Here is a 72,089-nt window from a genome sequence, read left to right as displayed (position 1 = left end):
CACTAACTACTGGAGTATGTGGTGGCCACAGATATAACTGTGTCCAGCACTAACTACTGGAGTATGTGGTGGCCACAGATATAACTGTGTCCAGCACTAACTACTGGAGTATGTGGTGGCCACAGATATAACTGTGTCCAGCACTAACTACTGGAGTATGTGGTGGCCACAGATATAACTGTGTCCAGCACTAACTACTGGAGTATGTGGTGGCCACAGATATAACTGTGTCCAGCACTAACTACTGGAGTATGTGGTGGCCACAGATATAACTGTGTCCAGCACTAACTACTGGAGTATGTGGTGGCCACAGATATAACTGTGTCCAGCACTAACTACTGGAGTATGTGGTGGCCACAGATATAACTGTGTCCAGCACTAACTACTGGAGTATGTGGTGGCCACAGATATAACTGTGTCCAGCACTAACTACTGGAGTATGTGGTGGCCACAGATATAACTGTGTCCAGCACTAACTACTGGAGTATGTGGTGGCCACAGATATAACTGTGTCCAGCACTAACTACTGGAGTATGTGGTGGCCACAGATATAACTGTGTCCAGCACTAACTACTGGAGTATGTGGTGGCCACAGATATAACTGTGTCCAGCACTAACTACTGGAGTATGTGGTGGCCACAGATATAACTGTGTCCAGCACTAACTACTGGAGTATGTGGTGGCCACAGATATAACTGTGTCCAGCACTAACTACTGGAGTATGTGGTGGCCACAGATATAACTGTGTCCAGCACTAACTACTGGAGTATGTGGTGGCCACAGATATAACTGTGTCCAGCACTAACTACTGGAGTATGTGGTGGCCACAGATATAACTGTGTCCAGCACTAACTACTGGAGTATGTGGTGGCCACAGATATAACTGTGTCCAGCACTAACTACTGGAGTATGTGGTGGCCACAGATATAACTGTGTCCAGCACTAACTACTGGAGTATGTGGTGGCCACAGATATAACTGTGTCCAGCACTAACTACTGGAGTATGTGGTGGCCACAGATATAACTGTGTCCAGCACTAACTACTGGAGTATGTGGTGGCCACAGATATAACTGTGTCCAGCACTAACTACTGGAGTATGTGGTGGCCACAGATATAACTGTGTCCAGCACTAACTACTGGAGTATGTGGTGGCCACAGATATAACTGTGTCCAGCACTAACTACTGGAGTATGTGGTGGCCACAGATATAACTGTGTCCAGCACTAACTACTGGAGTATGTGGTGGCCACAGATATAACTGTGTCCAGCACTAACTACTGGAGTATGTGGTGGCCACAGATATAACTGTGTCCAGCACTAACTACTGGAGTATGTGGTGGCCACAGATATAACTGTGTCCAGCACTAACTACTGGAGTATGTGGTGGCCACAGATATACCACCTAACTATATATTAACTGTGTCCAGCACTAACTACTGGAGTATGTGGTGGCCACAGATATGCCACCTAACTATATATATTATGTCGCTGTGTTTGGGGTTAAGTTTCCAACTAACAAGATAAGACACTTTAATCCTTCTGAATGTTGGTATGATGAATTAGAAAATTGGTGTTGTTGCAGGCAGCCACTTGTACAAACCTAAGGTTTTATTGGAGTCAGTTGTAGGACCAGGGGAAATACCAGTGACAAGCTGACGTGTTGCTCATTATCCATCACTACATTTGGACTTCATTATTTTCGAACTCATTATGACTGTATGGTATTAGGCTGGTTGTGTTAGGTGGGGCTCCAGCCTTCTAGTACTCAATTGTATTGGATCTTTAGCTGGTATACTGTACATACTACATACACTGATAAAAAGGGGTGATTCTAAGAGGCTAAGCGTTATTTTTATGGGTGGAAGGGGATGAGTCATGATCAGGACGTTTGGATCGGGGACACACCCTTACAGTCTAAGAAAACATAACCAAAGTGACCTGTACATGTACATGAATATGATCTAGCTCCAAAGCTTCTATATTTTTGTTTTCTGGCTAAATATTAACATAACATACATGGTCAGTTACATTTGTATATATATACAGGAGTGTTCTATCCAATGCCAGACTGAAGGTCAGGTCTTAGCTCATTGAAAATATGATTTTGTGCTTCAGTAAATGATTTTCCAAATTAATATTGATTACTAGTAATTACCAATACACCTATATATATATATATTATGTGCGTGTATAGAGTATTCAGACTGATTCTATACATATGTATATAGCATTGAGTGATCCCTGGTGGCATTAAGGTGAAACAGCCGAATAAATTGATCAAGACATTCTAATTACTTCCTTCATCGTGACAACTTACAGTAATCCAATCCTTTTGTCATCATTATACACAATGCCATAACATGACCAGTTTCTGTGTTCATCTATTTATAGCACATACATGTACAGGCTAAACTCTGTGAAACTGCTAAGGTCCAAAATTATGGAAATGTATCGGGGAAAGTATGGTAACAATATTGTTTCGACTTTTGTATCTGCTTTATAAGATAAATGACTTGCATTCAATGTTTAATGAAAACAAATTGTTTTACATTTACATGTTAAAAGTTTCATCAAAATATCTTCATTGTTTAAAATGTATAGCCCAGACAAGATTTCAATAAGAAATTGAGTGAGCTTGAGTTCAATGTCATTAGATGTAGGCCTAAGGTATACTTCAGGTTTCTTTACAACAGTGTAAAAGTCATATGGTAGTATTTATGGAAAGTTAAGAACTTCCTTCATGTTGTAAACATAGGCACATAATACTTTAAATGGGTGGAAGTCCATGCTAAAAGATTTGCATATAAACTAGTTTCAGTCTAACCTAGTGATTATTGGACACAGTACTAACTGGACTTGTGCATTTCCTGTCAGATTTACTCACATTATGAGATCTGCCACTAAATGTATCTCTTACAGATCTAATCTAATAGGACTTGTCAATATTTCGAAATCAACATTCAGGACTCGCCTGAAAAACCCTACAAGTATCCCTGTAATCTGTATTGCCTCCTTGTGTCAGCATTGTCTAGATCTTTAAATACAAAGAGTTGCACTGAAAATGCAATGAGTTTTCAATAATGTATAGTATTTTTACCATGACAACATTTTTTTTCTCTTCTGTGCTGTCATAAAAACAAAATGGTCCACCGTGTATGGAAGTGCAGTATTGGCTAATTATTATCGACAGCTCAGGGAGATCACTGTGTCGAGGTGTGAAGGGATATCAGTTATCTGTTACGAGTGTTCATTATGTTGGTTGTTTAATTACATCAGATATGAGGTTTCCAATCCCATGACACATGCACAGACTATTAGTGCTATATAGTAAAGCAGGGTTATAATTAACCACAGGGGATATCAGAAATTAACTCTCCGTATATTGTTAAGTGTAAATGTTCATAATGCCATTCCAAAAATAATACCAGGAAACAGAAATATGATTGAATGACTACGTAATTCGTGCCCTGAGCCTCAAGCATTTTGGAAAAAATGAGTGACTCTGGATTCTGTGAAATGTCTCCAGAAATAGCCACAACGAATAGACTCTTTATAAAGGGATAGGATAATGATGTTCTTCTCAAATAAAGGGTAGGGGAAACTTGTAACAAATGGGACAATTTACTTGTCAAATATGGTAAGTATTCATGCTTAGTGTGATAAAGGGAAGTGGGGAACTTGTAATTGGAACAAGCACTTTATTGGTCAAATATATGGTATGCATTCATGCTATTAGCAAGATAAATGGTAGTAGGAACTTGTAGGGAAGGGGCACTTTATTGGTCAAATATGGTGAAGGTGGGAATTCATGATAAGCAAGATAAAGGATAGGGAGAACTGGTAAGGGGATGGGCACTTTATTGGTCAAATATGGTATGTAAGTATTCATGCTTAGTGTGATAAAGGGCAGGGTGGACTTGTAAGTTAGGGGCACTTTATTGGTCAAATATGATATGTAAGTAGTCATGCTTAGTGTGATAAAGGGCAGGGTGGACTTGTAAGTTAGGGGCACTTTATTGGTCAAATATGGTATGTAAGTATTCATGCTAAGCATGATAAAGGGCAGGGTGAACTTGTAAGTTAGGGGCACTTTATTGGTCAAATATGGTAAGTATTCATGCTAAGCATGATAAAGGGCAGGGTGAACTTGTAAGGAAGGGACACTTTATTGGTCAAATATGGTACAGGTAGGTATTAATGCTAAGCAAGGTAAAGGATAGGAAGAACTGGTGCACACTATTGGTCAAATATGGTAACAAGTATTCATTCTATAATTTAAGCATCTTTAATAAATGTAAACATCAATTAGTCATTTTAAATTTTAATTGATTTAGTTGCAGTCCAATCAATGCCACCTTTACATAAATTATTGATATATATATGTCAGTCTTAATTATTTCATCTGACAATTTTTCTATCTTGACACAGAAAAGTGCAACATTTGCTAGGAAACAGGTTCCTTTCAGTCACATTTTCAAGGGTAAAAAAAAATAAACAATTTCTACTTGGCAAAACAATTTAAATTGAGAACAATTACGCGACCACTTTGACAGCTTGCTAGAATATTAATGTCTTTTCATCACGCTATTAACTCATTCATTGACTGGTCTTGCATGGTTACCAGATCAAGATAAAAGCTTCCCCTATTAAATTCTGCAACATTGGCTTTGTTGTGTTTGAAGGAAATAAAGAATGCCTGATAAGGAAAAAAACTATTTCACAACTAAAAGGAAAATGAAATTCCTTTGAAAAGGAATACAATTGAAATCAAAAAATGATCAGCTATATATAGAATTAATGTGTTTGATTGCTTGTGCATGCATGCTTGTAGCTTCTGAAGCTTGTTCTTAAAAAATCAAGTGAATAAATGGAAACAAATCCAAGCATTTCTTATCTACATGTACAATTCAGTTTTAATTTGAATCCACAAATGATTTGTTTCTTCTTCTGTAAGTATGTCGCCTAGATAATTATTGAACAGTTCATGTACATGTTTATCCCTGATTTCGGCACCAATTCATATAAAGTACAATTCATATATACCCCATGTACCAGTAAACAGTATACATCATAATCAGGTGACAGTATATAAAACATACATGTACTAAGTCACACTGACACTAGGTCGGGTGACAGTATATATAAAACATACATGTACCGAGTCACACTGACACTAGGCCGGGTGACAGTATATAAAACATACATTGTACCGAGTCACACTGACACTAGGCCGGGTGACAGTATATAAAACATACATGTCCCAAGTCACACTGACACTAGGCCGGGTGACAGTATATAAAACATACATGTACCGAGTCACACTGACACTAGGCCAGGTGACAGTATATAAAACATACATGTCCCGAGTCACACTGACACTAGGCCAGGTGACAGTATATAAAACATACATGTACCCAGTCACACTGACACAAGGTCGGGTGGCAGTATATAAAACATACATGTACCGAGTCACACTGACACTAGGTCGGGTGGCAGTATATAAAACATACATGTCCCAAGTCACACTGACACTAGGCCGGGTGACAGTATATAAAACATACATGTGTAAAGTTGAATGAAAAGTCAAGGTCGATGCAGGTTTCTTGTTTACCAGTTTATATGGTTACACATGTACCCAGTCACACTGACACTAGGCTGGGTGACAGTATATAAAACATACATGTACCGAGTCACACTGACACTAGGCTCGGTGACAGTATAGATATATATGTAAAACATATATACATGTCTTGAGTCACATTGACACTAGGCCTGGGGCAATGTTAGATGTAACGGCAGGTATATAGCCACCACGTAACTGTGTGTCATAACACAACCTAATTACAGCTGTCAGAAACAAACACGATAAAATCCATAACCACAGGACAAATTAAATGCATGATACACATGTACAGCCATGTAAAAAGATACCAGACATGACAGGCACTGTGAAAAATACTTGCGTTACAACCCTTAAACTTTCTTATTTTGTTTGACCTCATCAAACCCCTTGATTAAAGCTGACATGCCAGTTCCTAGGGTCGGCTGAGGACTAAATACCTTTAACACATATTTAGTATACAAAGTCTTCTGTTTTATCTTATACTAATTTATATACATTGTACATCTTGTAGATACAGGTAGTTACAGGTAGCTACGGTTGAACATCAGTATTATTGTGTAAGATACCATTGTTACGCTACATGCATTGATGGATTTAGCTCAATGTACGAGGCCTTCTCCCAAAAGATATGGGGGTGGGGGGCGTTACAAACATACAGTATAGCGGGGGTCGGGTGGGGGGGTCGGGTTACAAACATTCAGTTTAGTACTATACGGTTAAATCCTTGGTACAAACCTAAACATTTGCATGATCAGGTCTGGCACTTGTCAAACTGTTAACAACAGACTTGTATGGATAACACATAGCTTGTGATCATGTAAACAATGTAGTAATCACAAGGTCGAAAAGAATTTACGACACGTGGAATACTTTCAAACACCAATAGCCTAGTATATGTATCAAATTCCGGTAGATCATGGTAGCACAGCAGTAAACATAAACATCAGGGATCGTGTACAGAGGTGCACGAAGGTAAACACGGTGGCGTGATGTTGTAGAGTTGACAGGAGATTATCTAAACTTACATCACATGAAGAATATCTCAAGATTTAAAGACGAATCCTGTAAAATTGAAGACAGAAAAAACCCACACATGCATAACAATGTGATAGGTCAATTATTTACCTGTTGTCTTGATGGCACTGGCTCTGAAGACTCTGCCAAGTCATACGAGACCACTTCACGTTCGTGAGTAACGTCACGGTCGGGTAACCCCGAAATGACAGGTGTAAACTCCCCCGCAGTCACTGATCCCGAACTCGGGTTATAGATCCCAACAGGTTCGCTATAACTGTTCCCCATGTCGTCAGGTAAACATTTGGCCTCCGAATAAAAGTTTTGGTTGTCAGCGTTCTCAGAGGACCGATTCTTTGTTACTTTACGATAAGCTTTACGAGTTTGAGAGTTCCTTTTGGGCTGCTCAAGTGAGCCACTTGTTGAGAATGGTTGTGTTTCAGTCTGCACAGGAGCCAGTTGGCTGTACGGCTCGGAATACACATCATCGCCCTCGGCGGGCTTTCCTGCTAACATCGTTAATAGTAAGTTTATAATTTCCCTCTTAACACGAACGGGCTACAGGATGAGGCATTAATAAGTGCGACAGGATGAGCCACCAAGTGCTGCAGTATCATCTTCCTGTTTTCTATCTCCCGTTGACACAGTCGACGACACACACATTTCCCTTCCTGGTTCGTCGCCGCAGATAAAGAAATTTGTGAATTTTGATTGGCAGAAAATCACTATTTATTATGGGGCCATTCTTAGGGTACAGGGGCTATTCCCTTGATCGCAATCGATAAGGCTAAGCTGCTGTATAAAATGATGGCTTATGGTACGCGAGATGACTGCACAACGTATTCTCAAAGAGAGTGGGACTCTTTTCGAGATATGATAGTTCTTGTATAGTGATGTGCATACCCTCGGGGATTCGTGTATATATTTCAATAACGTGTCTTGGTTTAATAAAGAAACATGCATTCGTTAATCACTCCGTTAATCCACAGACTAATCTAATTCCGTGGTTAATCTATGGAAGACGGTAGTTTGTAGTTGCATGTAAATAGGTTTTCCCCCCAAATGGCTTGTCACAAATGGTCGGCAGTGGAGTAATTATAATGATAACAAAACTGAAAAAAAAAGAAAAAAATGGATGAAAAGGACTGCCATTGGAATAGTCCCAAAATAGACAAAGTTACAAACAATGAACTTGATGAACAAAGCATAACCCTTCCTCCTCTGAAAAAAACTATAGATTATTAAATTTTTGATTGTGATTAGCTAATTTCAACGTATAGACAGTAAGACTCTTCAAGAATAATTGATGCAAGCAATTTCTGTTGAAAGTAGCTTGTATAGTAGTGTGAAAGCGATTACAATATGTTACATAACATTGTTAATGTTGAACAACGTGTAACATTGTCGTAACCAGCTGTACATGTTTGGAATACACTTCAAACCATAAGCCTGTTGGAGTTATGCCCCTTTACCCACTACCAGTGTCGGAACAGGACCTGGGGCATGGCCTTGCAAGGCTTTGTCAAGGCTCGCCTGAAAGCAGCATCAGATTACTAGGTCCGACCTTATTTAATAAACGAACAATAGTGGTCCCACCGGTTTGACCGTTTAAACGAAAACTGTAAAAGTAAGATATAGTTTTACTTAACACTGAAATAAAATATTTTGATCGATACCGTACAGTTCCAAAAAAATCACTAAAAAAACCATGAAACTCCCATAAACTGTGTAAAACCGCAAGAAGGTGTCATTTTTACTGGGCGCTGATCAAAGTCTAGGCCTATACAAAAAGGTAAAAGATATATTTTATACCTCATAGAAAACATATGTGTGACGTCATTCCTCTCGAGTGTCGTGCTTTCCTATTTATATATATTGATAAAGGAGCGGATCGCACTGAATTTTGACAGCTTTGTATTATTGTCTACGCTGTAGTAATTATTTCCTTGTCCCATATACATATATTTGTCCTGGCCCCGATGTGACTGTTCGTGTTAGACACCGATATAATCAAATATCAATATTTTGATACTGAGGAAATTGTTAACAATTCTTTGAATTGAATTCTATGAAAGTGACTGAAATGCTGACCAAGACAAAGTAGCACACTTCTTTTATTTCATTTTTTTTCTAACTCGTATGATAAAAAACAATTTCGAAAAATGCAGATAAGAAAATGATTACGTCACTCGTGACGTCAATCTTGCGGTTATCCGCGTGACCCACAGACATGTACTTTATGACAGGTCAGTGACAAATCAGTTTGACCGACCAGTTCGATGACCGCTTCAGAAACAAATGACTAGCAAAACATGATATCTTGGTTTATTGAAATAACATGATTTATTTTTTCAATAATCAACCAAAGTAAATTATTTCTGCCAAGTGGATTGAAAAACATAATATCTAGTCTAGTGACAAGTTCTAATTATACATCTCCCTCGTAGGTATTTTAGTTTGCAAATATGAATAAACGAATGAAAATAAAAAGGTGGTTTGGAGATATCTCCGCCCCCATAGAAATAAATAATAGGATGATAAAGTAAGAAATTGTCATGTCGTATCCTGCCATTAGTGAGCGAAGAATGCGACCAGTCACGGCAATGTGAGATCGTGACAAAACGATACAATACTGTTCGGAACAAAATTAGAAACGGAAGGAGATTAGATGCATAGGGATCCTATCTTTCGTGTATTTCAACGTTACACGTGATCGTATGGAGATTTTAGTGCGGTTATTTCTTCCTTGTTATCATCATACGTACAAGGAAATCACGAACACAATGAGTCGAGTGTACGTACTTGTGTTGCTAGAGAGCACTGGACATGTCATTCGTGTACCAGTATAATTACCTGATATCGTAATAGAGCAAGAAAATGTGCTAAAGTTGATATTGTTATAACATATTATTGTGTTCCATTATTAATTTACTTGTCTAGTTACTTACAACATTGAAACAGCCTAATTTATTTTTGAACTATTGTTCATGCATCTTGTACATTAATAACATGTCACTTGAAAAGCAAGTTTTAACAAACTAAAATATATAAGTCACATGGAGCTTTTTCTTTATTCATGAAGTATCACAATTTACAAAATAATTTGACGAGAAGGAAGAACGCTTAAACATCACTTGTAAATTGAGGGACATCAATACATCAGACATGACTGTAGTCCTACCTACTGTTGCTATGAGGACAATTATACAAGTGATTATTTCCCGAGTGCCCCGTCTTTTTTAACAGCGGTGCAAACTAAACGTACTTAGATTACTTGACGATGTTGACCTTCCGCCATCAGTGTGTTTGTAAACACTCACATGTCGTTGTCATTTGGAAATTACATTGAATCAGAAATAGATCTTTCATAAAGGAGAAGCCGGACATTGCTAAAATCTATGTTCTAAAAACTCATATTTTGACTGTGGCATTATACCGACTTAAAGGCAGTACTCAAAGTCGGGACACGTCATCTATCCGTCGAATGAGGAAAATAGCATTTATTATCTTATTGTTCTTATATAGGGACAGATAGAGAAAGGTGTATATGTAAAAATGTTATCTTGTCCTTTGCTCTAAGAGGGGGCGTTGGAATATGTTTTGTAGTTGTACGTTAGAAAAGAACCAGTTTCGTATAAGGTTTGTTATTTCCCTGTTTGTGTGAATGACAATGCTGCTATGTGTCGCATCGATTCCCGGTCAAAGTCAGGACCTCCAAGGAAATAACGTCGGACCTGTTTCCCGGACACTTAATTACCAGCTTAGATAAACATGTCCAATGTAGCCACCAACATGTCCTATATAGTCACCAGCCTTTAACAGAGGGACGCTATTTATAGACATGTACGTACACATACATTGAACTAGTTGTAAACAAATGGTCACATACATGTTTCATGAACCACGTATTTATATATGCTATATATAGATGTTTTGACCAACTGTATCACAAATAAAAATCTTCATCTAATTCCAAGTTTTAACAGTAGACGTGAACTTTGAGAACGACCTTGACACGATTACGCAGTCCGGAAGGTAACATCAGTGGCTGAAACTCACAGACCCATAAACAACCCGAGGTGACGACAGGTGAAGACTGGGAAGAAACTGTTTCCTTAACTTAAATGTTTCCTTGACTTAAAATCTCCAAGAAATTCTTTAGCTAAGATTTCCTAAAAATCGTTTCATGAACGTTCCTTAATCTAAGGAGCTCCTTAGATATGGAAATCTCCGTATTAAGAAAAACAGTCGGTTTAAGGAACGTTCATGAAACAGGGGCAACAGACATTAATAATATGTATTATATCAGAGATAGTCAACTCTAATATTAAATTATTAAAAAAAAACTACAATATTAAGAATAAGTTGAGCATGTGAAAAAGCAATTCTCCCAATCATCGCACTTCAATAATAAAATATCCACATAGGTGGTGCCCAGCACTATGTTTTAACAAGATAATACAATGTATCTCCTTTAAACATGTAATATGATGGGAATATCATATTTATACCTATTCTATGCGAGTAAAAACGCTCTGTCGTTAGCACAACTAGCATTAACCTACATTCCATCGCAGACTTAGTCAGGACAGCGTAGATGGGTCGTATCCTACACTTACAAGCGAGATCTCGGTCTGATTTGAACACTCTGGAGTCCTTGATTTTCTTTGTATCCAAGAACTGGTATTGATACATGACCCCTATAGCGGGGTATTGTAAGGTGTCCTGGAAGGAGAGTCGAATGGAAGGACAAATCGGACCTGCACGTACGTACAGCGGAACACAACAAGCATGAACAAAACTCCAAGGACACGACCAGGATGAACCGATTGTCATAAATGTATTCAACATGGTTGGGGCAAGTCTTATTGTTTTCACACACATTTGACCAAAAAACGAGAAGCAAAACGGGAAAGTAAACAGAATATATTTCCTGAGACATCTCCGGTAAAACGGAAGTCGAGCGTCGCGATGTTTGTACGTTTGCAATACTGTATCAAAAACTATACCGACATAGCCAAGGTATTACACGTGTCTGTAAACAGCCGATATAGTGGATGACCGTATTGCACAGTTCGACCTTATCTAGAGACAGTGGCAGACCTTCATTTAATTGTTATCACTAGTCGTAAAAATACCCATACACTAACAACAAAATGTGAAATACGAAATCGGTTACATGTACCTGGAATTCCCTGCCACTGTCTCTAGATAAGGTCGATCTGTGCAATACGGTAATAGATGTGTGTTTCCTGGTTGGAAGACATGAACTATGGCCGTCCATGTGTTGTTTCCGATAAAGCAACCAACAGCAGTCATATTTATTTATAAAATTGGATATTAATACCAATAACTTAAGTATTCCATCAGTTAGTAAGGAAATTATTGCTAAATATATCTCCATGAACCTCGACTTCTATTAAATAGCCATTTTTCCGTCAGATACCTAGTACTTTTAAATATGTCTGCATTGTACCTGTCCATTGAGTATCATAATTGAATTAGTATCCTTTATTTTTTCTTCAAACGAGATTTGTATCGATGAAATGAAGCTATGCATGTAACATTAGCCTACGTAAACACAATTGCTAAAATGTACTTTGACCAAAAAACAAACAGAAAATACAGATAACCTGACCTCGTTAAGGAGCTATATGATAGATGGTGAGAGTACATGTACTTTGTACTTGATGTACAGGACCCAGTTCAGTTTAGTGAAACTGGGTCCAGACTCGTCCGTTAGTGTAATTGTAGAATACTGTCCCTGTGGTGTTTTATCATCCTTTAGTCGAATTACAACGAATTCTGCCATTGTTCAGGAAACCATTTGTACAATAATGTTTCTATACTTCTTCTTTTACCTCCATAATAAGATAGTTTTGTCAATATTTTAAACAAAATATTGTACGCATGATACAATTCGCAAAATCATTATGAATACTTAATAATACGTTATCTGAGTTTACCCGTTTAGAGAGTGAATCCGTTTTGTTTATAGTTAATACAATGCCCTGTAAATTGTGTAAATCCCAAAAATCCTTATTTCTGCATTTCAACTTCAAACAATTTTAATTGTGAGATTTTAATTCGCGAAACAATGTCTATATATCAACTGTTTAAATGTGTCGTAACTGTAGTCGCGAGGCACTTGAACTCCTCTAGATTGGACACGATTATAGGTATCTCACAAAATGCAAGTTGAATTTAGTATGAATCTTTGTCATGTGTTATCTCCAATAATTTGCTTCAGTATAAGAAGGTATTCAATGACCTGGCGAAGTTCTACACCGGGAAAATAACGTTGTTCAAGCGAACTTGTGACGATTGTAGACGGACCACTACTTATTGCGCCAGCTGCGCTCGAATTTGTATGTTAGTGAGTACTTAACGTCTTTTTGATATATGAAAGATTAAAATGTCATCATATAATAAAGGCAAAATAAATATACAAAAAGTAAAACACATGTAAAAAAGTCATAATTTCCGAAAGACTTGGTGAACACAGGATCATATCGACAGTATGCCTTTGGAAAGAAGTAGAATAGAAAACAGATTTATTGAAGGAATGTGACACATTTGATTATGGATACGTCAACCCCTTAAAGAGACCAAGATGTCTACGGAAACCTTTTTTCCTATGAAGATTGTACTGAAATAGAAACACGTCGCATAGACATAATACTATAGCACAACAAACGCTCAGTATAATGACTATTTGAAAACCGTGTGTTTAATAAACACGAGAGCTTTCAAAAATTGATAGTTTGTTCTGGATAGTAAGTTAGAATGAATCTCAAACAATTTAGATAATTTTGAAATATATTGACGAAATATACAGGGAAAATTCATCCAAGTTAGGATAGCATGCGTCTGTCAGAATTCAACGGTGAATGTTTTTAGCCTACCGGTAATGTGATTTTGACTTGCATTTCCTTATGTTCTTATCTCCTTCCAGAATTTAACCTGGTGTCGCTTATCAAACAAACCGAATACTCGACATCGATGCATCTTTGGTACTCCTGGGATTACGCTCACTTACTCTGGAATATATCACGACAAAATCGAAGGCTGAGTTTGTGCCACCCTGTTGATGAGACATAAAGACTAGTGTGATCCTATGATGTACATCAAAAACATCTCGAGGCCGCGAAACGGTAAATTTGACTGGCGTTGAAATCAAGTATTGCTTCTGTGTAACCTTTAAATTACAAGTATCAGCCTAGCGAATGGTCAGTATGTTTGTATCCGAGACCTACGAAATATCTAACCGGGTTCCTTCAATTTACTATGCGATATTCAAGGGGTGCAGAGCACGCAAGTGAGCGTGACGCCTAGAATATCAATGATGGCAGTTAAGTGATTTAATGCTACGGTCCTTCATCTGTGTGACATTTAATAATTCCCATACTACTGCCAGAACCTGTTACTATACATTTGAAAATCTTTTTTTCTTCGGCATGGTTATAGCTTTGATAAATCATCTCTGAAAAGACACCCATAAATCTTGCAAAATGTTTATGAAAACATAATACAGATAGAAGAATTAAAAATAATTCAACAACATGTTCTGAGTGAAAACAAATGGGTGGGAGCAGCAGGATTTGAAATCTGGACTTGTGATCATTACACAGCCGCTCAAACCAATTGAGGTTCCAGGTCAGAGGGGGTTTTGTGCCATAGTAAAATACAATATTCAGAGTAGGTTATGCTCGTGTGTTTCACTTATTACATGACAGGCATCTTTAACATGACAAAAGTTTAGCTTATTATCTGTGGTACCTGTTGATTTATATGTCAATGCATGTGATTGATCAACACAAATATACCTTGCTAGTAACATTTCTCTATTCTTTTTCTTACTTTAAGTGTGTTGAGATATTGCTCAGTGATAGAGCATTCGACTGCAGATCAAGAGGTCCTTGGTCCGAACCAACTTTAACTATATAATAATATTTTTGTTTTAATTTCAAAATCCGATAACTGTTTTGATTCTTGTATACTCTTATACAACATAGAAATGTTATGCATTATTTTGCATTTACAAATCAGATANAACAATTACTGGGTCCAAGAAAGAACTTGGTAACGAACTGTAGGCACGCATCCGTTACAGTATTCTATACACCAACCATGTGGAATACATACGTGACAAAAGCATGACGGTCGGTATTTAGCGAAAATGTGTCAGCCAAATTACTTTATTCTTCGTACACCGTTAGTAACGAGAAGATCGCCAGACAGATGTTATAACAGTAAAAGATCCGCAAGGAATTTATCAATCTAGTGTGCAGTCATACAAAGGTAATAGAACTTTTCACCACTCCTCAAAGGAGATTTTATTCGTAGTCATGAACATCGACACCGCATTATGCTCAACCGAATGTAATGCTGAATTATGGAAACTTAAGAGAACCATTACGTGATAATCATGTTCGAACTATATTTACTCGATTCTTCTTTCTGAATTACGAACATCACAAAACGATTCTACAAAAAACATTCCGTGTGACCTTCCTATTCAAAGCTAGCTTGGAGTCTTCCTCAAGTTGCTTATGATGTGACACAAATTGTTTCTTAAGCCAGAACCCGCAGGTCACTTGACATTTTATTGAAGTCGAAGTAAATTTGCCATAAACGGGTAAATACCATTGAAGTCAGTAATATCCTACACCAAACGCCCGCTGAAGTTACAGATATTCTTAACCAACTGCTTCAAAGCTATTCTAATTTTAGCAAACGGAACAGCTGAGTATAGATCTTAAATATATTGCCATTGTTATGTTCTACCCCTTCATACAGCTAAGGTCCAGCACTAGTAACTTGGGATCTATATATCAACAATAACGTAAACCTGTGAGAGCTTCTTACCATGAATTGATAAGAGAATTACAAGATGAATGCGTTCTTACATTCCGTTGAAGATTACACCAAAACATGGGCAAAACTAAGCATGCTGAAATGTATACATTTTGTGTTTAATCATGTCTATCATTATCAAAAATAGCAACTTGAAACCTAAACTGAAAACCAATTATTTCTTGACCTACATGTATCTGGTAAAAGATTTTTGTGCTACAGTACAATATCATGGGAGGTTATTCGCTGGTGATTTGCCTGCAATGGCACAGGGTGTTTAACATGAGAAAACTTTAGCCTATCAAATAATGTATCCAATGAATCATGCAACAGCTTGTCAAGGAATGTACAGGATATTTCGAATCGCCATCAGTGTATATTGCTAGGTCACTACATGAATCTTTAGATCAGCTTATCTACTCTGTTATGACTTGCATACTACATCAGTAAGCTATAATGTTATGTGTGACCAGTTGGATGATAATTGTATCTCGCTGGAATCAAATTTAGCGACAGATGTTGGGATTGACTTTCTTTTCTATTTCCTACTAGAGATTTTAAGAATCAGTAATACTAGAGTTAATATGTGGGGATATAGCTCAGTGGTAGAGCATTCGACTGCAGATCGAGAGGTCCCTGGTTCGAACCCGGGTGTCCCCTATTTTTATCCTTTTGTTTTTTTACTTATGCAAGGTGTGAACTATGTTTTAAACTGCAAAGGCCGGTATATGTTATACTTTTTCATTCTCATAAAGAAAGAAATTCTGTAATGCATTGCTTTGCATTTACAAATCAAATGTGTAATTTATTAATTAGCCATGTGCAAATATTTATACATAAGCGAAAAACAAACTGTGAGATTCCGTATTTAGAGAAACTGTATCACCCTATACCAATTACTTTATACTTGGTACAACATTAGTACCGAGAAAGCTACACGATACATCTTGGCACTGATTCGCCAGACGGATGTTATAACAGTAAAACGTTTGTAGGATTTTTTTAACCTAGGGTACATTCCTACAAATGTTATATGATATTTCACTCCTTAAGGAGATTTAATTGTAGTCTTCAACATCAACACCACATTATGCCCAACCGAATTAAATGATAAATTAAGGAAACTTAAGGGAAACCATCATGTGTTCATCATGATCGAACGATATTTATTCGATTCCTCTTTCTGTATTACATCACAAAACGTTTTAACATAAATGTTCCTATTCAAAACTAGTCTGGAGTCTTCATCAAGTTGCTGACGATGTGACAAAAATGTCAATTACCAGTTTCCCTAGTTTCTGATATTTCGTTAAGACTACACAACAAATGGGCAAAACAGCATGCTGAATTGTTTACAAAATGTGTTTTATCAATCAGATCCATCATTATCATATATAGCAACTTGAAATCTAAAATAAAAAAAACCCAATTATTCATTGACCTACCCGGTGAAAAGAAGTGTGTGCCACAGTAAAATACGATATCGGGAGATGTCATTCTCTAGTGTTTTGCCTGCAGTGGTACAAGTTCTTTAACATGACAAAAGTTTAGCTTATTAAATAATTTAGCCAATTAATCCTGTCAGCCAGTTAAGGAATACACAGGATATATTGAATCATCTTGGCATATATCACTATGTTAGTTACCTTTAGATCAGCTTATCTATTCTCTAGTGATCTGCATGTAAAGATAGTGGAGCTGACGATATGCCAGACCAGTACGCCATAATGCTCTGTGTTACCAGTTGGTTTACATGTTTATACATAATGAGCTTGAACAATATAACTTTATCTTGCTGGAATCAGCTTCAGCGACAGATGTTGGTATCACATCGCTTTTCTATTGATTGGAAATACTGAAGATAATATGTGGGGATATAGCTCAGTGGTAGAGCATTCGACTGCAGATCGAGAGGTCCCTGGTTCGAACCCGGGTGTCCCCTATTTTTATTGTTTTTAACTGTTTTAAATTTCAAAATCCTGTAAATGTATACTTTTTTATACTCTTAAAAAACATAGTTATGTAATGCATACTTTTGTTTCATTTACAAGTCAAATAAGTCATCTATCAGTCAACCATTTGAACAATTCAATACATTCATAACAAGAAACGTGGCAGTTGGTATTGTAGAGAAAAATGTATCACCCTTCAAATTACTTTATACTTCGTACACCGTACAGTTAGGAATGTGAAGAATACTAAATGGTACAGTTTTGCACTGATCTTCTAGACAGACGTTACGACAGGAAATTTATTTGATACAGGTTCCAGTCATACAAAGGTATTATAATTTTTGACCAATCAAAGGAGATTTAATTGTTCTCATGAACACCAGCACCACATTATGCCCAACCGAATGTAATGATACATTACGGAAACTTCAGGGAAAACACATTATGTGTTCATTATAATTGAACTATATTTATTCGATCGCTCTTTCTGTATTACGAACATCACAAAAGGTTTCAACTTAAACTGTTCCTTGTGACCTTCCTATTCAAAACTAGAATCTATAGAAAGGTCTGCTTCAATTGTGATAGACTCTGAAATAAGAATCCTAGTCAAAACGTCTGATCGTTTGCTCTGTTAGGTAATTTAGTTAGTCATATTTAAAGTGGTTACTATCGTTCTTAGTACCGGGATCGTCTTATTGTGACAACTTATCCTCTAAAAGTGAAATCAATAATGTGAATTTTGAAGAACGCAAACAAAGTATTGATCTTTTTTTTTTGTTCAGAACTATTGACTGTACCACTCTTTTCGCTACCGGATATTATATCAAATTGACGATAAGTCTTCGTTCTCTTAATATGACATTTTTCCTGTTAATGAAATTAAATTTATGGTTTTGAACTATTTTGGAGCATACCTTGCCGATCCGGTGACACAATTGTACAGCTCACTGACATGCTCATAGCACAAACTGTCCCTATCATGGTTGAACTGCGTTTGTTTTAATATGTGACTGGTTTTACAAAAGAGTTCACGAGGACAGGTAAACTAGCACTCAACAGTACTTTGTTGTCTTTTACTACCAATTGGTAACGTCTATCGTATTACCGTTTTGAGCTTGAAATCAATGACATTGCAGACCTTTCTATATCGGTCGTTTACTACTAACTAGTAAATAAACTATAAGATATCCGTGGCAAATTCGATATTCCTTTGATGAACGTTTCTTTAACTTGATAGTAAAACTCTTCTTCTCCCATCCAGTGTGTTTACATGTCATGGTAGATTCAGTATACATTAGCCTGCCCTGAATATCACAACTTCTGTGAAGTTTCGAAAACTATAGACTGATAAAGATTACGGATTGTTTTATGATCGCCATTGTGATCTCATTTGTTACATGGATACCAACGTGGATCAGTGATAAGATAAATATGAAATCACCCAATTTGTTAACCATATCACCCAATTTGTTAACCATATCACAAGCGTTAAATCACCCAATTTGTTAACAATACACCCTGTTTGCTAACCACATCACAAGCGGGAAATCACCCAGTTTGTTAACCAAATCACAAGCGTGAAATCACTCAGTTTGTTAACAAAATCACAAGCGTGAAATCACCCAGTTTGTTAACCAAATCACAAGCATGAAATCACCCAATTTGTTAACAAAATCACAAGCGTAAAATCACCCAGTTTGTTAACAAAATCACAAGCGTGAAATCACCCAGTTTGTTAACCAAATCACAAGCGTGAAATCACCCAGTTTGTTAACCAAATCACAGCAAAGGGACGTAAATATTCTAGGAGAGGCGATAGCAAACACTTTCCGACGTTGTTATGACCCGTAAACGAGGTAATTAATCTTAAATATCGCTCTTGACTTACTTGCTGTGTTTGTGATAACAATTTGGTACACAGAAACACTTCCACACATCTCCTACTTTCAGTTTGACTATAGGAAAAATGTAGAACCCGGATAATGATGATGTAAGTATGCATGAAATAGCATTCTTGAAAAGTCACGGCGGTTCAATAACAAATTGGAAATAAAAAATATGGAAAATCAAACATTCAAGTTTCCTGTTTCTTATAAGCAAGCAGATGTCCCAAACGATCGAGCCCGGATGTTAAGAATGTCTTATCGCTATTGTTCGTAGTGTCGCTGTTTCTAACAACCAGCTTATCTATGCTGATCTACCGATACATTTGTACCTAGCCCATTAACGATTCAGTTTGACAGCCAATTTAATTGATATTTCTGATAAATTGTTCCATGATCCTGTCTTTCCACTTGAGTCAATTTTTTCAACAGCTGTGTTGCATTATTTATATTTTACTACGAATATGTACGGTTGGAAATACTGGATTAAAATGTGGGGATATAGCTCAGTGGTAGAGCATTCGACTGCAGATCGAGAGGTCCCTGGTTCGAACCCGGGTGTCCCCTAATATTTTAATCTGAAAAATCAAATTGATTGATTAATATATATAAATTCTGTTATTATTCACATCCTTTTTTTAACTAACATATTTAACTGATTTTTTAAACCTAATGTCGTTTCTTCATTGAACTTTAAGTATAAATCGGTCTTATTTTCTCTATAACTCTATAAATAATGACAATGGTGAACGGCATGCTGTAGCAAATCTTGCAGAAAAAACAAAACTGATTCAAACACAAAATACATTTATATTCATATTGCAGTTATGTTTTTAATTTAACAAAACAATATTTCTTACAGTCTTTTTATCTTAGATATTAACCATTACACTGTATTATAGACATTTGCGTCACGTCCAGATATTCTACAATCGCGTACAGAAACAAATTGCAAAACAATCTTGTTCACATAGTACTTTGGACATATTCACGTTCTTTTTCAATTTTTCAATTTGGGGATACAGAAATCCACTCTTTATTGGCTATCCCACGAACAGGCCAACATGTCTGTGAACTAGACGGTTCCGATGGACATTTTGCTGAAACATGAATAACAAATTAAGGATAATTGCATTTAAATCATTACATTTAAACTCTTTTTTTTTCTCTCTCAATCTTTTCTTTATCAATGCTAATGACAGTAATAAAAAAGGATGCAAATATTCAATACGTACCGCTGTTGTGATGTTTTTACAGTTGGTTGGATTGTTGAATACTTTCGGATTTTGAATATCTGAAGGATCTAGAAACTCATAGTTATACGCAAACACCCCTAAAGGATCGAATCCGTATTCTTCCAGGACTAGCCGGCTAGGCGGACATACATCACCTAGAAATAGAAAGATATATAACAAAATTTCAAATCTAACTCATGAGCTGCTTTCAAAAAGAAATGTGAGTGTGAACAGAGTTTTTTTTTTAAGATACAGTTTTGTAAATCCCATTTTCTTAATGTCAAAATTGCGCTCTTAATCCAGCCAGAGTATCATATAACTATAAATTTTACCTCAAAACTATAAATATGGTCTGCGCTGTTTACAAGCGATAACATGTTTTCAATCTAATTCACATTGGACAATTAATCTGCAAAACAGTTTTGAATAGAATTAGCTTTTGTGACATTTATTCATGGAAACCAAACTCTGAGAACTGCACTTTCTTTTCATTTTCATTTGTTCAAAGATATTGCTTGTTTCCTTTCTGCAGCTCCACGGTTTTCGGTGTTCTTTTCAATGGTAAAAATGGCTTTTGTTCCACAATATCTAAAATATCATTTTTAACGTGAAACAAATTGTTTAAATGACTTTACTCAACCCAGTTTCTAACATAGCTGATACATTTCAATCTTTTGTCATGACAAGTCCCTTTTTACCTACTTTTTAATTTTTTTTTATAGGAATAGAAAAGTCATGATAACAGTTAACTATACATTTTCTGACGTTTTCTTTGGTTAATATAAATGATCCACACAAATGGAAACAAATCTTTATAACAACGCTTGAATTCTGCCGCGTCTGTTAAGGAGTCAATCATTCAACTTTAAGGTGTCTGTTAAAAGTTATGTACATTCTACATATTTCAGATATCATTTCTAATGATTATTAAGCTAAGGAAACCGGATTAACACGATAAAGAAGATTTCTGAAGATACAGATAAATTCTTATCACCTTACGGTCTCTGTGTCACTATAATAACCAGCTTATCTGTACTACTCTGGGCACTGACGTTCTACCTTGCTAGATTATGATTACGCTATGAAGCCATACTCTTCTTATCGGTACTGATTATACATAAGGAAATGTTACATGATCCTGATATTTTAGCGACAGCTGTGCTGGATTATATAGATTTTACTAGAAACATGTAGGCTGGACATACTGTTCTAAGTATAAGGGGATATAGCTCAGTGGTAGAGCATTCGACTGCAGATCGAGAGGTCCCTGGTTCGAACCCGGGTGTCCCCTAATTTTTCACTTTTATATAAATCTGATTTTAATTCTTTCGGGTTTCCTTTCTCCATTCTTTGATAGAGCTAGTTCGAAATAAAATAAATGGTGGAAAAACAGTTGCACTGGATGAATTTGTTAACCTGTGTCTTGACATAGAAATGTAACGCATACATGTCGGGCTTCATAGAACATCTTGAACGTTATATTTCTTAACTCACAATTAAAAATCAATCGACGGAAACATGCACGTCATGATGTATATTCTTTCTTATCATCTCGATTTCAGGTACATACTTCTCGATGAACGGGGATGACGAGTAATGTCGTCATTGCATCCTCGAGTAAACTTCTTTGTTCAAAGCAAGGAAACAAAGGAAGTCTGCGGAAGCTTTTCACTTTAATGTAATTTTAGAACTATTGTGGTCACCCCTCTTCACATACATGTATGTGTGGACTGCATTTCAAAAATTTACATTTTAAAGGAAAACACTGATGAACTTATAGATTTTGTACAACGGCGACCATTTGTCTCGGAAATATAAATCTGATTTACCAAATAGTCATCTAAATGTGACGTTATACAGACGGCAAAATACATTTAAGAATATGCGAATATTGGAAATTTTGTTTTGATGCTAAAAACAGATGTTTTAGTACGAATGCATTTGTGACAGGATAACTTCAATAATTGCTATTTAGTACGATATTTATTGAACAGAATTAGTTTACCAGACTAGACTGATTTTACAGCACATACTGTTTGTTTTGGAAATAAATTAAATCAGCATATTCCAATCAGTTACTAAATAAAAAGGGTGGTTTGCTTGTTCTTGACTCTATACCGATGCTATAAAACTAGTGCTTTACTGAGTCGTTCCCTTGGCAAGCATTAACAACTTTAAATTAATAATCATATATAAATCGCAAAATGTGTTACCAGAATAGCTTAAACAAGAGAGGATAGAGGTAAAACGCCATATCATTTTTCTTAAATCTTGAAAAATATGTAACAATATTTATCATCACGAAAGTTTGTGCTACGTGAACCTGGAACCGGCAGAGAACTTAGGAATTTCGTTTTAATCATACAAGGTTGAAACTACATTTACTTACCGACTTTAACATCTATGGCCACTGCTAGAGTTTCATTGTCAGAATGCTTGACCAATTTTAGGAACTGGTACTGTCCGAAGCGTTCCTGGTTCCCCCCTATGCCTCCAAAATAAGTTGGCGACGCCTCCCCTAAGACAAAACCAGACAGCATTATAAGCAAACACCATATGTTTGATGCAATGACATGTTAAGAATGTTATCGAGATAAATCTTAAGTTTAATGGTAAACCTCTTACGAAAAATAACCATTTAATAACGTTAAAACTTCGACATTTAATATCGATAATTTACGTTATATGTTCGATCCCTATCAATTTCCTCAACCTTTATTATCGACGGTTATGGAACATATACAAAAAGGCTTAACAATACATTCATTTGAAAAGTATACACTTTACCGACACCTACCAGGCACACCCTCCCACTGCCGCCAGAAGTCGCTCTGTTGTACCTCCCTGTCACAGCTCTTGTTTATATAGTCAATGGTGTAGAATGCGGACTGGAAATAGAATAATAAATACAATTCATTTGAGATGTTACACGATATTTGATTGGTCACTCAAAATAATTTTCGACAGTATAACCTGCTATCCGTTATACAGGCTACGCTCTGTGTCGCCAGTAAAAACTCAATTTGCGGTGCCATGCTAATAGAGCTTGCATAAATCATAACCACGGTCTGTTTTAGAAATTATAAACAACTTGTATTTAATTATGACTTGTTTCTTTAATCTTTCAGATCATAAGATAAAATGATCAATCTAAAAAAAATGGTGAACACGACACTGACTCATTCACAATTGTCTCCCTCAATTCAACCATTAAATAATTACATTATACACATTATCTTTATACATAATTATACCTTTAATTTATCAAAAATATTTCTAACATAGTGCATTTATTTCGATGAACTTTCAAACGAAAGATTAATTATATGAAGTGTTATGAGATAGATAGAATACATATTGTGCACTTACTGCAGTTGAGCTACAATAGAAAAGTGGCATACAAAATATGTTATAAGGCCGGTAGGAATAAATATAATGCCATTACTTCGTTAAACTTCCATAGGAAAGTGTAATCATAAGATGTGTTGTACGCCAGATCTATTCCCTTCAGGTCCAGCCTCGTCTGGTTGTTGGTATAGTCATAATAGTAAATGCCTGATGCACGAGCCTGTGTAGGAACTGTGAACATCAGTCCGAAATCAAAGTAAACATTGCTTTGCCATTGAGCTGGAAACCTGCATCGTAGTTTATCAGAGGTAGAACATGTTCCCAAAAAAAACCACAACGATAATAAGATCAGTTTCGCATCCGCCATAGTGTTACTTAGTGTCTCACAGTATCTCTTCAATGTTAAGATATCATGGAACACTTACATATAAAGGTCAATATGGGATATCTATCCAATAATTTATCTCCTCGTTATCACTATTTACGTAGGATATATAACAGATACACATGTCTCAACACATGTAGTATAGATACTATTCAGCAACCATCTTATCTAATGTTGAATCAATTTTAATACTATGAATTTATCATAAGTGGGACATCGACATTTAAAATTTTGAATTCTTAATTTGTACTGCAAGAAGACATAGTACTAATGAAGGCTTTATGAATAAACAGAAAACATGCCTGGGGTCCTCGGATAAACTGCATGATATGTAAATTTCTATTTTGCTACTTAAGGTAAAAATCAAAGAAGAAATATTCCTCTTTATTTTATTCATTCATTACTCTATTTCTAACTAAATTTACAAGTATTTAAAGACAGCTTCATTGTTGCTAATGTTCAGAGTCAAATAAAGTATATCACTTTCATTGCTAACGCTTTTATATGTAGTATTTGTTAGAGTTCTAAATTTTGAACATATCTTACTCGCTATACCCGAAGGGTACATTCATTACTCTATTTCTAACTACATTTACAAGTGCATACTTTCGTTAATTGGTTTTGTTCAAAAATTGATTATATTTAATATTGGTTCATATTCCAAATAGCATCACTTTATGTTTAAAATAGTCCTTATCGATGCTTCTAATAGTCTATATTGGGCCTGAAGGTGTTAATATACTAGCTGAGGTTATTAGGCTTCCAAGGTATTCATACTCCTTTATGCTGTATTAATTTCCATATTTAGAATTGTAATTATTACTAGTCTATTACTAGCTTGAAAACCAATTGACTGTTTTTTTTAAATATCTCCCCTTCATTATAGCATGAATTGTTCAATTAAGTTTGCAGTCCTTTAATTGTTTCAGTAAGAATATTTATATCACCACCAAATATAAGACACCATAGGTCAGTAATCACCAAATCTACATTTGGACCCTTAATACCTGCAAGGAGAATAAGAACATGCGATCTGAAACGGTATATCAGCTTCTGCTTCATTTTTGTTCACAATGTTGACACCTCCCATATTTCCTGTTTTGTTTTTGTTTGTTTTTATTTTCTGTTTGTGAGAACCGAGAAAGAAAACCACCAGACATCCTAATGAGCATACTAAAAAACGCCGCTATCGATAGTTAACAAGGTAACAGAAAAATTTCCCACTAAATTAATGATGGCTACCATAAAACGTGCCCATAGTATTCATCATCCGTTATCTCAATAAACCCAATATTGTAAAGTCAGCCTATCTCATCCATCACGTAAAGAATTATATTGCATGTGTTTATTGCAAGCATGAGGATAATACACCAACTACATAGGTGCTACTCTCAAGAAACAGAAAGTTCGCGATAAGTTAACAGAAATCGTTATACAGTAGTAAGCCGTCTATGTTGGTCATGTTGTGGATGGTACGTAAAGACCGAGGCAAGCGACAGATGTGAAAGAGGCTGTGGTGTCTTCGATGTCAGATTCAGTAGAAAATATGCAATCGACGTGGTCGATACATTTCTTTTTCCTTAAGACAGCATACAGTCGATATACGTGAAAGTGACATTAAGGCTTTAAATACCTTTCTGGTAAGCTCTTTGAAAAATACGGTTTCATATGCAAACAAGAACAAGAACTCCAGTATATCTGCTGAGACATAACAGCAGTCTGCTGGAAGGTCTTGCCATCGAACTTAACAAAGATGAAATAGAAAGAATCTTCTTTTAGATGCTATTTAATATATTTAAGAGGTTCCCTTTACATTTCCTTTTAATCTGACCACACACATTGATCTGTTCATTTTGAAATTCTTATTAAGCTAATTTCTAGGTTGCCTTTATTTGTGATAGTTACTCTGTAACGCTATCAATAACTTTTGATTGGATTCTATTAAATTTCTAATCAGTTAATATATCAGTATAAGTGTTTTGAGAAGTAAGTGTATCATTGTTATTTGATCCTAAGACACATCATACATACACATTAATCTCTTGCAGTCATATTTCGAGTATCATTACCAAAAACATAGTTTCCATTCACAAACAGTACACTGGAGGGAATTCGCTTGTTAATAGTTTCTTCTACACTGATGAAATGTCGGTAAAATGATGGAGTCATGACAAGATATATTGTCTTTTAAAATGAAATGTGGGTTATTTTCTCTTCTGGAATTGAACACAGAAATATTTTCCTTCCACACAACAAAATAATATATATCATATTACAGTATAGATGGCACAAGCGTTAAACCATCATGTAATATATGACGTATATCTGCGCGTTAAAAGATAACAGTAAGTCATTAAATATGTGTCACATATATCATATCAGTGGAAGTGTGTTATCGTCCGAAAACACTAATACGGACGACCACAGTATACCCTACCCATGTCACACGTCTGTGAAGTTGGCGTAACTCTGATCACTACACTAGTGTCTGACAATGATGGCGGACAAAGTCAGCTTGATTATTTTCTGCATTCTTATATTTATATTTGGTAGTTTTGCAAAACCAAAGGATCCGCAATGTAAGTTTCCTCCGCAATGGCAAAGCACGGTGTTTTTAGACTTCGGGATGTTTATGTCTGGTGTGTCTGGTCATGCGTACGGATCCGGGACATTTTATTACGATTATCCGAACAGACGCATGAGGATAGACATCAAAGGCGTGGAAGAAAATCCGGACAAACAAAATTTCACCGTGTCGTTTATGTGGCATTTTAATGAGGTTTGTATGAATATTGCGCATTCGTAAGGTGCATTGAGTTTAAATAGTCTTATTACAGCAACTTAAACTAATTGTGTTTTTAAACCACTACATCATCGTGGTAAAAATATTCATATATGATCAGATGAATAATAACATTTCCCTGTATCAATTTTCAAGCGAAAATTGCTTGCGACCGTTGAATAGAAAAACAGAAACAAAATAAACACTCACCGAAGTGTCAATAAAACCGTGATTGAACTTACAAACTAGGGCAGAAAATGAACAAAGGTAAGGTTTACTCGAACACCCTTGAAAGGATACACAGAGAATAACTGTTCTGCTTCAGTTCTATACTGCAAGTTAAATAATAGACAGAGCATTCAACACCTTTTTAAATGCAGATCACATGGCTAAGAAAATCAAAACCTGAAAGTTTTCAATGGAATAGGCATACTGCTGCATATACTTATGTATTACAGTGTAAGGCACATGCATCGGTAAACACTGTACGTCCTTAGTAACTCTTTTGCATTTTGGCTGAAATTCAAATTTGATATAATGAAACAGAAATTCGAAAACCAGTTTTGCTTATACTTGTATGTGATATACTTGTATTACCTGGAATGTTCAACAAAACGGAATACTAATAAAAGAAAGTGTGCTAAATGCATTTCGTACCTACATAACAATTAATTCATTCGTTTGAAATCATAAGTTTTATACAAGTGTGGTAATTAGAATTACAGTAATCCTATTCATCACGTTTCTTAATTAATCTTGACAATTATGCTATAATCAATTACTCTTTCTCAGGGTGCAACCTACTACATTGATTATGACGGAAAGTTCTGTGAGAGAAGTTACCAAATCGATGCGGTGTGGAACCAGTGGGAGGGCATTCCCCGTAAGTTATATAAAGTGTAGAGTGGATCATTGGGAGGGCATTCCCCGTAGGTAATATATATTGTAGAGTGGATCAGTGGGATGGCGTTCCCCGTAAGTAATATATATTGTAGAGTGGAACCAGTGGGAGGGCATTTCCCGTAAGTAATATATATTGTAGAGTTGATCAGTGGGAGGACATTCCCAGTAAGTTATATATAGTGCAGAGTGGATCAGTGGGAGGACATTCCCCGTAAGTTATATACAGTGTAGAGTGGATCAGGGGGAGGGCATTCCCCGTAATTTATATATAGTGTAGAGTGGATCAGTGGGAGGGCATTCCCAGTAAGTTATATAAAGTGTAGAGTGGATCAGTGGGAGGGCATTCCCCGTAAGTTATATATAGTGTAGAGTGGATCAGTGGGAGGGCATTCCCCGTAAGTTATATACAGTGTAGAGTGGATAAGTGGGAGGGCATTCCCCGTAAGTTATATATAGTGTAGAGTGGATCAGTGGGAGGGCATTCCCCGTAAGTAATATATAGTGTAGAGCGGATCAGTGGGAGGGCATTCCCCGTAAGTTATATATAGTGGAGTGTGGATCAGTGGGAGGGCATTCCCCGTAAGTAATATATATTGTAGAGTGGATCCGTGGAAGGGCATTCCCCGTAAGTAATATACATTGTAGTGTGGAGCAGTGGGAGGGGATTCCCCGTAATTAATATACATTGTAGTGTGGAGCAGTGAGAGGGCATTCCCCGTAATTAATATCCATTGTAGTGTGGAGCAGTGGGAGGGCATTCCCCGTAATTAATATACGTTGTAGTGTGGAGCAGTGGGAGGGCATTCCCCGTAAGTAATATATAGTGTAGAGCGGATCAGTGGGAGGGCATTCCCCGTAAGTTATATACAGTGTAGAGTGGATAAGTGGGAGGGCATTCCCCGTAAGTAATAGATATTGTAGAATGGATCAGTGGGAGGACATTCACCGTAAGTAATATATATTGTAGAGTGACTCAGTGGGAGGGCATTCCCAGTAAGTAATATACATTGTAGAGTGGATCAGTGGGATGGCGTTCCTCTTATGTAATATATATTGTAGAGTGGATCCGTGGGAGGGCATTCCCCGTAAGTAATATATATGGTAGAGTGGATCAGTGGGAGGGCATTCCCAGGAAGTAATATCCATTGTAGAGTGGATCAGTGGGATGGTGTTCCCCGTAAGTAATATATATTGTAGAGTGGAACCAGTGGGAGGGCATTTCCCGTAAGTAATACATATTGTAGTGTGGAGCAGTGGGAGGGCATTCCCCGTAAGTAATATATATTGTAGAGTTAATCAGTGGGAGGGCATTCCCCGTAAGTAAGATATATTGTAGAGTGGAACAGAGAGAGGGCATTCCCCGTAAGTGATATATATTGTAGAGTGGATCAGTGGGATGGCGTTCCCCGTAAGTAATATATAGTGTAGAGCGGATTAGTGGGAGGGCATTCCCCGTAAGTTATATACAGTGTAGAGTGGATAAGTGGGAGGGCATTCCCCGTAAGTTATATACAGTGTAGAGTGGATAAGTGGGAGGGCATTCCCCGTAAGTTATATACAGTGTAGAGTGGATAAGTGGGAGGTCATTCCCCGTAAGTTATATATAGTGTAGAGTGGATCAGTGGTATTGCATTCCCCGTAAGTAATATATAGTGTAGAGCGGAACAGTGGGAGGGCATTCCCCGTAAGTTATATACAGTGTAGAGTGGATAAGTGGGAGGGCATTCCCCGTAAGTAATATATATGGTAGAGTGGATCAGTGGGAGGGCATTCAACGTAAGTAACACATATTATAGAGTGGATCAGTGGGAGGGCATTTCCCGTAAGTAATATATATTGTAGAGTGGTTCAGTGGGAGGGCATTCCCCGTAAGTAAGATATATTGTAGAGTGGAACAGAGAGAGGGCATTCCCCGTAAGTGATATATATTGTAGAGTGGATCAGTGGGATGGCGTTCCCCGTAAGTAATATATAGTGTAGAGTGGATCCGTGGGAGGGCATTCCCCGTAAGTAATATATAGTGTAGAGCGGATTAGTGGGAGGGCATTCCCCGTAAGTTATATACAGTGTAGAGTGGATAAGTGGGAGGGCATTCCCCGTAAGTTATATACAGTGTAGAGTGGATAAGTGGGAGGGCATTCCCCGTAAGTAATATATATTGTAGAGTGGATCAGTGGGATGGCGTTCCTCTTAAGTAATATATATTGTAGAGTGGATCCGTGGAAGGGCATTCCCCGTAAGTAATATATATTGTAGAGTGGAGCAGTGGGAGGGCATTCCCCGTAATTAATATATATTGTAGAGTGGATCAGTGGGAGGGCATTCCCCGTAAGTAATACATATTGTAGAGTGGATCATTGGGAGGACATTCCCCGTAAGTAATACATATTGTAGAGTGGATCAGTGGGAGGGCATTCCGCGTAAGTAATATATATTGTAGAGTGGAGCAGTGGGAGGGCATTCCCCGTAAGTAATATATATTGTAGAGTTAATCAGTGGGAGGGCATTCCCCGTAAGTTATACATATTGTAGAGTGGATCATTGGGAGTGCATTCCCCGTAAGTAATATACATTGTAGTGTGGAGCAGTGGGAGGGCATTCCCCGTAATTAATATACATTGTAGTGTGGAGCAGTGGGAGGGCATTCCCCGTAAGTAATACATATTGTAGAGTGGATCATTGGGAGGACATTCCCCGTAAGTAATACATATTGTAGAGTGGATCAGTGGGAGGGCATTCCCCGTAAGTAATATATATTGTAGAGTTGATCAGTGGGAGGGCATTCCCCGTAAGTAATATATATTGTAGAGTGGATCAGTGGGAGGGCATTCCCAGGAAGTAATATATATTGTAGTGTGGAGCAGTGGGAGGGTATTCCCAGGAAGTAATATATATTGTAGTGTGGATCAGTGGGAGGGCATTCTCCGTAAGTAATATATATTGTAGAGTGGATCAGTGGGTTGGCATTTCCCGCAATATAGATACATTGTATAATAGACCATTCACCAGACGTTCTCCGTAAGTAAGACATATTGTAGAGTGGACCAATGTGAGGGCATTCCCCGTTAGTAATATATATTGTAGAGTGGATCAGTGGGAGGGCATTTCCCGTAAGTAATACATATTGTAGTGTGGAGCAGTGGGAGGGCATTCCCCGTAATTAATATGTATTGTAGTGTGGAGCAGTGAGAGGGCATTCCCCGTAATTAATATATATTGTAGAGTGGATCAGTGGGAGGGCATTCCCCGAAAGTAATACATATTGTAGAGTCGATCAGTGGGAGGACATTCCCCGTAATTAATATATACTGTAGAGTGGATCAGTGGGAGGCCATTCCCCGAAAGTAATATACATTGTAGTGTGGAGCAGTGGGAGGGCATTCCCCGTAATTAATATATATTGTAGAGTGGATCAGTGGGAGGGCATTCCCCGTAAGTAATAGATATTGTAGAATGGATCAGTGGGAGGACATTCACCGTAAGTAATATATATTGTAGTGTGGATCAGTGGGAGGGCATTCCCCGTAAGTGATATATATTGTAGAGTGGATCAGTGGGAGGGCATTTCCCGTAAGTAATATATATATTGTAGAGTTGATCAGTGGAAGGGCATTTCCCGTAAGTAATATATATTGTAGAGTGGATCAGTGGGAGGGCATTTCCCGTAAGTAATACATATTGTAGTGTGGAGCAGTGGGAGGGCATTCCCCGTAATTGATATATATTGTAGTGTGGAGCAGTGGGAGGGCATTCCCCGTAATTAATATATATTTTAGTGTGGAGCAGTGGGAGGGCATTCCCAGGAAGTAATATATATTGTAGAGTGGATCAGTGGGAGGGCATTTCCCGTAAGTGATATATATTGTAGAGTGGATCATCGGGAGGACATTCCCTGTAAGTAATACATATTGTAGAGTGGTTCAGTTGGAGGGCATTCCCCGTAAGTAATATATATTGTAGAGTGGATCAGTGGGAGGGCATTCCCCGTAAGTAATATATATTGTAGAGTTAATCAGTGGGAGGGCATTCCCCGTAAGTAATATATATTGTAGAGTTAATCAGTGGGAGGGCATTCCCGTAAGTAATACATATTGTAAAGTGAATCAGTGGGAGGGCGTTCCCCGTTAGTAATATATATTGTAGAGTTGATCAGTGGAAGGGAATTCCCCGTAAGTTATATATATTGTAGAATGGATCAGTGGGAGGGCATTCACCGTAAGTAATATATGTTGATCAGTGGGAGGGCATTCCCCGTAAGTAATACATATTGTAAAGTGGATCAGTGGGAGGGCGTTCCCCGGAAGTAATATATATTGTAGAGTTGATCAGTGGGAGGGCATTCCCCGTAATTAATATATATTTTAGTGTGGAGCAGTGGGAGGGCATTCCCAGGAAGTAATATATATTGTAGAGTGGATCAGTGGGAGGGCATTTCCCGTAAGGGATATATATTGTAGAGTTGATCAGTGGGAGGGCATTCCCCGTAAGTTATATATATTGTAGAATGGATCAGTGGGAGGGCATTCACCGTAAGTAATATATATTGTAGTGTGGATTAGTGAGAGGGCATTCCCAGTAAGTGATATATATTGTAGAGTGGATCAGTGGGAGGGCATTCCCCGTAAGTAATACATATTGTAAAGTGGATCAGTGGGAGGGCGTTCCCCGTAAGTAATATATATTGTAGAGTTGATCAGTGGGTTGGCATTCCCCACACTTTTGATATGTTGTATCAGAACAATCAGATGGTGTTCCTCGTAAGTATATGTAGTTTGTGAACATATGTATTTGGTGGATATGATATGGAACATAAATCATTGATTCACTCTATAAGGATAACATAATTATACACTGTACAGGGAAACATAAACCTAAGAAAAAATATAAAATAAATATGTTTCTAAATGTGAAGTAAACGACATTCGAGTTTACAATCGATAAAACTAGGGCAAAAATATGGAAAAAGGAAATATTTGCAGGGAAGGCATTGCATGCATGAGTCCGTTAAACAGCTAGTAATCATACCACGCCAAAAGTAGCGTATATCCCAATTAGATCCTTTTCTAAAATGTGATATTTTTGTATCGAGTCTGGAAATGAATATATATTCACATGCTATCTGTCTGGAGATGATATTTATTTCGTTTTCATTATCTAATTCTTCAGCAGTCGGTCAAACTTGATCGGATTAAAAATAAAACTTTGTATTTTTTTCAGTTGCATCATATCCCACCTACTTTGGAGGTATAGGCGGATTTAAAAAAATAGTTGGACAATTTGTTTTGGATATAAAAGACGATCCCCCTACAGACAATGGTATTCGTGTTGTGATGGATGTTCAAGTGGGTATGTGTACATATATGTAATCTAATTAAATTAATGTATACATATGAGAAAAAAAGGGGTCAGGAGATATTTTTGTAAAATTCAAATGAGATAGTAGAAATCTATATATTCATTCAGGGAATTAAGTGTGTGTGCGTGTGGAAGTTGATATTTCAGTGTTAGTACAAGAGTTGTGATGTGTATACGTTGATATTTCTATGTGAGGATTAAAATGGGTAGGCGTGCACGTTTTTATTTATTTATTGGTGGGTGTGTTAAAAAATATGTATGGATTCTTTTAGTTGGTTAGCGAACTTTTTAAGTTACCCACTAGTGGGTAACACCCTGTACGCTATTTCGTTTGTCAATCCTCCTGTCATGTCGTCTAGTAACAATGCTTGGCGACATCATCTTCCATTGTGACGTCATATTTCATGGCAATTGTTTCTCCGATCGGAATTAGTAACAATATATTCCTAAGAGAAATATTTGGTTTTCTAGATATAATATCTGAACGATGTGAGGGAAAAGGATCCCCGATATCCTGAAAGTTGATTATTGTGATTATCTTACTCATTTAGGTAATTTTCAATTCATAAAAGACACTCGGTAAACCTGGTGTCTTTACCCAATTTGAAAATTAGCTAACTCGAGTAAGATAGACATGTTAACCGGCTATCACCTGTTGGGGAACCTCTTTTTCTGGAAGAATATGTATTCAATAAAATGTATACGCGATAATTCAAACAAATCGTTAAACCTGACAAAATCTTTGACAGAAATGCACTTGTGTTTATTTAGGTGATTGGTGCCCTCCCCTCCGTGTAATGTTCCAGGACTTGCATGACGACCCGTACGAAGGAGTAATGTACCAGTATGAATTCATGGATCATACCAACCTGAAGAACCCAGACGTGTTCAAAGCACCTTCCAACTGTACCAACACCACGTCTATGGTTAGTACACTTCAGTATTTACACTATGTTCCTATATATAATAAATACAATCTTAACACTAAGTCTACCTTGTTCTCATTTATACAGATAAATATATATAAGTATTACACCTGTTGCTCAACCCGTTTGCACATGCATATCATTGTAAGAAATTATGAGTGTCTACTCAATAAAGTCATCACTGTTGCATATACACGGTGTTGCATGTCCTAATGTTATGGATTTTTTGAATTAATGAATTGATGTTACAAGTTAGTGATTTGATTCTATCAATGGTTAATCTGTCAAACAAACAAAGAACAATTAACATAATGGAATATGTATTATACTCCTCGATTAAGAAGCCTACAGGTCTTCTGTAATAATGAATCCTAGATATTTCTGTCATGTTTACATCTCATTACCGTAAATGGTTCTAAATCGGTATAATACAAGAACTCTCTCAACGATCATTACATCATTACAATAGTATATTTACATTTGCCCCCGCGCCGTCCCATTACAACAGTGTAAGAGGGCAAGTGTAATTATATAGGCTATAATTACAACTGCTCGACTATAATTACAACTGCCTGTTTCAATGTAGAAATATGTACACAAACAAAATTGCCGCCTGAAATGTATTTTGAGGCAGGGCAAATGGTTTTTGTAGGAATATGTCTTAAAAAAGAAAAATATGTATATATAAAAAAATACCTGGTTGTCTGGATGTAATTATTGTTTTTGTAATTAATTATTATAACCCTAGCGGGTTTTATGGGATTTGCCAGAGGCCACTTGTAATTATATCAACAATAATTACATCCAGACAACCAGTTATTGTTTAAATGATCTTGCGTTTTGTGTTTGTTTTACAGAATGAAGAGACAAGAAAATTCCTACCATTTCAACACCTTGATTTTGTCATGGATTAGCGTTATGAGGAAATCAAGCACTTTCTAAGTGGTGAATTGACTGAGTCATCCAGCATCAGACCACTCGGTAATCATGATATTAGCATTACCATGGCTCGAGTAATAACTTAGAACGGATTTTTTTTACTATGATTGTGGTATTACAGTCAATTATTATTCAATCACCTAAATATTAAAGCATGCAGACCCAAATTGTTCTTGCGTTGTTCTTTGAATCATTAGCTATGTTACCTAGCAAAGGCAGCATCCTTCCATTTAAACGTGTTCTATCAATTCCGCTACAGACTTAGAATTGAAGGATTTTTGAAATTTCAATTTTGAGCTCCTGCTAAAAACCGATTAGCGTCGGTTAAAATGATATTACCTTTGCGCTATGACTGAAGCAATAACTATGATAAGCAGATAACATCGAAGATAACAACATTAATATGCTGTTTGGTGCTCCTGAATGCAACACTTCTGATCTCTATTCTGTATCCGTCTTTTTGTTCGTTCTTTACGGTGGTAAACTAATATGACTGGATAGCATTTCAAGTAAGTTCTGATTGTGACATTCAAGCTTTATTCCAAGTAGCTCCTAAGTAGCACCATCATTGATGGACGATGTCCTCGTATAACATCTATATCCATATCTATTGCGAAGAGGCCCTTACCGCAAACAAATACATAGAAAATAACGATACTATTTTTGGAAATTTCTGCCAGCACTTCAAATGACGTATTTCACAGATTTATTGTTTTCCAAAGATACCGTATTATAGGGTATTATTTAAATGTTTATACAAAATGACTGTAATATCAAGAAATGATGTATTCACAGCCATTTGATATTATGTATGTGATCACTATGGCTGAATAAACATTGATTATCTCTGTTTTCTATAGAAGTTGTTTTTATTTATGTGGAGAGGGGGAGCAGACAAATCAAGAAAACGATTATTGCCAGCTATTGAAGATTTAATTATCCCATAAACAAACCAAAATATCTGGGAATGGTAACCATTCTGTTGATATGTCTCTGAAACATAAAAGAAACATTTGTTACTTAATAACTTTGAATATCTAAATGACAGGAGCTCGTGTTTAATTTGATTAGAATAATATTGTAACATATATTTGAAACAATGTTATTTTCTACATGAAGTGTATATTGGTGTAGGTACACATATAAGCCTACAGTAACATTTTAATATCTTCTTCTTATGCCACCAGCGGAGAACAGAAACATAATCGGTTTATGCTGTTAACAACTTATATCATGTTATCATGGTAGCAGGGTCAGGGAGTAGAGTAGGGAACGTGATATAGATACTAGACGTGAAATAGATCAGACGCATTGAAATGAAGTTAAATATATAGCTAAACACTTTACTGACCAATGATGTGGTGTTGTGACAGTTCGGGGGAGGCGTGAACACATTCGGGCTCTTTATGTCACTGATATCTAAGAATTCGTAGTTATAAGCAAAGGCTCCATACGAAATCTTACTTAATTCTCGCATTGTCAAACGGACTGGAGAACAGACGTCACCTACAACAATTAACACATAATCAATATTATACGGAGAAAGGAAACATATCTATATGAAAATCCTGTGTGTAGAAAGTGAAACAAAGTAAACATTCGATTGTACCATATGGCCATTTCATCCATGACGGACTCATCAGTGGTCAACGGAATGAACAAATAATATTTCATTTCTAAGTGATCCAAATCATCAAAAACCTTTAACCGGTACAAATTGATCAGGCAAATTTGGCTTTTATATCACTAGAAACAGAAAGAAACGGAAGAACCTATTTGAAAAGAAAAAGAAATAAAAATAATACACAATATTGCTTTTTCGCCCAATAAGGACTCGTCAGTGGTGCTGATCGTCAAAAGAATCAGAAAAAAATTAAACTCCATGTCCTATGTGTTCCGAACCATATGTAGAATACAACGAAAGGGAAAGAATGATTATACATTTATTTCAAATGTTACAAATTTACCATTTTAGGCAACTACAGATTATTAAAGTTAGACTAGTATTTCAAACATTTTAAACGTGTAGATTATGCATAAACATTCGTGAACCAGGTTTGTCATTAACATATTTTCAGTGATGAGATCTCTTGTTTTCCTGTCACACAATATCCTTCGTTTTTATACATGCATTTGTTTTAACCTTAAAAATATTGCACAGCATAACATATTTCTCTCAAAAACGGAACAGTAATGACATTTAGAGACTTTCACTATTACCCACCAACTTTTACATCCATAGTTATTGCCACATTTCCCATCGGCCCTGCATTCTTTTCCGCCCATTTGTACTGTCCAACAATTTCGTTAAAACCACCTAAGCGTCCGAAATATTCTGGTGAGGCATCAGCTAAAATACCAAGGTTTTTCGTTCATTCAATCATTCATAGTGATTCTCAATACACAAGTGTTTATGGGTAAAGTACAAAAGTATTTATTAGACATCAGTTCATACAAAGATTCGTTATTACTTACAACATTTCAATAATAAGCCTTATCTAACAAAGATCGTTACAATTGCTTGACAGCGGTGTATCATTTATTTATATATTAGGTTGTAGAATCTGAAATTATTTTCCCGCTGATTCATTCCAACTGATTTAAGAAGTCACTCTCCCTATTTACGCGGTATAAATATCTTTCGAGTGAACCCATTAGACACCCTCCCTGTTTCTCCTGTATATCTTCCCACTGATTCAAAAAGTCACTCCTCTGCATACCCGGTATTGTAATTAAATTCTCCAGAAGTGACACTCTTTACTTACCTGGTATTCCTTCCCACTGGTTCCAGAAGGTACTGACACCATCCTCTCGTTCACAGCTTTTATCGAGGTTGTCCACGGTGTAAAACGCTGGCTGTTATACCGAAGAGATATACGTTATGTATGTAGTTTGATTAATAGGTATTATATTCTAATGTTATGATTTACACATATTTCTATACTTAATGTTAAAATGAACACATTCTTACAATATCTGGAATGCTTGATACATGTCCTATAGGGGAAAAAGTAATCTGACAGTATCCAAATTTGTAAGCATAGGCTTAAAGATGACAAATCATTGTACTTACCTCGTTAAACTTCCACATGAGAGTGAAGTCTACAGAAGTATTGCCAGCATGCTCTATTCCAGCAAAGTCAAATCTCGTCTGTTGGTTGGTGTAATCATAATAAAACCTTCCTGATGCGTTGATATGTTGTGTGGCCACCAGCATCATTTCGAAGTCAAAGAAAACATTGCTTTGCCATTGGGCTGGAAAGTTACACTGCAACTGTTTTGTTTTTGCTAAAGTAACATGTAACGATATGATAGCACATGAAAAGAGTAGAATGAAATTAAGTACTTCCATTCTTTTCATTAAGGTAAAATACATGTTCGAGTCTGTGAAATATTAAGTAACTTAAATACAATTCACAGTTGTAACGAACACACATATATGTCGAAAGCACGAAGTAGATAATAACAGATTACACAATGAACAAGACAGACATAAATCTGTAGTAATACAGTGTTGTACATATATCTACGTTTATCACTAATACAGGAGTTAACCTGACTTAGGTCACGTTTACAGTCTGATATCAAATACAAATACATCTCCCTTTATTATCATTTCGTTAATAGTAACTAAACCGCTATCATCACATGTACTGATGTACCACAAAATGATAGTATACACAGTGTATAATTCATCCTCATACACATCTGGTAAATAACACCCTCACATCAATATATTGCAATACTTGTACATACAGTTTACTTATACTAGTCCCTATAAACATGATGTTATATTTTGCTTAATTATACTGCTACATTCACCTAACACTTATATGTACATGTTGATTACCCTCAGCTTTAATAATGTTTTTATTTCCAGAAATAAAAGTTGAACTATGTAATATCAATTGCTTATCTATCATTTCATACTCCTATTTATCATCTAACATTTGTATATTCTTTCTTACGGGTTATCAGTATGGGAAAACCTGAAAAGAAATTAACCACGACTCGAAAACGATTTTAGAATCGGTGTTCCATTATTTTCAAATTTTAGTTTGGTTTTATTTTATTTTGTTTAATGTTCTATTAACAGATAAGGTTATTTAAGGACATGCTTCCATGAGTGTTGTGTATGCGTGGCTGTGTATATGTGTGCCGGAGACAGGGTATGTTGGTGTAATTGCCTCCTTGCACGGATCTAATGGCGACTTTATACGCCCGGTCACATTAAATTGACGACGGGTGAACAAGTTGTTGCCATTACCCTAAATGCTGAACGTTAAGCAGGGAATAGCAACTATTATTTTAAAGGACTTTGTAATGACCTTGCATGGGGTCAGAACCCATTGCCTCCTCAACTTGGCGAACGCTCAACACTAAAACGAAAAGTGAGGTGTTGCCAAGTATGGTGCTAGGCAATAAAAGGAAATTACATGTAGAAATAGAAAGAAATATAAAGATCCCACATATTTCAATGGGTGCAACAGATTTATTTCAAAAGAGAATATCTAGTTGGATTTAATGGCTTTGAAGGGGGGATTTTGCTCTCTTATTAATCGCATAAGCTACGAGACAAAAGTTAATTTAATTGCCAATTACTACGAGGTCATTTTATCACATCTGCTCTTTTCATTGGTTTTAGTAAAAATATTGCTGCAACTGATATATATCACTCACTATACATTCTGATAACAAGACTGGAATATTGACACATCGAACCAAGAGGTTTTCCATGGAGAGGCCAAGTTCTTTAAATAGAAGATTTAAAAAAACTCATCAAATAATCATTATAAAAGTTGCATCAAATACACACTACATAATGTTTTTAATTTTTCTGAAAGTCGATGTGAAACGTTTTTTCATCTGTATACTACTTTATACATATTGTACCACTTATCAGCAGCATGATAAACTGCTTACTACGGGTAAACGGTATGAGAATACTCGAGAAGAAGTTCAAAAAGAGTTCGGAATTGATTGAGAAAATAGTCTGTCAACAAATCATTATAACATTTTGAAGAAATATTGTGAGAATAACAACACTAGTTTAGCCTTAACATACGTATTGAGAAGTCATTGACATGCATATTGTTTTTTTGAAAAAAAACACTCACTACACAATTTTAAGGTCAATGATATTCTTCCCAGGAAAACTTGTTTACGTTTGTCACCGATCGTGAATTCGTGGTCATTAGGCCTTGAAGTCAGATGAAAGATACGTGATTTAATTGACTTTTTCAAAAAAGAGAATAAATGGTTTATCACACAGTATTTTCAGGGTTTGTCGTTCGAACAATTTTCTCATTCCTAATACGTGTATAAAATCCGCGAGCTGGTGATGAGAAAATTGCTGGTGATGAAACACATAGGGATTATTTATAAAACTATCATGGAAACTGGGGAATAGATTCTGACATATTTCCTGTGTGACATAAAACCCTTCTACTATATCAGAGTAACCTCCCCTTACTAGCGCTTTTAGTGTTATCACTAGGTCGAGAAAGTTATATTCCAAAGCTCCAACAGTTGAATGTCATGGGATTTTGAATCACTTCTTAAATATGAATTAATTTGATCATTTATGTCACATAACTCATGTCCCCCTTAATGATGCTACACTGATAATGCGTTGCATGTTGAATGTCGTCGTGAGTGAACAATTTAACATTACATTACTCTGTACATACATTGTATCCCCATACATACTGTCTTCGTAGAAAAGTTGCATGTCCTTTAAATATGCTGCATGCTACATATCCACGTTGTAAATTATTGATATATAATTTCATTCATTCCGTTAACGTGTACATATTTTGTTATTAACATTCAATATCTGTTCAGAGAACCCAATATATAATTATAGATTCCAAGTTCGATACCGTTTTGATTCAGGTGTGATCTTACGTAACAACAAGGGAACTTGAATTGCAATAACTCAAGGATGATTGTTTAAACGTTTTGCTGATGACACTTCTCTGTATGTTATTATAGATAATAACCCAGCACAGGCCGCACAATCTCTCAACACTGATCTTATTAACATAGGTGAATGGGCAACAACATGGGACATTAAGTTCAATCCCAGTAAAACAAAATCACTAATATTTTCTAGAAAACAAGACACCCATCACATCCCATTATTTTTCCAAAATAGCCAAATCATAGACACATCATCACATCAACACTTAGGACTTACACTTTAAGATGATGCAACATTGAAACAGCACATACATAATGTATTCAAAAAAGCTTACAATAGACTTAATATTCTTCGCCATGTCAAAACTACAGTCAATAGAAAATCATTAAGTAAAATATATGTGGGATTTATTAAGCCAATTTTGGAATATGCAAATATTATTTGGGATAATTGTACACAACAGGCAAAAGTTGTTCTTGAATCTGTACAATTAGAAGCAGCTAGGATAATAACAGGTCTTCGTTCTGGGGTATCACATGACAAACTATACAATGAACTGATGTACAAAATTATGCATTGGCAGACACTTCAATACTTACAAAATGTTTTAAATCCCTTTATTAATAATCAAAATGATAACCCCTACCCTCTCAGACAAACTCAGCTTTTCAACCCACCGTTATGTAGAACTAATAACTATTTCGACAGTTTTTTCCCTCAAATGTGCCGCACAATTAACACCGCAAATTCTGATCTTCTTAATTCTCCCTCTCCTGCAGCATTACAAAAATATTTGAATAAAGATATTATTTCTGATAGTGAATCTGTTTCAATTTTCAAAACAGAAGGTAACAAAAGAGCAAGTATTATTCTATGTCAACTTCGAAACTCTTGCAGTAATTTAAATTATGATTTACACCATGACCATCTTACTAATAGTCCAGCTTGTACCTGCTCTGCTGAACATGAAACAGTATCTCATTACTTTTTGGAATGCCCTATTTTTAATAATCAAAGAACTAATTTGTTCACTTCTCTTAATAGTTATGGAAACCACAATCACATTGATATGAAAATTCTTCTCCAGGGCTGTCCTGATTGTGATTGGCTTACAAATAGACGAATACTTGATGATGTGCCTATTTCTATTGGAAAAATCCCGGCGTTTTAAGTTTTATATGACTTAAAACCATGATGTTAAACAAAAATATACTATATATTCTGTATTACATCCAGGGGATTCTAGTTGAGCATGACTACTGTCTATTGCGTGTACTTATCATGACATTGTAAATATTTACACCCTATATGTATTAAATGAATTTATAGTTTTTAATTGTAACAGTTGTTGGTAGCAGTGACCTGTGCAATATATGCACATGGACTTTTGGTCTAAGCCTGCCAAATCTGTCTAGGATAGTGTATATATATGCTGAAATAAACGTATTTGTACATGTACTTGTATGTGTGTGTAAGTTTGTATGAGGTATGTGAGATGTTTCCTTCATGAGTTACTTCCCCTAAGCCTTGTGCTAATATGAATTATTTTGTGTTAATTTTTTCATTTGCAACATGTCTAAAATATTATGTCTCATTGTTTATTCCACTTTGGCCATTTGACGGAGATAATTCATATAGGCTTTGCCTGTTATTCTATCCAATTGACTATGACATCTTGTCAATAAAATTTGATGAAATGATCATTGATTAAAGTACTTTGATAATACGAGGCCAGGGAACTTTGATTCAACTAGACAGAGGAACTTTGATTATACGAGGCCAAAGTAATTTGATTATACGAGGCCAAAGTACTTTGATTATACGAGGCCAAATAACTTTGTTTATACTGTAGACTCTTCTTTATATAGGTTAATAGGCACTGATACTGTGTATGTTTTGTTAATATATCGATGAACACAGAGAAAAAAGTAATTGCACTGGTGGTACGTGGCAATACAAATTACAATAATCATGTGTTGTCCAATGCAAATGAAATAGTATTCTACCATATAAGATATATTCAATTATTTCGTGATCATTTTACTGTATTTAATTATTCCATATTTAATTGTGTATTGTTTTTCAATTTGTATGTACTGCATACATATTATAATTTAATCCACATTTACGTTACCATATTTAAACGTTGGTTGTTCCAATATATGTTTGTGTTTCAGTATTTATTGAATGATTAAAACCACTTTTATTTCCTGGTTTTTTTTACACATTTTATTGTCCTTGCCAATATATAGAGTTTCAGGATTGGAGCCCTGAGTTGACTCCCTTTACATCATACAGTAGGTATATACAGTAATACAAATTTACTGTCAAGGAAGGGATGCTGTATGTCTGCTGCTATTAGAGTAAGGTTATTCCCTGTTGATAAGTATATTATACCGACTTCCACGTCACTTTTTCGATATCCGTGTTACTTCACTCGCAAAAACGTCTGTCTTCACTGGTTCTTTATAATGCAGACTAAGTTGAAATACTTAAGAAGAATCTAACTAGACGATTGTTTTTGTTGTTGTTGTTGTTGTTGTTGTTGTTGTTGTTGTTGTTGTTTATTTTGCATTGTTCCATTAAACCTAAGCAACACGTACTATTTTTTATAACCGTTAAACGATTTTTACTCTTTACTGTATGATTACATTAGAACAGGTCATTTACCATACATTTTGTGATTGTAGTTTAAGCCAAGATAAACGTCATACACATAGGTGATTGCACGTGTAAAATTTTGTTATAATACAGTATGCCACAAATTAGTCACACTGCATCATACAGCTGCTCGTCCTTCCTGCACTCATCGATGATTCTATGGACCAAAAGTTGAAAAAACAGGGGTATGTAGGTAAAACCCCTTAATTTATGAATTTACTAACTAGAGGACTACTGGTTATTTTCAAATCAATCATTTTCAAAGTGTATATATTATCATCTACCACAAAATGTTTAATTTATTTCCTGTGATTAACTAGTGTTGCATTTATTGTGAAAGTTGAAATTTGAATGATGTGAATTTTCGTATAAGAAAATATTGCCAACACACAAGGAAACAAATCTTAAATAAAACTGAGGTGACACCAAAACTAAATGAAAGACATCATGAAGCCTCTAAAATAACATGGAGGAGAAATCTGGCGCCCACTCCACATCATAAGTATTGGGCATCATTTCTTGTATCAGAGGAGACAATCCGAAGTATAAAATTATGTGATTAACTTTAATACATTTAGCGGCATACAGACACCTAAGTATCGTTTTGTATTGATTTATTTTCATTTTTATAATTAGTCATCAAGACAATCACAAATAAGAAAATATGTGAATACAACTGGTTATAAAAAATATTTCTAAATATACTTGAACCAGATTGTTTCTAACTGTGCTTTGTATTTTTGTTAGATATACACTAATATACATGGGTTCCTTTGATAACATATGATCATATGACTTACGTGATATAAAGATAACTGTTATTGATAGTAGAACGAGGTACTGCTCTGACTCATATCTTTATTGTAGATGTATCTCGTCTATACGTGTGCTGACCTTGGCCTGTCGTTATAATTTAATTGTAGATGTATCTCGTCTATACCTGTGCTGACCTTGGCCTGTCGTTATAATTTAATTGTAGATGTATCTCGTCTATACGTGTGCTGACCTTGGCCTGTCGTTATAATTTAATTGTAGATGTATCTCGTCTATACGTGTGCTGACCTTGGCCTGTCGTTATAATTTAATTGTAGATGTATCTCGTCTATACGTGTGCTGACCTTGGCCTGTCGTTATGATTTATCTAGGCCATGTCTCACCTCTCAACGACATTTTGTTTGAATTAAAATTTGTAGATAAAAATCCTTGTCAACGAGGTCAAGCCTGATTCAGATAATCAGAACAGTAATTTCCGTTTTTGTCCTCATGTTAGTTTTATACCACACGATGATATTTATACATATACTCGTGTTTACACATTATTCTGCTATAAAAAATAAAGATCATTGTGTGGTATAAACACTAATATGAAAGTATGATGTTCTTATAAAGCTGCGTTTTCTACATGTATCTATTTTCTTCTGTGAATAATTAAAGTTAAACATTTACTGATCATATACTCTAGTTTACATAATGCATTAGTCAACTGTTATAGTTTTATCACCATATGCTTATAAATAAGGTCTTATATCATTTCACTTGATGTCATGTATATGATAAGTGTCATTGAATAACTATTTTGTACGCGCAGTACACGACAGAAATAATATTGTATGTACAGATGCAGATTTTTTCTCGATCACGCTAGTCAGAGACAGGTTCGTTAACGTTTTCTCGTCAGGTTGTATTGCCTCATGGCGAGAGCACGACGTACTATTTTAACAAGGAAAGCTAGTCAGTGAAAGTAATTTCGAGGCCGATTGAAAATACATTAATGACAATGGATGTGTATATAGAACCCGTGTATGTAGTGTAATCCTGTCCATGTGGGTTTAACATTGCATAAATTGTAAATAGCGCATCCGCTATTAATCTCATTGTTATAGCGGTAATATGACTTCTCTTTCACTAAAATGGGAATCCCTAAGTAAGTTTTATAAATAGGGATTCTCGAAGTGATTTTTGTATTGACAAGGTACAACACAAGAAATATTCGATTAATTCTTCTTGTGTCGTAATCGCAAATAAACAAATCAATGACAAATAACAAAATAAAACAAAAATACCATTGTATTCAATTGGTGTTATAAAGCCTTTATTTATATCATCATACGTCCGTTTGAATCAACACACTAGTACACAAAGCGCTATACAGGTATTTCAGGATTTAGTTGCAAGCTAGAGTTGAACATGCTAGAGTTGAACAAGCTAGAGTTGAACAAACTATTTTGACCGCCACCATTATAAAAAAATACACAAACAGAAGTATTGGTTAAATCCTTCATAGATTTTGATACTCAGCCTTCAGCTAACAACTAGTTCTATATAAATAACTGTTGATATCACACCGTCACAGTATGGAATATAACTGTTTGAATACGTTTACTTTCGTGGGTGGTTAACAGTCTACGACGTTCTAGGATGTTTATCACACCACACAGACTAGCAAAACGAGCACTTGAAAAACAATATTACAAAATTATCTTATAATGAACCATCCCGTTTACGTAAATCATCTGTTATGATATTGTAGACATAATAGGTGCATTAACTACATTATTGGTTTTAGATTAGCCGATACTTTGACATGAGCACCTTCGCAAGTTCATAATCTCAGAAAGTTTTTATCATATATATTAAGAATACCCTCTTCATTACTTGTAATTCAACACACTTTGGATTACAAACGTAATGTATTATAACTACTCTTATACATGCTCGTAACCATTTCTAATTTCTTCTTTTCTAAACAAAGTCTCATGGCTTCATTTCTATCCCATGAAGAGCCGATGGAACCGCGGAGACAATGCTCTTCTTCCCATTGGGTTGTGCTATGAAACGAATAAAACATACAAACATCATAAATGGGCAAGACAGAAACACACTATTATTGTATGCCCAAAGTTCATTGGTATTTTTATATTTGTATATGATACAGATGTAAATATTCTCTCTTTCTACCAAATATAACAATACAACTACAACACGCAGACAACTTCTTAATCAAATGTCGATGAAAAAGAAACAGGAATGGATGAAACACTAAAGCAATAATCCCGATAATGTAACTCCTGAGGAAGGAAAGGTTACAATAGTACGATTAATACATTTTTACGTTTGTGTAATTGCAGAAACATCAAGATAAGAGGTATTTCAACTTTTTGAGAATAACTATGACGCATGCAGGTATAAATATTCTTGCTATACAATGAAAAATTGTATGAGGATATATATGACCCAGCTTACCTGTGACGTTATATCTCTGTATGACCCAGCTTACCTGTGACGTTATATCTCTGTATGACCCAGCTTACATGTGACGTAATTTCTCTGTATGATCAAGCATATCTGTGACGTTATATCTCTGTATGACCCAGCTTACCTGTGACGTTATATCTCTGTATGACCCAGCTTACCTGTGACGTTATATCTCTGTATGACCCAGCTTACCCGTGACGTAATTTCTCTGTATGGCCCAGCTTTTCTGTGACGTTATCTCTGTATGATCCAGCTTACCTGTACCTGTACGATCATGCTTACCGATTGTGTTATCTTATTATCAAGCTTATCTGTAAGATTACCTGTATGAGCAAGCTTACCCCTGGCGTTATTTGTACAATCCAGTTTACCTTTGGCGTTACCTGTATGATCTAGCTTACCTGTGGCGTTTTCTGTATGATTCAGGTTACCTGTGACGTTATATGTATGATCCAGCTTACCTGTGACGATTTGGCATTCGCACAAAACGAAGGCAGGATGAAAACACTGCGGTCTGAAAGATCTTGTGGGTCCACGAATTCGTAGTTGACTATCAGTCCACTCGCGCGATCGGTGTCTTCGTCTTGGATGTTATAACGAATAGGTGGACAGACATTTCCTGAATATATTATAAGGATACAATGATATGTTAGAAGTCAGTGCCTGCTAACATTATAGATACTATGATGTTTGCTGACAGATCATGCAAGTATTATAAAGATGCAATACTCTATTGACAGCCAGATCCTGTAAGTATAACAAAGGACAATGATAAGTAGCCACACAGATCATATAAATATTATAGAAACTGTTCTTAATGTCAAAACGTACCTACGTTAACGTCTAGTGTTAGGATGACGTCAGCGTACAGTTCCTTCCTGATCAATGTGAAGTGTTCTGTGATCTGCTGAAAGTCCCCTACACCACCATGCCAGTCCGAGTGGGCGTCCACTGTTAACGTACCATTATCATGTTAAACACTATCGCATGTTCCTCACCCAGAGAGTTGTTCTCATGGGTTTGGCAGCTCGAGTTTTATATCAGGAAACAAATCCACACGTGATCAACAGCGTGAATAGAAGTGTTTACAATTACTTATATTATCTTGTTTATGAACAACAATTTCACAAATTACACATTTAGATACCTGTTAAAATGTCTTGCTCAATATACAAATTTTCTTTAGCAAGCGTAGCACCTTTTTTTGAAGGAAGACATTGTGATACAAAATTTTACATTTTCTTCTTTTTGAAATATAACATAAATGTTTGCATGGTATACAAATGAAGCTGATAGTTTCCTAATCAAAATAAATTGTTCAAGAGAAACATAATAATAAATCTTTATTAAAAATCAAATGAACCAACCCGACCACATATATTTAATGTTCTTTATAGATACAAATCGTATCTGAACTCTTGGTATTGATATTTTCATGAAATAGGTCATAAATGTACACTGTTATCTATTTCGATATGCGTAGATTGTAATTATGTACCATGTAATATAAGTTGGCATGTACATCTGTTATTCAGCTAAACAAGTACCGCATTATTTACTTTACTGATCCAGCGTGGAAAATGTTAATAGTACATTGACCATATAGATAAACTAATATATAAAACCCCATAATAATACACGCACATGGCACACCATTCCATGGGTTCCATATGTAGTCGCTATCCTTTTCCTTGGTACAGGTGTGGTTGTCGTAATCAATGGTGTATACTGTACTCTGTAATACATATATACAGAATATGTTATTTAGTGATTATAACACAAGAATCATCAATTATATCGTATAGTCTGATTTTTTTTATACCACGGCTCTAAATTTCAGCGAGTTATATTTTATGATCACGTGCTTGTATATTAGCCATCAGTCATTCACACAAGTTGGCATATTCGGTGTTTCCCATAGCCTTTATACATTGTATTAGAAAGACACTTAAAACATAGACCTTTGATGCAATCGAGAGAAAACATAATTCTATGTTAAACATGATGTCTTATGTGAAATTATCAAAGGAAATACTCGAGAAGCTAAAAATCTATTGTTGTTATTGGAGCTACACCATTAAAGTACATGTCTCACTTGCTTGTAATATCTCAAAGTCTGCGTGAAAGGTTTGAGGACATTAAAAGAGTTTAGACTTGGCCAAACCATTGTTGTATAGAGGCAAAGTAGCTCTTGCTTACATGCACACAACTGATCGTGTGTTAAGAAAGTATCATTTTCGACTATTTCATGTATTCATAACTAAACAATACTCGTTTGAGTGGTTCACATATGTTTTTATTCCTTACCTCATTGAAATGCCAGATATAGGTATTTTAGAGCCGCACGTTACCTAGTGATGCCTGGAGTTTGAGGTCAAATCTCATCTGTTGACTGGGATAGTCGTAGTAATACGTCCCAGTACCGTTCATCACTTCTGGTATCGACATGAGCACCTCACCAGATTCAAAGAAAACCTTGCTTTGCCATGATGGCGGAAATGTACAATGCACACCAATCTCATTTTGCAGTAGTGCTGTTGTTATTGAAAGCATCGACAGGAACAGCAATGATTTGATGAAAGCGTCCATGTTTGTACGCTATCTGAATTGTTTAGCCTATCACTGAGTTATCGTTAAATTTAATACGTAAGTACAGTATGAGAGGTTGTAGGGTATTTGCTGACAATCAGATTAAACACTTCGAGATATAAAATATAAAATGATAGTTCATTGATAAAAGTGTACCGATAAACTTTAATCAAATTTTCTTGGATTAATGTATACAATATACATAAAAAAACCTTCGACTTTCCTGTATTCCGTTGACAGCAATTCTGGTGACCAGCACTCTTGTCTTTTCTTGGCGTCAGGTAAAGAAGTAAAACATATGTAATGATGATATTGCCTTCATTACATATCTTAAAGTAAGAGACCCCATGCTAAACTGGTGAAATAAACGATATCATTCGTCTTCTATATGATGTATTATAATCTGATTATTCCACGTTTCTGTTTTACGCAAAAAGATGGTGGACTCTACTGGTTGACTCTGCTGGTGGACTACCACTTTTGCCGAAACCGTGTAGCTGGAATTGTTCTGGCACTGTTGACATAAAATTGCAGTGTAAGAATATGCTATCTGTTGTAGAGAAAAGTTGAACACTTGTAACGTTATAAAGGGTTAACAAATGTATGGGCATCTTTTAATGTTCTCTGTGGTGTACCGATATATTTCGGAACACACCTTAATCGATGAAGTGGCCATACGGCACAGTATAATCTTTACATTGTTTGGCTGTCGTCGTCGCCAAGGTACCCGTTCGATAGAGGTTTCCTTACTCAGAATTATTTTACGTTATGATGCCGTTATCTGAGTACGTATACTTGGTATTGTATTACCTATTTATAGAATTATTCTACCTTATGATGCCGTTATCTGAGTACGTATACTTTGTATTGTATTACCTATTTACAGAATTATTCTACGTTATGATGCCGTTATCTGAGTACGTATACTTGGTATTGTATTACCATTTACAGAACTATTCTACGTTATGATGCCGTTATCTGAGTACGTATTTGGTATTGTATTACCTATTTACAGAATGNAGTGATTATAACACAAGAATCATCAATTATATCGTATAGTCTGATTTTTTTTATACCACGGCTCTAAATTTCAGCGAGTTATATTTTATGATCACGTGCTTGTATATTAGCCATCAGTCATTCACACAAGTTGGCATATTCGGTGTTTCCCATAGCCTTTATACATTGTATTAGAAAGACACTTAAAACATAGACCTTTGATGCAATCGAGAGAAAACATAATTCTATGTTAAACATGATGTCTTATGTGAAATTATCAAAGGAAATACTCGAGAAGCTAAAAATCTATTGTTGTTATTGGAGCTACACCATTAAAGTACATGTCTCACTTGCTTGTAATATATCAAAGTCTGCGTCAAAGGTATGAGGAAATTGAAAGAGTTTAGACTTGGCCAAACCATTGTTGTATAGAGGCAAAGTAGCTCTTGCTTACATGCACACAACTGATCGTGTGTTAAGAAAGTATCATTTTCGACTATTTCATGTATTCATAACTAAACAATACTCGTTTGAGTGGTTCACATATGTTTTTATTCCTTACCTCATTGAAATGCCAGATATAGGTATTTGAGAGCCGCACGTTGCCTAGTGATGCCTGGAGTTTGAGGTCAAATCTCATCTGTTGACTGGGATAGTCGTAGTAATACGTCCCAGTACCGTTCATCACTTCTGGTATCGACATGAGCACCTCACCAGATTCAAAGAAAACCTTGCTTTGCCATGATGGCGGAAATGTACAATGCACACCAATATCATTTTGCAGTAGTGCTGATGTTATTGAAAGCATCGACAGGAACAGCAAACATTTGATGAAAGCGTCCATGTTTGTACGCTATCTGAATTGTTTAGCCTATCACTGAGTTATCGTTAAATTTAATACGTAGGTACAGTATGAGAGGTTGTAGGGTATTTTGCTGACAATCAGATTAAACACTTCGAGATATAAAATATAGAATGATAGTTCATTGATAAAAGTGTACCGATAAACTTTAATCATTTTTTTTCTTGGAGTAAAATATACAATATTCATAAAAAACCCTTCGACTTTCATGTATTCCGTTGACAGCATTTCTGGTGACCAGCACTTTCGTCTTTTCTTGGCGTCAGGTAGAGAAGTAAAACATATGTAATGATGATATTACCTTCATTACATATCTTAAAGTAAGAGACCCCATGCTAAACTGGTGAAATAATGAATTATAATCTGATTATTCCATGTTTATGTTTTACGCAAAAAGATGGTGGGCACTGCTGGTTGACTCTGCTGATGGACTACCACTTTTGCCGAAACCGTGTAGCTGGAATTGTTCTGGCACTGCTGACATAAAATTGCAGTTTAAGGATATGCTACACTGTATCTGTTGTAGAGAAAAGTTGAACATTTGTAACGTTATAAAGGGTTAACAAATGTATGGACATCTTTTAATGTTCTCTGTGGTGTACCGATATATTTCGGAACACACTTTAGATACACCTTAATGGATGAAGTGGCCATACGGCACAGTATAATCTTTACATTGTTTGGCTGTCGTCGTCGCCAAGGTACACGTTAGATAGAGGTTTCCTTACTCCCTATTTATAGAATTATTCTACGTTATGATGCCGTTATCTGAGTACGTATACTTGGTATTGTATTACCTATTTACAGAACTATTCTACGTTATGATGCCGTTATCTGAGTACGTATACTTGGTATTGTATTACCTATTTACAGAATTATTCTACGTTATGATGCCGTTATCTGAGTAAGTATACTTGGTATTGTATTACCTATTTACATGATTACATTATTAACTTAATCATTATAACATTCACTTATCACTGGGACAGGCCTAGAAGTCAAAAGAAAGTGATGGAATTTAGCTGACTTTTATTTTAATAGAGAATATGTTAGGTAGTATATATGGTAAGCGGTTTATCCACACTACTGTATTTACAGTGTCATTCGAACAATTGTATCATCGCAAGCACATGGATAAAATCGTGGATAAAACATGTAATGGCGATGAGAAAATTGTTCACACTAAAAGCCCTGATTAGTGTGATAATATACAAATCTAACAGGGAAACGTTTATGGGAAATAGATTCTGGCATACCACCTGTGTGATAGAATATCCTTATACAATATCAGATTTGCCTCCCCTTACTAGCATTTTTAACGTTCTCATTAGGCCGAGAAATTTATGTTCCAAAGCTGTTTGTTTCGGAATCACTTTTTTAATACAAATTAATCTGATCAGGTTTAGTCATCAGCCACACAGTAACATATTATATATATCCATAACCATTGTTTCATGTTTTAATTATTACTTGTTATATAACCTCGTGCGCATTTTTACACTATATATTTCGACATGAATATTGTTACATAATTATCAGTGAACACAAGTTGCACGTCCTTTCAATATGTTGCATGCTACAAATCCACGTTAAACTTATTGATTTATAATTTCATTCATTCCATTAACATGTATATGTTTTGTTATTAACATTCCATATCTGTCCAGATAACTAAATTTATAATTCTAGGTTCCAAGTTGGATACCGTTTTCAGTCAGGCGTGATCATACGTACCAGCAAGTTTTAAGTCAACTAAGTATCAAAAGGCCATTGAACTTGAACTGCAATAACCCATGACGGTTTGATTATACGAGAACAAAGTACTATGATTATACGAGACCATGGAAATTTGATTCAACTAGACAGAGGAACTTTGATCATACGAGGCCAGGGAACTTTGATTATACGAGGCCAGGGAACTTTGATTATACCGTAGACACTACTTTCCATACGCTGATAGAAACTGAAGCTGTAGGTGTCTCGTCAGTCTTAATTAGACATCAACGACCACAGATAACACTTAATTAGACATTCTTGACCACAGATAACACTTCATTAGACATCGACGACCACAGATAACACTTAATTAAACATCGACGCCCACAGATAACACTTAATTAGACATCGACGACCACAAATAACACTTAATTAGACGTCGACGACCACAGATAACACTTAATTAGACTTCGACGACCACAGATAACACTTAATTAGACATCGACGACCACAGATAACCCTTAATTAGACGTCGACGACCACAGATAACACTTAATTAGACTTCGACGACCACAGATAACACTTAATTAGACATTGACGACCACAGATAACACTTCATTAGACATCGACGACCACAGATAATACTTAATTAGACATCGACGACCAACAGATAACACTTAATTAGACATTGACGACCACAGATAACACTTCATTAGACATCGACGACCACAGATAACACTTAATTAGACTTCGACGACCACAGATAACACTTAATTAGACATTGACGACCACAGATAACACTTCATTAGACATCGACGACCACAGATAATACTTAATTAGACATCGACGACCAACAGATAACACTTAATTAGACATTGACGACCACAGATAACACTTAATTAGAAATCGACGACCACAGATAACACTTAATTAGACATCGACGACCACAGATAACACTTAATTAGTCATCGACGACCACAGATAACTCTAAATTAGACATCGACGACCACAGATAACTCTAAATTAGACATCGACGACAACATATAACACTTAATTAGACATCGACGACCACAGATGACACTTAATTAGACATCGACGACCACAGATAACACTTAATTAGATATCAACGACCACAGATAACACTTAATCAGACATCGACGACCACAGATAACACTTAATTAGAAATCGACGCCCACAGATAACACTTCATTAGACATCGACGACAACATATAACACTTAATTAGAAATCGACGCCCACAGATAACACTTACTTAGACGGCGACGACCACAGATAATACTTAATTAGATATCAACGACCACCGATAACACTTAATCAGACATCGACGACCAACAGATAACACTTAATTAAACATCGACGACCAAAGATAACACTTAATAAGACATCGACGACCAACAGATAACACTTAAACAGACATCGACGACCACAGGTAACACTTAATTAGAAATCGACGCCCACAGATAACACTTTATTTGAAATCGACGACCACAGATGACACTTAATTATAACGGTGCTATGTGGTTATACAAATATCAAAAAAAAAAAAAAAAAAAAAAAAAAAAGTTTAGAAGATAAGATAAGTATTCCTCGATATTATATATTTTCAAACATTTCGTGATATTTTATCTTTATTAAATTATTCCATATTTAAATGTGTCATATTTTAATTTTCTATGTATATTTATCATAATGCATTGAATCCACATTTACGTCTTAATATGCAAATGTTGTTTGTTCCAATATATGTTGTTTTTCAATATTTATTCAATGATTATAACAACTTTAATTCACTGTTGTTTACGTACATTTTATTGTTCCGGACAATAAAGAGTTTTAGGATTGCAGCCCTGAGTTAACTCCCTTTGAAACATACTGTAAGTATATATCATACAGTAATACAACGTCAGGGAGGAGTGCTGTATGTCTGCTGCTATTACAATAAGATTATATATTGTCATAAGTATATTATACTGACTTCCAAGTCACCTGTTATTACAATTTCCTTGTTTCTCTGTCTGTCTTAACTTGCTCTTGGTTTGTAACGCAGACTAAGTCGAAACACTAAGGAGAATTTCACCAGACGTTTTTCAGATTTGTTTTTGTATTGTTGCGTAAAAACTCAACAACACGTACTATTTTTGATAACTGTTAAACGTTTTAAGTGTATGATTACATGAGAAAGGGTTAATTACCATACAATTTGTAATTGTAGTTAAAGCCAAGATGAACGTAACTCATAAAGGTGATTGCGCCTTTAACATTTTGTCATGTTACAGTATGCCAAAAAGTAATAATATTGCATCATACAGCTGTTTCGCTCTTCTTTATGAACTTAAAAAATCAGAGGAATACTGATTAATTTCAGATCAATAATCTCTAAAATGTTTATATTAATTTATAACAAAACAGTTTAATTTATTCCCCATGATCAACTAGTGTTAAATTTATTGTAAAAAAAAACAAAGTTTAAATTCGATGAATGTGGATTTTTCGTATAAGTACAAAATATATCTCTTATACGTTTCCAACACACAAAGAAACAAATCTTAAATTAAAAGTACAGAATACCCACTAAGGGGACGCGGAAACAAAATGAAAGACATCATGAAGCCTCTACAATAACATGTAGGAGAAATCCGGCGCTTACTCCACATCATCAGTATTGGGCATGATCAGAGATGGCAATCGGAAGTACTATACTTTGTGAGTAACTTTGATACATTTAGCGGCATTCAAATACCTTAGGATCGTTTTGTATTGATTCATTTTTATTTTTATAACAGATCACCAAGACAATCACAAAAAAGGAAATATGTGAACACAACTGGTTATCAAAAGATTTCTCAATATACTTGAACCAGATTGGTCCCAACTGTGCTCTATTTCGGCTTTAGTTAATTAAACACTAACACATATTGGTTCCTTTGATAACATATGATCACATGACTTACGTGATGTAAAGGTAACTGTTATTGATAGTAGAACGAGGAACTGCCCTGGCTCCTATCTTGATGGTGTTTGTATCATGTTAAGTTATTTCGTCTATCGTGTGCTGATCTTGGCCTGTCGTTATAATTTATCTAGACCAAGTCTCACCTCTCAACGACATTTTGTTTGAATTAAAATTTGTAGATAAAAAATCATTGTCAACGAGGTCAAGCCTGATTCAGATAATCAAAATTGCATTTTCCGTTTGCTGTCGTCATATTAGTGTTTATACTACACAATGACATTTATAATTTACGTAAAGCATAAAGATCATTTTTGTGGTATATATTCTTACATTGCTGCATTTTTCTATTTATTTGATTATGTGAAGACTTAAAAGTTCAACATTAACTTATTATATAATCCAGTTTATGTAATGCCTTAATTACCTGTTAATTAAATCTTATTACCACAGGCTTATGAATAAGGACATTTACCTTTTCACTTTATGTCATGTTATACATGAACAAAGTGTCGTTGAATACCTACATTTTACGCGCAGTACACGACATCTCGCTAGTCATAGAGAGGATCGTTAACGTTTGATTCGTGTAACCACTTTCCTCGTCAGGTTGAATTGCCGCATCGCGAGAGCACGACGTACTAAGTTTAACAAGTACAGCAAGTCAGTGGAAGTTATTATGAGGCCGATTGAAAATACATAAATGACAATAGATGTTTATATAGACTGATAGAGCCCGTGTTTGTAGTGTAATCGTGCCCATTTGGGTTTTACATTGTACATTTAATAGCACATCCGCTGTTAACCTCATTGATATAACAAAATTACAATTATATTCAAATTGTGTTACATAGGGAATAATACATGCCTTTTTCCATATCACACCGAGTGTCAATCCGAGACTGCAATATCAGCCCGATGACCTGATATTGGTCGAGGGTTGATACTGGGTGTGATATGGAAAAGGGCATGTTTTATTCTGTTTATATTATACTTTCTTATAAAAGCTACTATCTTATGATCTATTTTTCTTTTGAAATATTGAAAAACGAAACATTTCCAAATAGGGTGTGATACGGGTTTTGCGGGCTGATACGGAAAGGGCTGATACGGTTTTGGGGTGTGATACGGCGGAAGCTAATATGGCTTTTGGGGTGTGATACGGCGAGGGCTGATATGGGTTAGAGCAATTGTGTCGTATAGCATACAAAAAACCCATTTTATAAGTAAGTATGTAACAAATAACCTGTATTTCTATCATCATACGTCCGTTTGAATCAAAACACTATGATACAGAGCGCTATACATTTATTTCAAGATTAAGTTGCGAGCTTGTAAAAGTTGAACAAACTGTTTTAACTGCCACATTATCAAAACATCCCAATGTAATTAAAAATATTTCAAATAACCAAAATGCGCGTTTTATAGATTTGAACAAAAACTTAAATATTGGTTAATCCTTTGTAAATTAGCTATGATACTCAGCCTTCAGCTAATAACTAGTTCTATATGAATAACCGTTGGTATCACATCACCAGATTATGGAATAGACCTGTTTAAATACGTGTACTTTCGGTGGCGGGTTGGGTTGGTGGTTAACAGTATCTAAAATAGAGGAATCATTCTAGGATGTTTGTCACAGCACAAAGATTGTTGTTCTTCATAGTTGATACTTTTGAAATTTATTGTAATAAAAATGATATACAACATTTAATATAGCGCCCTATCTAGCTAGAACTAGCCATTCTTAAGCGCTTTACAGTACATAAATATACCATTTATACATTCAATACAATTAGCATATACATAAATCAATACAATTTTGAGGAAATTGCTGGAGCTGCCTTATCAGGCGCTAACTACTAGTCATATGCCACCTTCCTAATATCTCCCTATGTGTGTATGCCTGCGTTTGTGCTGGAACTGTATTGTGTTATATGAAGTTTGAAAACCAAGGACTTGAAAACAATATTATTACAAAATTATCTTATAATAAACCATCGCGTTTACGCAAAATTTCTGTTATGACCTTGTAGACAGTCGGAATTTTCTTATATAGATTCATAAAAATGTATAATTTTAAGATAACTATGGGGATTTCTACATGTCTGACCAACGTTTTGTTTCTGAGTCATATCTATTAACACATGTGCATAGCACGCCATTTCATTGTAAACAATATGACTTGCCGAGGGAAGTGATATCGAGTGAAAACCGTTACCGCTTGAGCTACGAAGCGAAGAGTTGCCAAATGGTCAAAAAATAGCGCAAGGATTACGTACGTTACGGAAACATTATTGCAGGTACTGAATCTGTTACTAAACATTTGCATGCCCTGTGTCATGGATAAAATAAAAAAATATATATATCCCATGCCTACAGTGATGTTAAAAAGTAAATGTCCCATTACAAGAGAATCAATAATTGCTACAGTGAAAAGTATTTTAACATAAAAAAGTGTTCCTTTTCAAGTGTGCTTACATCTCTGTGTAAATTATTGAAAATATATGATTTTCAATTATCTTATATATTGGCTTTGCCAGAAATACTTATTGTGTTTGATGACTAATATGACTTACGAAGTGTTAAAGCGTATGAAACAGTGAAAGTGGGAATGCACTGCATGGTCTGGAATAAAGTGGTCAAAGACAATGAGCTGTAATAACAAAATGTCACAAACATTTCTCTTTGTTATAACTGCCAATGCAGTCATGCATTTAATGAAAACATTTGAAAAGGGCTATATTCGTCCCGAAGATATTCCTTTTTAAGAAAGTGTTGTCTCATGGTTGAGGGAAGGTGTTTAGTCTTGTATCCTGGTATCTGTAAATAATGCCGAGATGCCAACAAATATTTCTTCATTTGAATATTGACATTATTAACTTTGTATTATTAACTTATTAACTTCTGATGATGAATAATAGACTTGGAATCATATTCATTGATTTCATAGTGCGATAATAAGTTGCCCGACGGCCCCTCTCTGGAGATCCCTTGGAAACTTCGCATCTCGGTCAGACCACCTGTGTTTACTGCATCTTTTCAAAACTGTCACGTGACGATATCGGCGCTATTTTTAACGGGGCTTTCCCAAACAATTCGAGTGGTCAAACTGAACAGTTGGAACGAACTATGAATATGGGGATAGCAAGGAAACATAATCGGCAGTGCAGAAATCACGTACATTCAATAAAGGAAATATTGGTTTCAACGGTATATCCCTGTAATCATTCATAAACATATGCCTACATCTATATATTTATAATACCTTTTCAGTACTTGTTATTCAACACACTCTAGATTACATACGTATTGTTTTATATCTACTCTAATACATCCTCGCAACCATTCCCAACTTCTTTTCTTCATCATTTCTATCCCATGAAGAGTCGATGGAACCGCGGAGAGAATGATCTTCTTCCCATTAGGCTGTGCTATGAAACGAATAAACACATACAAACATCACAAATGGGCAAGACAGAAACTTAATATAGATATATGCCCAGTGTTTATTGATATTTTTATAGTTGTATATGATGCAGATGTCAATGTACTTTCTTTCTAACAGAAATAACATTACAACCACAACACGCAGACAAATTCTTAATTCAAGGTAGATGAAAAAGAATAGGAATTGATGAAACACTGAATCAAAAATCCCGATAAAGTTCTTACTGAGGAAGGAAAGGTAACACTAGTACGATTAAAGTTTTCACTTATGTATCATAGCATAAATATTAAGATAAGAGGTATTTCGTCTTTTTGAGAATAACTATGATTCATGCAGGTATAGATATTCTTGTTATACAAGGACAAATTGTATGAGGATCTATATGGCCCAGCTTACCTGTGACGTTATATCTCTGTATGACCCAGCTTACCTGTGACGTAATTTCTGTTTGATCTAGCTTACCTGTATCTAAATGGTCAAGATTACCGATGGTGTTATCTTAGTATCAAGCTACCCTTGACGTTACCTGTATGATCAAACGTACCCGTGATGTTATCTCTGTTTGATCTAGCTTACCTGTGTCTTTATTTGTATGATCCAATTTACCTTTGGCGTTACCTGTATGAACCAGCTTACCTATGACGTAATCTGTATGATCTAGCTTACCTGTGAAGATTTGGCACTGGCACAAAACGAGGGCAGGGTAAACACACTGTGGTCGGAAAGGTCTTGTGGGTCCACGAATTCGTAGTTGACTATCGCTCCACTTGCAGGGTCGTAGTCTTTGTCTTGGTTGTTATAACGAATAGGTGGACAGACCTTTCCTGGAGATATTATAAAAATACAATGATATGACATATCGTGTAAATATCACGACGGTAAAATGATATATTGACAAACAGATCCTCTAAGTATTACAAAGAGACAGTGATAAGTTGCCACACAAATCATATAAATATTAAAGAAGCTGTTGTTCATGTCAAACCTACCTACTTTAACGTCTAGCGTTAGGATGACGTCAGCGTACAGTTCCTTCCTGATCAGCGTGAAGTGCTCTGTGATCTGCTGAAAGTCCCCTACACCACCATGCCAGTCCGAGTGGGCGTCCACTGTTAACGCATCAATATCATATTAAACACTATCACAGAATCTTCATCCAGAGAATTGTTCTATACAGAAACAATCCACACAGGATCTACAGCTTGAGGATAAGTTTTCACAATTTCTTAAATTATCTTGCTGATGAACGAACAGTTTCACAAATTACAAATTTACATACCTGTAAAAATCTTCTAAAGCACGCTTAGCACTGTTTTTATATGAAGACATATATATAACATTTTCTTATTTTTGAAATATAGCATGCATGTTCGTATGGTAAACATACGAAGTTAATAGTTTCCAAATCAGAAAAATGTTCCAGAGAAAGATTATCGCAAATGTTGATTGCTAATCAAATGAAACGCCCACATATTATTTAATGTTCTTTATAGCTATGTCTGAACTCTTCGTATGGATATTTTCTTATATAACGTCATATATTTACACTGGTATCTATTTCGATATGAGTAGTTGGTAATAATGTACCATGTGACGCAATTTGGTATGTATATCTGCTATTCAGTTAAACAAGTACCGCATCATTTACTTTACTGATCCAGCGGGAAAAATGTAAATAGTACATTGACCGTAGATAAACAAGTATATAAAAACCCATAATAATACACGCACATGGCACACCATTCCATGGGTTCCATATGTAGTCGCTATCCTTGTCCTTGGTACAGGTGTGGTTGTCGTTATCAATAATGTATACTGTACTCTGTAATACATTACATAAAGAACATTTGAATTAGTGATGACTTCAAAAGAATCCTAAATTATATCGTATAGTCGGAATTTATTTTATACCACGACTTTAAAGTTTTGCGAGTTATATTTTATGATCACGTGCTTGTATATAAGCCATTAGTCATTCACACAGGATTAATATAAAGGTTATACATTAACCGAATTTTGGAAAGAAACTTAAAACAAAAATCTTTGATACAATCGATAGAAAACATAATCCGATGTCAGACATGATATCTTATGTGAAATTATAAAAGCAAAAACTCGAGAAGCTAGAAAATCCATGACTGTTATATTGTAGCTACAACATTGAAATGCATGCCCCACTTGCTTGAAATATCTCAAAGTCTGAGTCAAAGGTTTAAGGAAATTGAAAGAGTTTAGATTTGGCAAAAACTTTGTTGCATAGATGGAAAGTAACTGTTATTAACAAGACCGCAAATTATCGTGTTTTAAGAAAGTACCATTTTCGACTATTTCATGTATTAATAACAAAAGAACACTCATTTAAGTGGTACATATATGTATTTTATTCCTTACCTCATTGAAATGCCAGATGTAGGTATTTGAGAGCGGCACGTTGCCTAGTGATGCCAAACCCTTGAGGTCAAGTCTCATCTGTTGACTGGGATAGTCGTAGTAATATGTTCCAGTAGCATTCATCAGTTCTGGAATAGACATGATCAACTCACCAGATTCAAAGAAAACCTTGCTTTGCCATGATGGCGGAAATGTGCAATGCACACCAATTTCATTTTGCAGTATTGCTGCTGTTATTGAAAGGATCGACAGGAACAGCAAACATTTGATGAAAGCGTCCATGTTTGTACGCTATCTGAACGGTTTAGCCTATCACCGAGTTATCGTTAAATCGAATACGTATGTACAGTATCAAAGGAGTCAAGGTATTGGCTGACAATCAGATAATATTTTGAGACGTGGGCAAATATTAAAATGTATATCATCAATACAAGTGTACCGATTAACTAGAATACATATTTTCTTCGGTATAACTGTAATGTTAGTTTTTAGATGTTGCAGTGTCACTATTCCATGACAATGTATTGTATTTGTTCTAGTTACTTCGTATCTAGTTCGACCTATCAATCACTATTTCTGTTGACAACGATATTGGGTCCACCATTCATTCACTCAGTCAGTATTCTATTTGGCGTCAATCCTTCGTCGTCGAGCTGTCTCGCAAGGAAAAAGTTATCACTTGAGATTTTTCGCTGTTTGTTCTATTTATTTTACAGCCAAAACAATCCCGGCATATTTCATTTTAATCACATTGTGTAGGAGTTAATCAGAGTAGCATACATATCTATAAACCTTCTCCTCCGTTGACAGCAATTCTGGTGACTAGCACTCTCGTAGGAAGGAGTCGTATTACTTCACTATATTCGCCTTTTCTTGGTGTCAGGTAAAGAAAAAAAGATATGTCATGATGATAGTATCTTTATTACATGACTTAAAGTTAGATACCCCATGCTTAACTGGTGAGATATACGATAGCATTTTTCCTTCTATATGATGTATTAAAATCTTATTATTCCGCGTTTCTATTTTACGCAAAAAGATGATGGACTCTGCTGGTGGGCTCTGCTGGACGACTGCCACTTTCCGAGTTTTGCCATAATCTTGTAGCTGGACTATATCCAGACATAAAAAAATGGGGTTCAATAATATGTTATCTGTCGTAGTCAAACAGTTGTACCATTATGAATGGTTTTACAAATGAATGGCCACCTTTCCCTTCCGCTATACACTACAGGTATCTTTAGGATTAGGTTTAACTTTTATTCTTTTGGCCTTAATTGTTTACTTTGTGTGGCTATCTTTGTCGCTAAGCTAAACTTTAGACAGATGCTCCCTTACTTCCTATTTATAGCAATTATTGTACGTAATCATGCCGTAATCTGAGTACGTATACTTGGTATTGTATTACCTATTTACATGTTTATCACTAGTATATATGTCACGGTCACCATTATAAATATGTATAAATGGAGCAAACTGTGACATAAAGTATATCTGCTCTTGAATCAAGGACAAAACACGATTATTTTGACGTCAACATACCTGATAGCTACCTTGTAAATATTCTTTCTAGTGAAATTATAAGTTTTCATTGATTTGTCATTCCACTGAAGATGAGATAACTTATCAAAATGTGTTCACGTTGCTAGCATAACTAGCTCGTGCTTAGTAACCACCGATTCTTTTAGTTGATTATCTAGATTATGATATATGACTTCTCTTTTCAGGTTTTAAGGTATTTTCCGGATCTTACTCAACATTGGAGCACAAACGATCTTTTAAAATATTTATAGCATATTAATTGTTGTATATCTACATCATTTTATTTTTGTTTATTATTATTACTTTAATTAAATGGACGACGACGACAACGATTTAACATCTCTCACCACAGGTTAGCCGAAACAGAAATACTTCCGTGCTCCAAATACAACAGCACCACAGTAATGTTTTACGGATATTCTTATTTAATTGCTTCCCAGCCATGTAGGTATGAACTATTTGTTTTTTGTAAACCTTGTGAAATGCGCTATTCCGTCTTTGCGTATTGCAGAGTTATCTTCTCTTGGGAGCAGGTATTGATTGTTACGTCACTTGTTTGAGGGGGAACGTCATCAATTTTTGAGAAAACGACGTAATTTTCTCGCACAAACCAATGACGTAACAATCAATTCCTTCTCCCAAGAGAATATAACTCTGCAATACGCAAAGACGGAATAAAGGCCACGACGAAATATACTGAAATTGATATTGATGGTGATTGTATCCCTGATTGACAATTTTGTTTTCAATTTAGTGTCAAAAGTTTACCTCCAACATAGCGATTTTCTATCGGGGTAAACTATCTTCCTCTTTTGATCGATTAGGTTTTGCTACCATTTTATGCAGCATTCATCGAAGAACTTGTCGGGAGAAGAACGAAATACCTTACGATGTTCTTCAATTCATTTCGTCATTATGTTATATATTTAAATCACTTGAAAGTTCTTTCGACACCTATCGTATAAACTGTCTTGAAAATGAAATCAAGTAACAGCGACCTCTTATGAGTTGTGGCTTGGTATATAATATACATACTTTACTCAAGTTCAAGTTCATTTATTTCCTTAAGCTTTTACTACACACATACACACCACTTCCGCACCTACTCCTAGAGGTGTCGAGAGATATCATGTACTGCTAAAAATAATGTTATTAATAATAGAATAATATTTGATGATAAGGACATAGTAATGTATTACTGACAAACACTAGATACAATTGACTTAATTCATTACATTTTGTCGTCTTCTACTAGCGATTCTTACATATTTGGACAAAGTATCTTTTTTTTCTTTTTTTCCTTAGGATTACATCTTAATGAATTTATAGATACTCATATTTATTAGAAGCTAACCTCTTCTTTTTCAAATATATTCATGTAATGAAGGGGTCAAATGCACTTCCCCTTCTGTTTCAACAGCAGTTTAAATAAATTTGGATTTCCGCCTTCCTGGCCTCAGCACCACCGATGGATCCTTTTAGACATACTGTATCAATTACACAATAATAGTTGCGATCATATGCGTGTATCTTTAATGGTCGACATCATGATATATCAGAAAATATGATATTCTCTTAAAAGATATAAGTATCGGTATTTTTTCTTTGTCACTATTAGGGTTCCCACTTTGAGGACGCTATCTTTTTTTTCCTAAAATAAGGATTGAAGTTTCGGTTGCCTTCTATGTCTTATTCGTTTTGTGTTTTTAAGTGTCCTTATGCAAATCTATCATTTATTCATGCTTTGCCCAGGTTTCATCGATTTTGAGTTAGAATTACGATTTTGTTTGTGCTTCAGTGTGCTTTTTTGTCATTGTTTAGTTCTATGTGCGATGAAGATCATATATTGTCCGACTCAAATAAAAACTCAAAAGGTGAGATACAATTTCCTGTATGACGCCCACATCCGAGAAAGTCCAGTACGTTGTTATCAAAGAAGTTTTGAGTGAAAAAGTTGTATTTTTAAATGCAATATTTTCCATCGCGTTTCTTATGAGATGTATATCATTCTATATCAAATATGTTGAAAAAAGTGTTGAGAGCCATTTGCAAATAATTATGGTCATTTTATCATTGTTTTGTTTAATGATTCAATGTTTAATGATTACCGTGGTACTTCACGTAGCTACATGTGTTTCGGACAGCAAATTGTATAAACCTTATCAGCGAGAAAAAAACAAATCACTTTCGGTATATGAAGTAATTATTTTATTCCAACAGTCATCCCATGAATATACCGATGTGTCGACTTGGAAGCAACCTCTTGACTATTTCGTTGTCCTATAAAAAGAAAGACATGATCAAAATATATCAGGAAGAGTACAAATGCAACAATAAATCATATCAATGATACTGCACTTGATGGAGTCATTAATACGTTATTATAAAATGTTTACTATAATAATACCGCAGCATATGAGGTAATTTTAATACAATATTATATAACATTAACTCTCTCATTTTTATTTTAAATGTAAAGCAGACCTTGCTGAAAGAATTACTTTGATACATCTTCATTCATTAAAGTGTTGCAATGTACTTTTCTAACAACAATGCTTCAAGTTTTACTTTGATTAATCGCAATACGTTAAAGTGTTCAAACTTAGTTTTCTAACTGTCCGATGCAGATGAAATTGACACTAACCCACCACCCACTACTTATTACTCTTACCTCAGCTTTAACTCACCAACCTACTACTTATTACGCTTACCTTAACTTTGACTAACCCATCCACCCTCTACTTATTGCTCTTACCTCAGCTTTGACTAACCCACCTACTGCCTATTACTCTTACTTCAGCTTTGACTAACCCACCTACTACCTATTGCTCTTACCTCAGCTTTGACTTACCAACCTACTACTTATTACTCTTACCTTAAATTTGACTAACCCATCCACCCACTACCTATTGCTCTTACCTCAGCTTTGACTTACCAACCTACTACTTATTGCTCTTACTTCAGATTTGACCAACCCTTCGGCCCACTACATATTGCTCTTACCACAGCTTTGACTAACCCATCAACCCACTACTTATTACTCTTACCTCAGCTTTGCCTTCCCAACCTCCTACTTATTACTCTTACCTTAAATTTGACTAACCCATCCACACACTACCTATTGCTCTTACCTCAGCTTTGACTTACCAACCTACTACTTATTGCTCTTACTTCAGATTTGACCAACCCTTCGGCCCACTACATATTGCTCTTACCACAGCTTTGACTAACCCATCAACCCACTACTTATTACTCTTACCTCAGCTTTGACTTACCAACCTACTACTTATTACTCTTACCTTAAATTTGACTAACCCATCCACCTACTACTTATTGCTCTTACCTCAGCTTTGACTCACCAACCCACTACTTATTACTCTAACCTCAGCTTTGACTTACCCACCCACTACTTATTACTCTTACTTCAGCTTTGACCAACACATCGACCCACTTCTTATTACTATTACCGCAACTTTGACTCACCCATCCACCCACTACTTATTACTCTTACTTCAGCTTTGACCAACCCATCCACTATTAGTTACTCTTATCTCAGCTTTGACTTACCCACCCCCTACTTATCGCTCTTACCTCAACTTTGACTCATCCACCCACTACTTACTACTTTTACCTCAACTTTGACTAGCCCATCGACTCACTACTTATTACTCTTACCTCAGGTTTGACCAACTCACCCTACCACTACTTATTACTCTTACCTCAGGTTTGACCAACTCACCCATCCACTACTTATTACTCTTACCTCAGCTATGACTTACCTTTAATGTGGAATTTACACAATGAGGCGGGGTATTGAACACTTTCGAGTCACTGAGCGGCATGGTGTCCAGGAATTCATAATTAACCATTTCCCCAGAGATGGGATCCAGGTGTTGGTCTTGGAAGGACACACGAAGAGGAGAACAAATATTACCTATAAGTAAATATATATTGTGTATAGTGGACAAACCTAGAAATGGTAGTGATAAAACCCGACAACAAAGGCTTTGTCTTACAAATGACGAACTTTCTTTTCGTCAATTCTACAATTAATAGTAGACCAAAATGCTTACCTAAAACATCAAATTGCAGTTAATCTACAAATTGTATTTACTTTTTTCTTGTTCCGTCTTTAGATATCGTGCAATTAATGTTCGAATCTTATCTATTCATTAAACTATCCCTAGAACTTGGGAAAATTGACCTAAGCGCTGATTCAGCTTGTATATATTGTACGTTTTGAGTTTTTATTATGTCAAATTGCTGTTCCCATCAATTTCATTGATTGATTGATTGATTAATTTGGCAAGTAAATTGTCAGTAATTGACAATGTTAGTGTGAAGTACACAGGAAGCCTTATGTAAATGTACTTGCCAATTTTCACATCGAGGGTCACCACAGCGTCTGCATCCCCGGCGTTCCTGACCAATGTGTATTGTGAAACGGTCTCCTGGAAACCGCCTAAACCACCATTACTTGTCACCTCAGCATCACCTGGAAATAAACGGGTAAACATTGAGACCAGGAACATTCTGAGGTTAGGAAAGTTTCCAGGAAAAGTTAAAGAGTTACAAAATCATAGAACGTACAACGGTCAAGTAATTTTATAACGTGGAGACAGCATCATGGACAGGGAAAGTCAAAGTGCAAGGAAAGTTAGTGAGTTATACAACAGCTTCAAATGATTTGCATTTGAGATAAAATCTAGGGCTGTATATAAGGCTTAATATGATATATATATTTATGTATATAAACTTTATTTATTTTACAACAATTATGAAACAAGTTATTTCAACTTATATTAATCACTCTTGTTGGCCCGGATGTTAGCGCGCGGAGGGTCTAAATATGGGAGGGAATCGGAGTTCCCGGAGAAAACTAACGTAGTCGGGCAGGTGACCCCATACCTTTTCACGTCCGATCGGGGAATCGAACCCCAGTCGCCATGGTGAAAGGCAAGTGCGCTATCCACTGCACCATCCGACCACCCTTAATATGATGTAATAATAAACATATTGATGCGACTTACGGTTAGGATGTGTTACGAGGGAGAAGTTTTACTATAAACGTGGGAAAATATTTGTGTTATGGAAGATAATAAATGATATATTTTTAAAAGATTGGAAGTAGTGAGGTAAAAGTAGTTGATGCATATTAGTAAAGATATGAAATGCAAGGCTAGGCAAGTTAAGGAGTTTTAAGAAATGTTAGGATTAGGGAAAGTTGAAGCCTGTAGTAGATAAAAACTGAGAGGGGAAATATATTACTCCATTAAAACATTAGGTCAAAATGTTATTTTTTTGTCGATATCATAGAAAAAGACAATATCAGATACTGGGGAGACAATACACTCGGTGCTACTTACTCGGTACCCCAGCCCACTACTTACTCGGTACCCCAGCCCACTGGTTCCACACAGCGATGCTATCTTCCTCTCTACTGCACGTATTGTTGTTGTTGTCTAGGGTGTAAACTGCTTGCTGTAATGAATCACAATATTTGTAAGAGTTGTTTAGAGAAAAATAATTGAAATATCGTCAGATTTTTTTATAACACCCCTGCCCTTAAATACATCTAAATGTGCCTTTTCAATGTTTGCAACACGAATATTAAACAATATCTAGCAAGGTAGACAAGTGTGTGTATTCACTATTTGCTATAACATTTTTACAGCTTACTATCATATTCAACATTATTTTTTTCAAAAATGTATCGACCTCATGAAATTTCCAGATAAATGTGAAAGAGAAGTGATAATTCCCCAGAGCAAAGCCGGATACGTCAAGTCTCATCTGTTGGTTTGGGTAATCGTAGAAGTAGGTGCCTGAAGCGTTCATCTGTTCCGGGATCCATATCATCATCCCGGAGTCCATAAACACACTGCACTGCCATTGTGTAGGGAACTCACAATTGTAATCCTTCCGGACCACGGCAGCACCAACAGTCACAACACAAAGTACACTGCAGAAAGCGACGAGCTTAGTACACTCCATTGGCTAGGCAGTATCTCTTGAATAGTTTCTTATAGGCTATCACTGTTAACGTATTTACATACAAGATAACACCGTACCAAATACGACTTACAACAGTATTTGTCTTATAGTTATAAAACAACCTGGTCAAACAGTTTCATTTACAAATGACCTTGGACTCATGATTTATCGATAGTAGGTATTGCACAGGATAACACATGTCTGTGTGTAAGAGAGGTCAGGCTAGTCTCATCAATACAGAAGTTAGTGTTCTCCTTGAGTAACACATGTCTGTGTGTAACAGAGGTCAGGTTAGTCTCATCAATACAGAAGTTAGTGTTCTCCTTAAATAACACATGTCTGTGTGTAACAGAGGTCAGACTAGTCTCATCAATACAGAAGTTAGTGTTCTCCTTAAATAACACATGTCTGTGTGTAACAGAGGTCAGGCTAGTCTCATCAATACAGAAGTTAGTGTTCTCCTTAAATAACACATGTCTGTGTGTAACAGAGGTCAGACTAGTCTCATCAATACAGAAGTTAGTGTTCTCCTTAAATAACACATGTCTGTGTGTAACAGAGGTCAGGCTAGTCTCATCAATACAGAAGTTAGTGTTCTCCTTAAATAACACATGTCTGTGTGTAACAGAGGTCAGGCTAGTCTCATCAATACAGAAGTTAGTGTTCTCCTTAAATAACACATGTCTGTGTGTAACAGAGGTCAGGCTAGTCTCATCAATACAGAAGTTAGTGTTCTCCTTAAATAACACATGTCTGTGTGTAACAGAGGTCAGGCTAGTCTCATCAATACAGAAGTTAGTGTTCTCCTTAAATAACACATGTCTGTGTGTAACAGAGGTCAGGCTAGTCTCATCAATACAGAAGTTAGTGTTCTCCTTAAATAACACATGTCTGTGTGTAACAGAGGTCAGACTAGTCTCATCAATACAGAAGTTAGTGTTCTCCTTAAATAACACATGTCTGTGTGTAACAGAGGTCAGGCTAGTCTCATCAATACAGAAGTTAGTGTTCTCCTTAAATAACACATGTCTGTGTGTAACAGAGGTCAGACTAGTCTCATCAATACAGAAGTTAGTGTTCTCCTTAAATAACACATGTCTGTGTGTAACAGAGGTCAGGCTAGTCTCATCAATACAGAAGTTAGTGTTCTCCTTAAATAACACATGTCTGTGTGTAACAGAGGTCAGACTAGTCTCATCAATACAGAAGTTAGTGTTCTCCTTAAATAACACATGTCTGTGTGTAACAGAGGTCAGGCTAGTCTCATCAATACAGAAGTTAGTGTTCTCCTTAAATAACACATGTCTGTGTGTAACAGAGGTCAGACTAGTCTCATCAATACAGAAGTTAGTGTTCTCCTTAAATAACACATGTCTGTGTGTAACAGAGGTCAGGCTAGTCTCATCAATACAGAAGTTAGTGTTCTCCTTAAATAACACATGTCTGTGTGTAACAGAGGTCAGACTAGTCTCATCAATACAGAAGTTAGTGTTCTCCTTAAATAACACATGTCTGTGTGTAACAGAGGTCAGGCTAGTCTCATCAATACAGAAGTTAGTGTTCTCCTTAAATAACACATGTCTGTGTGTAACAGAGGTCAGACTAGTCTCATCAATACAGAAGTTAGTGTTCTCCTTAAATAACACATGTCTGTGTGTAACAGAGGTCAGGCTAGTCTCATCAATACAGAAGTTAGTGTTCTCCTTAAATAACACATGTCTGTGTGTAACAGAGGTCAGACTAGTCTCATCAATACAGAAGTTAGTGTTCTCCTTAAATAACACATGTCTGTGTGTAACAGAGGTCAGGCTAGTCTCATCAATACAGAAGTTAGTGTTCTCCTTAAATAACACATGTCTGTGTGTAACAGAGGTCAGACTAGTCTCATCAATACAGAAGTTAGTGTTCTCCTTAAATAACACATGTCTGTGTGTAACAGAGGTCAGGCTAGTCTCATCAATACAGAAGTTAGTGTTCTCCTTAAATAACACATGTCTGTGTGTAACAGAGGTCAGACTAGTCTCATCAATACAGAAGTTAGTGTTCTCCTTAAATAACACATGTCTGTGTGTAACAGAGGTCAGGCTAGTCTCATCAATACAGAAGTTAGTGTTCTCCTTAAATAACACATGTCTGTGTGTAACAGAGGTCAGACTAGTCTCATCAATACAGAAGTTAGTGTTCTCCTTAAATAACACATGTCTGTGTGTAACAGAGGTCAGGCTAGTCTCATCAATACAGAAGTTAGTGTTCTCCTTAAATAACACATGTCTGTGTGTAACAGAGGTCAGACTAGTCTCATCAATACAGAAGTTAGTGTTCTCCTTAAATAACACATGTCTGTGTGTAACAGAGGTCAGGCTAGTCTCATCAATACAGAAGTTAGTGTTCTCCTTAAATAACACATGTCTGTGTGTAACAGAGGTCAGACTAGTCTCATCAATACAGAAGTTAGTGTTCTCCTTAAATAACACATGTCTGTGTGTAACAGAGGTCAGGCTAGTCTCATCAATACAGAAGTTAGTGTTCTCC

At 35.9% G+C, this 72,089-nt stretch overlaps 7 protein-coding genes and 4 non-coding genes across 11 annotated transcripts in view; 5 read left to right on the top strand and 6 right to left on the bottom strand.

Moving 5' to 3' along the window:
• Positions 1–7,412, bottom strand: part of LOC110451932 — an 18,887-nt gene extending 11,475 nt beyond the window's left edge. The window contains exon 1 of the mRNA XM_021500164.1: positions 6,750–7,412. Coding sequence (XP_021355839.1) covers positions 6,750–7,154 — 405 coding nt within the window. The 5' untranslated portion in view covers positions 7,155–7,412. The remainder of the gene's footprint in view (positions 1–6,749) is intronic.
• Positions 7,413–16,082: 8,670 nt separating this feature from the next.
• Positions 16,083–16,154, top strand: Trnac-gca. The gene has a single exon. It is a non-coding gene; the product is annotated as a tRNA-Cys (tRNA).
• A 1,210-nt stretch (positions 16,155–17,364) lies between these two features.
• On the top strand, positions 17,365–17,436 carry Trnac-gca. The gene has a single exon. It is a non-coding gene; the product is annotated as a tRNA-Cys (tRNA).
• A 2,391-nt stretch (positions 17,437–19,827) lies between these two features.
• On the top strand, positions 19,828–19,899 carry Trnac-gca. Its single transcript has one exon. It is a non-coding gene; the product is annotated as a tRNA-Cys (tRNA).
• A 237-nt stretch (positions 19,900–20,136) lies between these two features.
• LOC110451938 lies at positions 20,137–24,322 on the bottom strand. The gene is made up of 5 exons (XM_021500169.1): positions 24,013–24,322; positions 23,365–23,455; positions 22,957–23,085; positions 20,568–20,722; positions 20,137–20,432 (listed from the first exon to the last, which is right to left on the bottom strand). The coding sequence occupies exons 1-5, from the start codon at positions 24,280–24,282 to the stop codon at positions 20,376–20,378; spliced, it is 702 nt and encodes a 233-aa protein (XP_021355844.1). The 5' UTR covers positions 24,283–24,322; the 3' UTR covers positions 20,137–20,375.
• Positions 21,787–21,858, top strand: Trnac-gca. The gene has a single exon. It is a non-coding gene; the product is annotated as a tRNA-Cys (tRNA).
• Positions 24,323–26,708: 2,386 nt separating the features above from the next.
• LOC110451939 lies at positions 26,709–35,363 on the top strand. Its single transcript, XM_021500170.1, has 5 exons — positions 26,709–27,079; positions 27,875–27,965; positions 33,203–33,331; positions 34,112–34,266; positions 35,124–35,363. The coding sequence occupies exons 1-5, from the start codon at positions 26,795–26,797 to the stop codon at positions 35,178–35,180; spliced, it is 717 nt and encodes a 238-aa protein (XP_021355845.1). The 5' UTR covers positions 26,709–26,794; the 3' UTR covers positions 35,181–35,363.
• A 758-nt stretch (positions 35,364–36,121) lies between these two features.
• Positions 36,122–38,658, bottom strand: LOC110451926. The gene is made up of 5 exons (XM_021500159.1): positions 38,279–38,658; positions 37,971–38,061; positions 37,430–37,555; positions 36,557–36,711; positions 36,122–36,198 (listed from the first exon to the last, which is right to left on the bottom strand). The coding sequence occupies exons 1-5, from the start codon at positions 38,579–38,581 to the stop codon at positions 36,142–36,144; spliced, it is 732 nt and encodes a 243-aa protein (XP_021355834.1). The 5' UTR covers positions 38,582–38,658; the 3' UTR covers positions 36,122–36,141.
• A 7,225-nt stretch (positions 38,659–45,883) lies between these two features.
• On the bottom strand, positions 45,884–51,482 carry LOC110451937. Its single transcript, XM_021500168.1, has 5 exons — positions 51,195–51,482; positions 48,689–48,779; positions 47,876–47,995; positions 47,506–47,663; positions 45,884–46,617 (listed from the first exon to the last, which is right to left on the bottom strand). The coding sequence occupies exons 1-5, from the start codon at positions 51,474–51,476 to the stop codon at positions 46,558–46,560; spliced, it is 711 nt and encodes a 236-aa protein (XP_021355843.1). The 5' UTR covers positions 51,477–51,482; the 3' UTR covers positions 45,884–46,557.
• Positions 51,483–60,385: 8,903 nt separating this feature from the next.
• Positions 60,386–62,311, bottom strand: LOC110451931. Its single transcript, XM_021500163.1, has 5 exons — positions 62,022–62,311; positions 61,362–61,452; positions 60,620–60,739; positions 60,434–60,454; positions 60,386–60,396 (listed from the first exon to the last, which is right to left on the bottom strand). The coding sequence occupies exons 1-5, from the start codon at positions 62,301–62,303 to the stop codon at positions 60,386–60,388; spliced, it is 525 nt and encodes a 174-aa protein (XP_021355838.1). The 5' UTR covers positions 62,304–62,311.
• Positions 62,312–65,774: 3,463 nt separating this feature from the next.
• LOC110451946 lies at positions 65,775–69,480 on the bottom strand. Its single transcript, XM_021500181.1, has 5 exons — positions 69,282–69,480; positions 68,954–69,044; positions 67,939–68,058; positions 67,343–67,497; positions 65,775–65,843 (listed from the first exon to the last, which is right to left on the bottom strand). The coding sequence occupies exons 1-5, from the start codon at positions 69,435–69,437 to the stop codon at positions 65,784–65,786; spliced, it is 582 nt and encodes a 193-aa protein (XP_021355856.1). The 5' UTR covers positions 69,438–69,480; the 3' UTR covers positions 65,775–65,783.
• Positions 69,481–72,089: the final 2,609 nt, after the last annotated feature.

Source organism: Mizuhopecten yessoensis, unplaced genomic scaffold (assembly GCF_002113885.1).
Source record: "Mizuhopecten yessoensis strain PY_sf001 unplaced genomic scaffold, ASM211388v2 scaffold6307, whole genome shotgun sequence".
Taxonomy (NCBI): Eukaryota; Metazoa; Mollusca; class Bivalvia; order Pectinida; family Pectinidae; genus Mizuhopecten; species Mizuhopecten yessoensis.
This window is presented reverse-complemented; position numbering and strand designations above follow the sequence as displayed.

Bases quoted from the DNA above. Each gene is read 5' to 3' on its own strand.
- LOC110451938 (XM_021500169.1), bottom strand. From the start codon at position 24,282: ATGGCGGATGCGAAACTGATCTTATTATCGTTGTGGTTTTTTTTGGGA. The intron at 20,723-22,956 runs GTAAGTAAATGT...TTCTATTTCTAG, and splicing joins GGCCATAGATGTTAAAGTCG to GTGATGTATGTCCGCCTAGC. The intron at 20,433-20,567 runs GTACGTATTGAA...TTCATGTTTCAG, and splicing joins GTAAAAACATCACAACAGCG to CAAAATGTCCATCGGAACCG.
- LOC110451931 (XM_021500163.1), bottom strand. From the start codon at position 62,303: ATGGACGCTTTCATCAAATGTTTGCTGTTCCTGTCGATCCTTTCAATA. The intron at 61,453-62,021 runs GTAAGGAATAAA...AATGTATTACAG, and splicing joins ACATCTGGCATTTCAATGAG to AGTACAGTATACATTATTGA. The intron at 60,455-60,619 runs GTAGGTTTGACA...TAATATCTCCAG, and splicing joins AACGCTAGACGTTAAAGTAG to GAAAGGTCTGTCCACCTATT.
- LOC110451946 (XM_021500181.1), bottom strand. From the start codon at position 69,437: ATGGACTCCGGGATGATGATATGGATCCCGGAACAGATGAACGCTTCA. The intron at 67,498-67,938 runs GCAAGTACATTT...ATTTACTTATAG, and splicing joins GACCCTCGATGTGAAAATTG to GTAATATTTGTTCTCCTCTT. The intron at 65,844-67,342 runs GTAAGTCATAGC...TTCTTTTTATAG, and splicing joins GTGTAAATTCCACATTAAAG to GACAACGAAATAGTCAAGAG.
- LOC110451939 (XM_021500170.1), top strand. From the start codon at position 26,795: ATGATGGCGGACAAAGTCAGCTTGATTATTTTCTGCATTCTTATATTT. The intron at 27,080-27,874 runs GTTTGTATGAAT...ACTCTTTCTCAG, and splicing joins TTATGTGGCATTTTAATGAG to GGTGCAACCTACTACATTGA. The intron at 27,966-33,202 runs GTAAGTTATATA...TATTTTTTTCAG, and splicing joins CCAGTGGGAGGGCATTCCCC to TTGCATCATATCCCACCTAC.
- LOC110451937 (XM_021500168.1), bottom strand. From the start codon at position 51,476: ATGGACGCTTTCATCAAATGTTTGCTGTTCCTGTCGATGCTTTCAATA. The intron at 48,780-51,194 runs GTAAGGAATAAA...TATGTATTACAG, and splicing joins ATATCTGGCATTTCAATGAG to AGTACAGTATACACCATTGA. The intron at 47,664-47,875 runs GTACGTTTTGAC...TAATATATTCAG, and splicing joins AACACTAGACGTTAACGTAG to GAAATGTCTGTCCACCTATT.
- LOC110451926 (XM_021500159.1), bottom strand. From the start codon at position 38,581: ATGTATTTTACCTTAATGAAAAGAATGGAAGTACTTAATTTCATTCTA. The intron at 38,062-38,278 runs GTAAGTACAATG...TCGGTATAACAG, and splicing joins TCATGTGGAAGTTTAACGAG to CCAGCGTTTTACACCGTGGA. The intron at 36,712-37,429 runs GTGGGTAATAGT...TAATTGTTGTAG, and splicing joins AACTATGGATGTAAAAGTTG to GTGACGTCTGTTCTCCAGTC.